At 58.3% G+C, this 56,214-nt stretch overlaps 3 protein-coding genes across 4 annotated transcripts in view; 2 read left to right on the top strand and 1 right to left on the bottom strand.

Moving 5' to 3' along the window:
• Positions 1–1,050: 1,050 nt before the first annotated feature.
• On the bottom strand, positions 1,051–8,988 carry LOC128946946 (AN1-type zinc finger protein 5-like). Its single transcript, XM_054290974.1, has 7 exons — positions 8,919–8,988; positions 8,336–8,615; positions 7,105–7,278; positions 6,018–6,111; positions 5,092–5,210; positions 3,572–3,682; positions 1,051–1,896 (listed from the first exon to the last, which is right to left on the bottom strand). The coding sequence occupies exons 3-7, from the start codon at positions 7,253–7,255 to the stop codon at positions 1,748–1,750; spliced, it is 624 nt and encodes a 207-aa protein (XP_054146949.1). The 5' UTR covers positions 7,256–7,278; positions 8,336–8,615; positions 8,919–8,988; the 3' UTR covers positions 1,051–1,747.
• A 19,502-nt stretch (positions 8,989–28,490) lies between these two features.
• Positions 28,491–46,838, top strand: LOC128947031 (nuclear receptor ROR-beta-like). Its single transcript, XM_054291106.1, has 10 exons — positions 28,491–28,545; positions 35,989–36,074; positions 36,173–36,314; positions 37,426–37,839; positions 38,713–38,834; positions 39,713–39,845; positions 40,910–41,017; positions 41,736–41,846; positions 42,588–42,700; positions 43,245–46,838. Exons 1-10 carry the CDS (start codon positions 28,539–28,541, stop codon positions 43,404–43,406), a joined length of 1,398 nt encoding a protein of 465 aa, XP_054147081.1. The 5' UTR covers positions 28,491–28,538; the 3' UTR covers positions 43,407–46,838.
• Positions 46,839–52,121: 5,283 nt separating this feature from the next.
• Positions 52,122–56,214, top strand: part of SCAMP4 (secretory carrier membrane protein 4) — a 23,157-nt gene continuing 19,064 nt past the window's right edge. Inside the window, exon 1 of one of the 2 annotated variants that reach the window (XM_054291131.1) lies at positions 52,122–52,186. The gene's annotated coding sequence lies outside the window, so the exon portion shown is untranslated. Of the gene's footprint in view, positions 52,187–52,830; positions 52,850–56,214 lie in introns of those variants that run through there. The other variant, XM_054291135.1, reaches the window with a different exon arrangement.

Below are 56,214 nucleotides of genomic sequence, written 5' to 3' on the forward strand. Positions count from 1 at the left end.
GCACCTGGGCAGAACTGCCACAGGCAGGGCAGGAAAACAGCCCTTGGGAGGAAGGAGCTGCTGAGATCTCCCCCAGCTGGGCCTTGCAGCTCTGCTGACACCGAGGGAAAGCTTCCAAAGCGTGGGATGGCCAGCAGAGTGGGACAGAGGCTGCTGCTCGTCCCCCGGGACACAGCCGGGTTTCTCTGCAAGAGCCACAGCCCCGCTCCTGGTGTTCCCAGGAATCCCCTGGGCATGGCAGAGGCTGTGGCTGTGCCCCAGGAGCCTTTGCCTGCCTTGTGCTGCATCCCTGAGCCCCGGGTCCTCCCAACAGAGCCCTCCAGGTGCCCTTTCTGCAGTGGTACTGAGCGGCTTTTGGTTTTTCCTATAACTCCCTTCCTGTGTGACTGAGTGTGTGCACCCCCAGAGCCTTCCAAGTGGCTTTTGGGGTGCTTGAGGCCTCTGAGCATGTTCACTGTACCCCAAAGTTCTCCTTCTGCCTTCCCTTGCACCCCAGAGCCCCCCCTGGGCCTGCCAGCACCTCAGGGAATTCTCTCAGTGAGCCCAGAGCCCTCCAAGCACCTCTCCCTGCTCCCTGGGTCTCTCCATGGGTGTTTCTGAGCCCCCACCTGGACCTCTGGGCACCCTGGGACCCTCCCTGTGACTTTCCCCATGCCCCAGTTCCCTCTGTCTGGCTTGCAGAGCATCTCCTGGGGACCTGGCCCTGCCTCTCAGCCCACAGGGAGGGAGGAAGCAGAGGAGGGCAGCTGGGTGGGCTCCCCAAGCTCTCCCCAATGCCAGCATGGCCCACATGGGAGGAGGGGACCCCACTGTCACCTGGCTGCAGGGACAGGTCCAGAAGCAGAGGTGTGGGGACCTGAGCTTTGTGCACAACCCTGATGAGAGCGACTCGTGTAAGGCAGAAGGCAGGGAGAGAGAAGGGAGAGGGGAGAGGAGAGAGGGGAGAGCAGGCACAGGCAGCACTGAGGGACACACACCTTGCTGGGAAAGCAGCCGGGGTTATCCAGGGGTGCTGGAGCAGGAGGCTGGAGCAGGGAGCCTGTGCTCCCTGTGGGGAGAGGCACAAGGCAGCCAGCAGAACCTTCTGGAAGGTCCTGCCCTGCCCTGCCCACCTCACTTCAAGCCACAAAATCTCTTCCCTGTGCCAGCATCACTTCTCAGCCCCCTTGGTGCTTCTCCAACAGCATCAACAGAGGGTGGGGAGAGGGGTGTGGGGTGCTGGAACTACAGAATCAACTTCTCTGCATGGGAGAGCAAACACCTCCCGGGGAGCAGACGGCAGCCTGGCTGCCAGGATCCCCCAGCTCCCGGGGCTGCAGGCAGAGGGACAGAGCCCAGGCTGCTCAGGGACTGTGGCCACAAGCCCTGGGTGGTTTGCAGGACTCGGAGCCGCCGGGAAGGGAAAGGCTGAGCCCGGCTGAGCCCGGCTCTTCCCACCGTGCCCAGCAAGAGGCGAGTGCGAAGGTCTCAGAGCCAGAGCAGTGGGGCAGGACGGTCCCTTTTCCTTTGGGAAGCTGGTTGAGAACACATCAGCTGAGCTGTGGCTGTCGGGCAGGCAGGGAGGGAGAGGAGGAACACCAAGTGACTGCCGGACGCGCGAGGAGGCCCCGTGTCCAGGTGCCGGTCTGTGTGCGCTGCCGGAGCCACCCTCGCACCGCCGCGGGGGCTGGGAGGAGGAGGAGGAAGGCTGGGAGGAAGGGGAGGAGCACCAGGCAGCCTGGCTGCAGTTCGAGCTGCTCGGACCCCTTCACAACTTCTGGATCTTCTCGGCGATAACGATGGGGTTTTCCTTGCGGATCTTCTCGGCAGCTTCTGCCTTGTAGTCGTAGGGGCAGGCGTGCATGTCAGAGTACCGGTGAATGGCACAGAACAGGTTCCCGCAGCGGCAGTCGAAGCCTGATGGGAGGAAGAGCAGGGACAAAGCCACATCAGACCCCATCCAGCTGGGCAGGAAGGCAGCAGGGCCTGGCTCCTTCCTGCCACGCCAGGAAATGCCACCAATGCAGAGAGAGCAGCAAGGGAGGGGGCCTGCAGCTCCCCACAGGCCAAAGGGACTCTTCATTCTTCATTCATGGGTGGCTCTTGGCTTTGCTCTGGCTCAGGAGCTCTGTGTGCTTTGGGCAGCCCCAGCTGTCACATGGTGGGAAAGGCTCCCAGAGCAGCTGCTGTCCACATTCCCTGGGGACAAGGGACGTGCCAGGCACTGCAGAGTGCCAGATTGCTAATCCAGACCCGGCTCCCCAGGCAGCCCGAGCTGGAGCTCAGCCCTCCAAGCCAGCCCAGCTCCCCAGGGTCACACAGCAGCAGCTGGGCTGACCAGCAGCAAGCAGCAGAGCTGTCACCACCACAGGATCATGTCTGAGCTACTCAGGCATCAGAATTCCCAGTTTAGTCACTTCATTCAGAGACAATGCTCAGAGTGCTACCATTAACACAGCACACTGGGAAAGCAAGGCAGGGGATGTGCTGCAGGACAGCAGGGAATCCTGCTCTGTCCCTTCATGTTTTTCCAGCTATAGGCCCACCAACACCTTGCTCCAAGGTGCCAGTTTACTCCTGGTTGAGAAAACTCATTTTATCCTAAATGCCCTGAATTCACAGGCATTCTCTGTAAATTGAATCCTAAAGAAGAGAACTTCTCATAGTTTAAAGGAAAGCCTCATCCAGGAAAACAATCTTCTCTGCAACCTGAAGGCTGGGCACAGAGCACCCAGCCCAGATCCACATTTATAAAGCCACCCCTATTTTAGGACAGTGGATTTCCAGGCAAGCTCAGGTTCAAACTTTCCAGTCTAGACTTGGCCAAAGCCTCTTATATCCATGAAAACAGCCAGTCCCTGGGTGCTGGATGCCCCAAGCAGGCTACAGAAGCAAGTGCTCTGCCAGAACAGCATGACCTGTACAGCTCCAGAGTTAACTTTCTTCCAGAGAAGCACTAAATGCCAGAGATAATTTAGGGGAATGATGTTTTTATTAACAAACCACAGCCAAATTAATTGCTTCACTTTCCAGAAGCTGTTTTCCCATTGATAGCAGTGCCCTGACACCATCCCAGCACTTCTCTCTCCAGCTTTACAGGCTGCATGCTGAGAGCCATCCTGCTCTCAGGAAGCTAACAGTGGAAATCAGGCAGCATTAACAAATGGGATGAGTCTTGGAGAGGGATTTTCCATTTGGGTCTAGCTCAGTTCATGTCACTGTTACGAAAGCTTTACCACAGACCTGACCGGGAGCGGATTCCAATCCACAGCGAGCTCTGCCTTCCTCTACAGCAGCTTCTGCCAAGAAGCAGGAACAACCAAGAGGTGCTGCTGCATCCAATCCTGCTCCCAAGGGCTGCCAGGACCCTGGCAGTGAGTGGGATGCTCCCCAGGCTGCTGCCTCAGCCAGTGCTGCTGCAGGTCAGAGCTCTCCTCCCTCCTCTCCTGCAGCACCACGGCTCCAGGATGGATTTGGGGGGAACCTCCAGCCTGACCCTCCAAACCCAGCAGCACCACAGCACTGTGCTCACAGGGCTCTCACTCTGGGCTGCTTGGGGCACAGGGAAGCTTTCCCAGAGGCAGGCACTCACCAGTCAGCCCAATCTTCTTCCGGCAGGTGAAGCAGCGATTCTTCTTCGGTTTCGGTTTTTCCGAAGCCGTCTTGCCCTCAGCCGTGTTCTGGGATATCTCAAGCAGGGTACCTGAAACAGAGGCAAGAGTTTTGCTGCCTTTCTTGATAAGCCAAATATTCATTTTATTATAGGAGCTGCTTGAGGCTCTGATGACTCTCTGTGTGCCCTGGCTGTCATACCACAAACTGTGAGATTTGCCCTGTTCCACTGAGACCTCCACCTCACAGCTTTCTCTCTGTTTCAAATGCTTTAAATCCAAAGATGAATTGGCCACTGGACAGTGACTGGATAGTCACTACAGCTCAGCTGCTGTACAGCAACACAGCTGTCAGCTGAGCCCACAGTTAATCTTCGCAGGGAGAAAAAAAATTAACCCCTTGTAAGTACTACTAATTATTTTTGCTGACTCTTATGTAAGTGTTCCCCAAATGTAGGTCTTAGAATGCTTTACACAGATATCCATCACTGCCTCTAATCTACCAAAGGGAAAACTGAGCTCTCAAAGCCAGATTGTTAAAGGTCATTGATGCTTAGCAGGATTTCCTCCAGTACCTAAGCAGGTTAGAGAAGTCAACAGGAGGGAGGAGCTCCAACTGCTCCTTGGAGCACCTGTGGTGCAGGCTGCTCTGAGGAGACAAAACAGAGACAGCTTTGTGGAGCTTACCCTAAACAGCCTCCTAAAAATTACACAGGCAGATGAAAGGGGCAGGCTCTCCCAAGCCTCTTTTTAACAGCCTCTCACCTGCCTGTTGTAAACTGCCCCCTGGGCTTGCAGGCAAGCAGAGATTACCTAACCCACAATGCCCAGCCATGTGTGGTGACTAGAGCCTGGCTTTTTAGCAACCAGCAGCTCCTGGGTTTTTTTAGCTTTCAATGCAAAAGCTGTCAGCTGAGCAAAGGAGGGTGTCTGCATGCACATCACCTGCTCATGGCATCAGCTGGAGGATGTGCCACACTGGGCAGTGCCTCTGCTGCTCCTCCATCACACAGGGCACTCCCTGTGTAACACCCCCCGAGGGACAGCTCCCCCACCACACAGGGTGACAACAGCAGGCCTCCAGTACCCCCAGGCACTGCCACAAAGGAGTCCCCTCTCTGCAAGGCTGGGATGGATCCCTCTCCCTGCCTCCCCCTCGGGAGCTGGCAGGGGAGTGCCGGCAGCGTCAGGCTGTGGGACGCTCCGGGCTCGCTGCCATGCGCTGGGAGAGGCGTCATGGAAGATTATCCTCCTGCCAGCCACTCCAGGGCTGGCAGCCACTCAGCCCTCAGCCCACAGAGCAATCTCCATCAGCCTGCCCTCGAGCACTGCATTTGCTCTCCTCCCTGTCACCAAAACAAGTTTCCTCCTCAGCTCTCAGGTGTGTCTTTACTGCCGGGAAGGGACACACCCCGGAGTCAGCAGCTGTCCCTGCTGCTCCAATGGACTCCTGAGCTCGGTGGCACTCAGATCTGTGCAAAGGACAAACCAACCACCCTACCTGATGAGGAAGAAGCCGATGAGGCTTCATCTGTCTTGCTGAATTCCTCTGTCTCGTTGCTGGTTTCCTCTCTGGATATGCTCATGGCTGTCATCTGATGGGTCACAGGAGTCTGAGCGCTGGGAGCATGTGCAGCAGGTAAACAAAAAGAGAAAACACAAGTATTTTCATTTGATAGACAGTTATGTGGGAGAGACCTTCAGCCCATAAAGTTTATTTCCTTATATTCAAAAGTAGGTCAGGAGCACAGCAGGTCAATTCCCCTTGAGATCAGGGATCAAAGTTCTTTATAGACATAAATGGAATGAATCTGTGATGATCTCAGTTTCCTTTTGCACCCAATTATATCTCAAAGACAAGACAAGAGCCTATCCAAACAAGTCCAGGGGGAGAAAAACACAGTTATGAGTCAGAGCAGTAATGTGATGGTAGAGCTCAGTGCAGCTCTGTCCTCCTCCCCATCAAACAGGCCCAAGGTCTGTAATCCTGCTGTCACAGCTTCCAGACTGGGTCACCAGCAGGTGCTTTCACTTAGAATCACACGACATTGTGAGTTGATGATCCTCGTGATCCTTCCAAGTCCAACTCTTGGCCCTGCACAGGAAAACCCCAAAAATTCCAATACTTGGGACTGGGCAGAAATCGAACAGTTGAACAGAGCCATGGACAGACAAGGTGCACTGGCTCCAGGAGAACCAAGATAATTTACTACCAACCCTCTGATACCTCACTCTACACATCAGCCATCATGATGTGATGCAGCAGCAGATTGAGGGACATTTCAATCTTCCAAATAAACCAGAGTCATAACACAAAGTCCAAACAGCCTGTTTACGGACATATAAAGGATGACAGCCTGTCCCCTGTGTCCCAGAGCTGGATTTCAGCAGGGTTTAGATCCCCTCCCCTGCAGACTCTGCCCCTACCTGGCTTTTGCATCCTCAGGTGTGGAGTCTCCCTCCGCGCACTGTCCTGCGATGGCCTCGGGGGCCATGGGGCTGCTGCTGGGACCACTGGGGGCTGTGAGACAAGAGCAGGCTTGGTCAGGTCTCTGGGCAGTACCAGCCAGTTCCTAAGGTGCTGGACAGTCAAGGAGAAAGCAGAACGAGCACTTCCAGCAGGCCTTACACTCCTGTTCCACACTGCAGCTGGGAGGGCACATCCCTGTTGGGATCACTCCCATATCCCTGTTCCTACTCCAAATTTGTGCCAAATTTGGGACTCTGTGGGACACCAGGGCTGTCTGGATCTTGAACTCAATGGCACTTTGTAACTTCTCCAAGGTGTAAGAACCAGATACTCATCTGCTGAAAGGAACAGGCTTCAACATATGGGCTTGTGTCAGCTGAGGATCTAAGCTGGGGTCTTAAGAAGAGCCTTTGTCAGGAAAAGTCATGTTCCTGAGCATATTTTGTGTGGGTGACTCAAGGGAAGCCATGATGAATTCCATGACCCCCAGGAATAAACTGTGGAAGAACTCTCAGAGGCATTTCTCACTCTGTACATGTGGCACTGCACAAACCCCCAGCAAAAGAAATCCCTGCTCACATTTGCAGAGAGCATCCTTCCCTTGCTCCCATCCCAAGTGCAGGAAACAAACCTTGTAAGACATGGCTTTTAGATTTCACACTGTTAAGATAAGAATATGATAAAAATAGGCCAAATAAAACTTCATTGTGGGGCTTTGTCATGGTTCCCAGCAGTCAGCACCTAATCAGGGAGCAGGAAATAGCTGAAAGCTGGGATCACCATTAGCACATGTGAAATTCTACAGTTTACTGGAAGGTGCTGGCTGGGATGGGGCTTCACAAACTGGTGAGACTGGGAAGAAAGCAAGTGCCCCTCCTGACAGGGAACAGAAGTGCTTGAGGGCTTGGGTCCTTGGGTATCCATAGAAAGGGAAAGATGATTTTTCTAGGAGGGGATAAATTTGCTGGTGGCCAAGCAGTTGATTGAACACAGTTTGTATCCAGACACCCATTTAGGACAGATTTCCAAGAAAAAATCCTCTACCTGGAGGGCTTATCCGGTCACTGCTCTGCTGCCTCTGCAGGAACTCCTTGTAGCACACGGAGCACATGCCGTTGGTCCGGGGGCTGCCGTAGAAGCCGCAGCCCGTGGTGCACAGCAGAGGCACCTGCGTCTGGTTCGTCTCCTGAGCCATCCTCGCCCCTCGGAGGCACCGAGCTGCAGGCAGCAATCACAAATAAACAGCTGTGAGGGCCTGAGCACCCGGGCATTGTGTGCTGCAGCTGATCAGGAAGGAGCACAAAGGATCCCAAGAGAGCCCGGTTCCTGCACGTGCACAACCTCACCAGGCCCCCAGACCCTCGAGCACTCAGGGTTCCTAAAATCCATGTCCTGGGCCTGCCCTAAGTCACCCAGAGCTGCCCAGAGCCAGACTGCAAAGCCAACAGGAACTGGCTCCCAGCTCTCCCTGCTGCACCACGAGGCTCCCTAAACTCTCGGTGACACACAAGCACGTCAGACCCCAACAATCCGCTCTGCACCGGTACCAAATGTGCCCCCACAGCACTCCTGATGCCCCCCCGTGAACACCCACACCTCACACGCCCAGTGCAGGCCCAGTCAGTCACATTTTGGTTTTCATTTCGAGCCTGGTTTAGTTTTTTAATTCTCAGGAAGATGACGCAAGGGATGCAGAAAGAACCCACTGACGCTGTGCTCTGACATACGTGGGTAAGGGGGATGTTAGCATGGTTAGGCTGGAAATGAGGATAAGGTTTTCCTTCCAGCAGTAAGATGTGATTCCAGAACACCTTCCCAGGGAAAACAGCTGACATGCTGAAACCTAATTTTAAATTTAATCTTAATAATTTCTCTCTGGATCACATGCATTTACCTCCAGCCCCAGGAACCGGCCCCTTCCAGCCACACACGGTGTAGCATTTACAGGGCCAAACCCACCACAGTGCTCCAAATGAGAACCATGAGGCACAAACAAAAACCACACACAATTCCAATGTGTGTGGACAACGTGGCTGCAGCCAGTCCAACTCTGACACAGAACAAGGGGAGAGGATGCGCGCAGGACCATGGTGGGTGCGGGGGCTCCAGCTAGGGCACAAAGACACGGCGTTGGTACCAGGAACTCCCAGCAGTGCTGCCTTTGTGGGGTGCATGAAGCACCCACGACCCCCCAGCCAACCCTGCCGCTTCCCTTCCTGCTCCTACTAAACTTGTTTCACCGAGGGAATAAACAAGACAAACACGAAACCATTACCCTGCCAGGAGCGCTCCCGTGGGACGGAACCGGATCACCTCTGGTTTATCCCTCCTTGTCCTCAGCTGGGGGATGCGGGTTTCGGCTCCGCACCCGGGGGTCCCCCGCAGAGCTCAGACCAGCGCTCCCATGGCCACACCGGGACCCTCCCGGCCCAAACCGGCCTCTCCTCGGGCACTCGCAGCCAGGCCAGCCCCGGCAGCCGCGGATCCCTCGGGGGTCCCGGCCGGCGCCCGCTGCCACACGGACAAACCCTGGGCAGCTGTTGTCGATCGAGTCCCTGCGGAGAGAAGGGGCCGCGGGCTCAGCCCTCCCCGAGCGCCGCACGGCCCAGCCGGCCGGACGGGCCGAGCCGCGGCCCCCGCCGTGCCCGAGCAGCCCGGGGCTGCCGGGACCCCCCGTCCGGCCGGGGAGAGACCCCCGCCCGCCCCCTCCCGCGGCCGGCCCCGGCCCGCCGCCCCCGCCCGCCGCGGCCGGGCCCCGCGCCCCGCTCCCGGCCCGCGGCGCTAATCGAGGCCGAGGCTGCGCGGCCTGCGCGGAGCGGGAGCCCCGGGCCGGGCCCCGCTGGCCGGGCCCCACTCACCGGCGGCGGAGGAGGGCGGGCGGCCCCGGGCCGGGCCGGGCCGGCCCCGGGAGGCTCAGGCGGGCGGCGGGCAGGGAGCGCTGCCGGGAAACATGGCGGGCGCGAGCCCCGAGCGCCTCCCCCGGGGAGGGCCCGGGACGGGGGGACGGGACGGGGGGGACGCGAGGCCTGGGACGGGCCCGGGGGTGTCGGAGCGAGCCGGGGACAGGGCAGGGGGCTGCGACGGCCCCCGGGGACACGGGCGGGGTGCAGGGCAGGGGCTGGGGTGTGGGTGTGCTCGGCAATAGCGGGGCGGGCTGTGACCCCCGGCTGTGGGAACAGCAGTGTAGGTGGGCACCGGGAATACCGGGGAGGGGGCTGTGAGCCCCCACCTATGGGAATAGGAGTGTAGGTGGGCTATGGGAATAGCAGGGAGGGGGCTGTGACCCCCTGGCTGAGAGAACAGGAGTGTGGATGGGCTCCGGGAATAGCGGGGAGGGGGCTGAGAGAACAGGGGGTTCTCTGAGCTCCGGGAATAGCGGGGAGGGGGCTGTGACTCCCTGGCTATGGGCGCAGGAGTGTAGATGGGCTCCGGGAATAGCGGGGAGGGGGCATAGCAGCATAGGGCAGGGGCTGGGGTATGGGTGTGCTTCAGCAATGGAGGCGAGGGCTGGGACCCCCTGGTTACAGGGATTGCGGTGTCCGTGTGCCCTGACTGTAGGGGAGGGAGCTCTGACCCCCTTGGCTGTAGGGCCGGGGTTACAGATGTGCCCCATCTGTAGCTGAGGGGCTGAGACCCTCATGTGGGTGTGTGGGGTGGAACACAGCCAGCTCCCATGCAGAGAGAGGGGTCACAATCACACCCAGGCTGTAGGAAGGGGGGTGAGACCCTTGTCCCTCGAGTTACAGGGGCTGGGACACAGATATTGCATGGCTCTAGAGGCTGGGACACTGCGGAGCCTTCAGCTGCAGGGCAGGGGACTGTTGGGGGACATGGCTGTAACTGCTGGGGAAGAACCTGGACAGCGCTCTGCTCACACCCCATCCATAGGGGAGGGATGCCAGCTCTGCCCCAGAGGCAGGAGAGGGGCTGAGACCCCCAGCTCTGAGGTCTGGGGCCGTACACCATCCATAGTGTGAGTGGGATGCTCCAGGAGCCTCCAGCTGCAAGGGATTCCCAGCTACAAACTGTTCCTGCTGCTCTTCAGCAAGCCCTGCGGGGTGTGGGGGGTTATTCAAAGCTTTGCTCAGGTGGCCCAGCTGATCATGGGGCCGATTCCCTCCTGAGCTCGTGTGCCCAGCCCTGCGGGCAGGACTCCCCTCCGAGCCCGTGTGTCCCTGCTGGACTCCCCTTACAGCCCGTGTGCCCCTGCTGGGCTCCAGGACTCTCCTCCAAGCCCTTGCCGGGGTCCAGCCCTCCCCACTGCCATTGCCGTGGGTGCAGACCCCGCAGGAGAAAACACCCGCTCCCAGCTCTGCTGGGGCTGGGGAGCACCGAGCAGCAAAGCCCCCGGGAAGCCACGGCCAGGGAGTGTCCCCAGCACCTCCCTGCCCAAAGCCCTACAGAGATCTGTGCCCTGAGCTCCGGCGGGGTTCGGCCCGGGTTCGGCTCGAAGAGAGGCTCGGGCCGGGCTCCGCTCTGGGGGTGCCTTAGGGAGCCTTTGGGGCAGCGCAAAGCTCCGTGCGGGGACAGGCTGGGACATTGCCGGTGACAGCAGCACCCCGGGCCGGGAGCGCGGCCACCAGGTGGCACCTGGAACCCACGGACGTGGGCACGGGCACCCAGAAAGGGTGAGGGCACAGAGGGTGGGTGTACAGGTACCCACAGTAGGTGAGGGCAGAGGTACGCAGAGAGGGTGAGGGCACAGAGGGTGGGTGTACCGATACTCAGAGAGGGTGAGGGCGCAGGTACCAGTGGAGGCTGGGTGCACAGGTACCCACAGAGAGTGAGGGCACAGAGGGTGAGGGCACAGAGAGGGTGAGGGTACCCACGGAAGGTGAGGGCACAGAGGGTTTGTGCACAGGTACCCAGAGAGGGTGAGGGCACAGAGGGTTTGTGCACAGGTACCCAGAGAGGGTGAGGGCACAGAGAGTGGGTACACAGGGATGGTGGGTGTGGGTACCCGGGGAAGGTGAGTGCACAGGTACCCAGTGACAGTGGGTGCACAGGTACTCAGGAATGGTGGGTGCACAGGTACCCAGAGAGGGTGAGGGCACCCAGAGAGGGTGAGGGCACAGAGGGTGGTGTACAGGTACCCAAAGTGAGTGGGTGTGCAGGTACCCAAAGAAGGTGAGGGTACAGAGGATGGGTGCACAAGGACGATGGGTGTACAGGTACCCACAGAAGATGGATGCACAGGTACCCACAGACGGTGAGGGCACAGAGGGTGGTGTACAGGAATGGTGGGTACACAGGTATCCAAAGAGGGTGGGTTCACAGGGATGGTGGGTGTGGATACCCAGAGAAGGACACAGGTCCCCAGGGATGGTGCGTGCACAGGTACTCACAGATGGTGGGCACACAGGTACCCAGGGACAGTGGGTAGGTGTCCAGGGATGGTGAGTGCACAAGTACCTGGGGAAGGTGAATTCACAGGTACCCAGGGACAGTGGGTGCACAGGTAGCAGTGACAGTGGGCACACAGGTGCCCAGAGATGGTAGATGCACAGGTACCCAGCAACAGTAGCTGCACAGGTACCTGGGGAAGGTGAAAGCACAGGTTTCACCTGGCATGGTGAGTGCACAGATACCCACAGAAGATGGGCACACAGGTCCTCCTAGAGGTGGGCACACAGCTCCGTGGGGATGGTGAGTACACAGGTACCCTGGGAAGGTGTGTGCACAGGTAACCGGGACGAGTGGGCATAGAGGTGCCCATGGAAGTGAGGGCACAGGTAACTCACACCCCTGCAGCCTCCCAGGCATCCCTCACCCACTGCCAGCCCTGCAGAGTGGGTCCCTGCACCCTGCTTTGTTAGTGAGGGTCACTCAGCCAAAAAGGCTCCCTTGGCTAATGAGGTCCCTTGGCTCTTGCAGACTGGCAGGGTCCTGCAGCTCCAGCCCAGTGTGCCCCTGGGACTCCCCACGCACCCTCTGGTGCTCCTCAAACCCTTCAGCTTTGGGGATCAGGGCACTTTCTGTGGGGACAAAGCCCCAGCAGCCCCGGCTGGGCAGGTGGAGCGCAGGGGCTGCTCTGAGGGCAGTTGCAAGGGGATCAGGGGGTGCCTGACCTGGGGGGCTCTGAGATCCCACCTGTGGCTGGGGCAGCACGGCAGGAGCTGTGGGGAGGCAGGGGCACCAGAGCAGGGCAGGCTGGGCAGTGTGATATTAATACACATTTCCCCGTGGTGTTCTGGCACAGTTTTCAGAGCCAAAGCCGGAGGGAGCTCCTGGCTGACACAGCCTGGGTTCGTTGCTCTCCCTCCTCACTCTCCCTCACCCCCAGATCCAGCGGTCCCCCCATCCCTGTGGCTCCCACAGCACCAGGACGTGTTGCTGGAGCATCGCGTCCATCTGTCCTTGAGCCGTGGGAGAGGAGAGGGGAGCTGCCCCCATCCCTGCCGGCATCAGCCCTCCCTCCACAGCATCATCTCCGCCTGGGTTATCTAATGGCTGTGGCAGAGCCTTTAAATGTCACCCACTAAAGAGAGCACGACGGCGTCCGGGAAGGGAGGGGAGGCTGGGTGAGACAGGATGGGAAAAACAGGAGCAAAACAGTATCGATTTGCAGCCAATTATCACTGTTATCAAAGCAGAGCAATTAAAGGATGAGGCCACATCGCCAATACCCGGCTGCCCCTCCGAGGCGAGGCGCGGGCTCCGCGGCTCTGTCGAGCACACGCAAACACACGAACACATTCGAGTTCCCTCTGTGCGTGTGTGCTCGGGGCACACGCGTGTGCTCACACACACACACAGACACACACACACGGGTCCTGAGCTCTGCGGTGTCTGCTGAGCTTGTTTTCCCGGCGGAATTAATCTCCCCAGCCCGCTTCACGCAGCCAGGATGTGCCTCCCTCCATCTGGCTCTGCCTGAGCCCAGGGAGGGTGGAGGGCGCTGGGGACGGCTGGCAGAGCACTGGAGGGGCTGGAGCTGCGGGAACTCAGCGCATTTCTCCTCCTCAGGTCGGCTAAAATGTTCTCTCTCCGTGTGCCCATCCCTCCTCCTCCCTCCTCCTTCCCGCTGCCCCAAGGCGCAGGGCCTGGCTCCGACCCTGCTGTGCCCCAGAGCTCTCCAGGCTGCCAGCTGGGCACTCGCCCTGCCATGGTTTTTGATTTTTACACTCTTGCAGGATGGATGGCGGAGCCACACAGCTCCAAATCACCATCCCTGTCCTCGGTTTGTCCAGCTGCAGCCCAGGAGACTGAGGGGAGGCTCCTCGGGGGCTGCAGCTCCTCCCCAGGGCAGGCACAGGGGCAGGGGCTGAGCTCTGCTCTGGCACAGGGACAGGAGCCCAGCAAGGGCTGCAGCTGTGCCAGGCCTTGGCATGGAGCTCAGGGCAAGGTTCTGCCCCCCGAGGCTGCTGGGCACTGCCCAGGCTGCCCAGGCAATGGTGCCAAGGCTGCCAGAGCTGCAGGAGCTCCCAGGGGTGCTCAGGGTGGGGGTGTTGGGGTGGCTGTGGAGGACAGGGGCTGCACTGATGATCCTTGTTAGTCTTTTCTCACTCAGGATATTCCAGGATTTTCTGATTCTATGGTTCCATCACTGCTGGGTGGTGTTTGGGAGCACCAAAGATGCCAGCAGGGACCAGACCTCTAGCTCAAAATGCAGACCAGAGCAGTAATGGGTTTACAATGCACTGTGTCACAGCCAGTGACCCAGTGGCACTGGCACAGGGTGCCCAGAGCAGCTGGGGCTGCCCCTGGATCCCTGGCAGTGCCCAAGGCCAGGCTGGACAGGGCTGGGAGCAGCCTGGGACAGTGGAAGGTGTCCCTGCCATGGCAGGGGTGGCACTGGATGGGCTTTGAGGTCCCTCACAACCCAAGGCAGTCTGGGGTTATACAAACACCCCCAGTGAAGAGCCTGAAACATGGTGGTGTGGCTCCATCACTGGGAGGGTCAAACCACAGCCTGGGGCAGACCCCAAAGCCTCCCCCTCCCAGCCTCAGCCTTGTCCCCAAGGGCTGCACTGCCCACATCCAGTGGCACAGCTTGAGAGCAGCATCCCCAGCAGCCACCCCAGGAGATGCTTCCTGAGCATCTGGGGAGGAAGGGAAGCTGGGCTCTGGTCCTATTGCCTGGGAGGGAGCTTATATGGAAAACCACAGAAGCTGACAAGAGCAGAAACCCTTGTTTGGCTTTGGCCACACTTCTCAGCAGCTCAGGAGCCCCGTGCTGGCTCTCACCACTGGGAATTGCTGCTTCCCTGGGGAATGGCAGGATCTGAGCCCTGACACCCTGCCTGCTCCCAGTCCTCCCCACTGCCCTGTCCCCTGTCCCCTGTCCCCTGGCTGTGCACAGCTAACACATTAACCCAGTGCTGCCCCAGCCCCGCGCTCCCTGCCTGTGTGACACACATCTGGGCCGGCACAGAGGTGCAGGGGGGCATCAAATCCTTTTAAAAGGCTCAGTGGGTTAGAAACCCCCTTGCAATTACCACCTTCTCCTTGTCTGGTGCACACAAAGGACCCTCCGGGGCGCTGGGCATGTTCCTGACAAACCAAACAGAGCCACGGGAGCCAGGAGGAAGGGACGGACGCAGGAGCCTTTTCAGACTCTGCTATTTGGTTGCAAACTGCTTAATTTCCTGAACAAAACGATATTTTTGTTGTTGTTGTTGTTTTGATGGAAAGGACAGCACTTTTTTGGCATGGTACAATCCCAGGGCTATTCATCCGTCACCACAGCAACGAGCTCCATCAATGGCCATCCGAGATTGCGGATGATTAGAGACAACATGTAAAAGGTGGAAGACGCTGGGCACCTCGAGAACCTCGTCTTCCCAAATGACTTGAATTATCCTCATTATTTCTCCCCGGCCAATTCTCTCCCCAGTCCGCAGGAGACGTCGCTGTTATATAAACACGGGAAGAGCCAAGTTATGAGAGCAGGGAATGGTCCCTTCTGATGGGGACTGACCTGGAAAGCTCATCACATGGAGGATGAAACCCTCAGAGGTGCTCAGGGCATCCTTCTGTGCCTGGAAGTGGGGAGGAGTGGGGCAATGCTGCTGTCAGGGACCATGGCTGAGCCTTGGGGCGGGGTGACCACAATTTCTGCTTTTCCCAGTCCTTCCCTCTTCCCTGTGCCAGCCCATCCCAGGGACACAGCGAGGAGCTTCATGTTGGTTTGCACCTCAAGGACCCAGCCCATCCCTACCACCAGTTTTTGGGGTAAACCAGAGAGAAAGAGGTCACTGGAGCCTGGAGAGGGTGTGACACATCCCAATGGAGGGATTTCCTGTGGTGGCAGTGTCCTGAAACATGGCAGCCCTGAAACTTTAATGCCCACCTGCAATATTCATGGTGCTTGCGACAGCAGCAAGGTGGGAATTGTGCAGAGCAGCCTGAATATTTCATGGGGGGCTCTGCACTGGGATTTTGGGGATGGTTTCCTGCACTGCCATCACAGCCCCACCCTGCCATGGAGTCTGAGCCATCCGGTGTGGAGGAAGAGTGATGACACCCTGAGTCCCTCAGAAATAATCAATGGTTGTTTTGGCCCTGCCCAGGGTGGGAGGAGAGGTCGTGTCCTTTTGGGCATCTCTCTGCTCTGGGGGGATCAGGAGACCCCAGATCTGCAGGGTGACCTCCCGAAGTGCCTTTGGTGAATGTCCCCCACTCTGAGTCCCACAGCACCACAGAGGGGCCCCAAGAGCCCACCCTGGGCTGGGATGTCCTGGTGTCACTACAAGGGACAGGGACAGCAGCTGTCCCCAGTCCTGCAGGGCTGTTTCCTTGCTAGAGGCCCTTGTCCCGGGGCCATGGGAGGTGACGGTCACACGGGTGGCAGGGATCCAGGTCAGCTCTCCATTGGGACATCCCCTCAGTGAGCCAGGTGCTCAGGGCCAGCCTTACACAGGATCCTGGCCCGAACTGGCCCAGCCCAAGATGGCAAAAGGTCCCCAGAGCAGTGACACCGCAGTGAGGGTGAGGTGATGGTGACAACATCAGGGGACAGCAGCTCCTCCCCACCCTCTGCAGCCCTCCCTGAGCACTCCCTGCTCTGCAGCAGTTCTGGGGGGCTGCTGAGGGGTGGCTGCCTCTGAAGGGAGCCCCAGGGGCAGCAGAGCCCCCACCATGGCAGGGACAGGGCTCAAGCACCCTCGTGGTTCCAGCAGTGCCACCATGGGCAATGCAGAGCCCATCATGGTGTGCATGTCCCCTCCTCACTCCGTGCCTCTGTACCCTGTTTCCCCTCTGCACCCTGTTACCTCTGTACCCTGGGGGTGACCCCTCTGTCTAGGGTGTTTTCCAGGGCCTCAGGTGAGAGAATGGGATATCAGTTATAGGAATGTGCCCTCTGTTGATGGAGTGACAAAGCTGTCCTTTGTCCCCTCAAAACAGAAATAAGCCCAGAAGTTTCTCTCCTCAATTAGGTGAAAAGACATCTCACAGGATCTGGGGGACTTCACCTCAAACTTAAGGATGGCCAATTGCACAGGAGCCAAAAAGTCCCACCTGGGCAATTTAGAAAAAAAGGAGAACAAAGAAACTAATGGCTTTTGTGAGGTGTTTTACCAGGAGCAAGAACCTCTTGCACCTGGCTGGGTTTTTCTCTGTGAAGAGTTTTGTTATTTTGCCTTTTATTAAAACGTTTTTGTTTCCAACACTACCACAGAAGCCATACTGCTGATTTCATGCCTCCAAAGGTAGCTGAGCTATCTTGGGTGAGAAATGGATCTCCAAGAGCTTATGAGCCCTGGCTCAAGAAGGTTTCTGACTCCATCCAGGGACAGACCCCATCCTGATGGGAAGGGTGGCCAGGGGGACACACAAGTGCTCATCCTTCTCTTCATTGATGGAGCAGCACAAGGAGGCAGAGTGTGGGTGCTTCCCTTGAGCTCACACCAGGCAGGATCAGCTTTGCTGCCCTTCTGGAAGGTTCTGGGGCTTCTCCTTGGAGCAGGGGGCTGGGGACTGCTGTCACCTCCTCTGAATGGCTCCTGGGGTACAGGGTTAGGATTAGGGACAGCTCTGCCCCAGTGTGGGAAGGTGTCCTTGGGGCAGTGGTTGGTCCTGGAGAGTGAACCCTGCGCTGTTTTTTCCTCCTTTTGCCTGGAGCCACCCTTGCTGTCCCCCTGTGCCACATGTGAGGTGCTGGCACCTCTGCCCCGGGACATTTGGGCCATTCAGGGGTCCATGTGCTGGCTCCTGCCTTGGGCTCTTCCCCTCCTTCAGTCCCCACCGTGGTGTCCCAGGCCCCCTGCTCAGGGAGCACCCCCTGGCCAGGAATGCCCCCCAATCCCACCTTCCCCCCACTCCCCAAGCTCCCCTTTGGCTCCCATCTGCTCCCCAGCACTCCCAGCACCCCAGGGCAGGGGAGGAATGGCCAAAACCACACCAGGGAGCCGTGGCTCTGATCAGGCTCGATTGGAGCCGATAATTAACAGCAAGAAAAGATCAATAAGGGAAGCAGCTGTGTTGCAGCCAGGGACAGGGACAGAAACAGGGATGGGGCCCCTCTTGCCACCCTGGTGCCCCTCTCTGTCCCTCTCTGCCCCCTCAGTGCCAGGGCTCTGCTGGTATCCTGCATTCCCACAGGAGGAGGAGGATGGGATGTGCACACTGAGGGCTCGGCCATGTCCCCCGGGGAGCCAGCCACCACCACCAGGCTGGGGGTGACAACGGGGGGACCCCTCCCCATCCCGCACCCCCCAGGCCACACAGACAACGCAGCCGGAGCCCACGCTCCAGGTCAGGGAGCTGCGGGGTGGGAGAAGGAGTTAATTCCTACACCGAAAAGCTCTTTGCCGGCATCTCGTCTCTAATGGAAGAGTCATGTCGGATTAGCGGGAGGGCGGACGAGGCGCCGAGCGAGCGCCCGGCCCGGCGGGCCCGGCCCCGGGGACAGCGGGGGCAGCCATGCGGAATGGCAGATCTGGGCCACTGTGCCAGCGCCGCCGGGGCCAGCGCGGGCCGGGGAGCGGCTCCGTGGAGATCCCACCCGGGATCCCATCCCCAGCCACCCCCCGAGCCCAGGGATGCTTCACCTGTGCGCCCACCCGGGGCTCGGAGGGGAGGGAGGATGGGAGGGAGGATGGGAGGAAGAGAGGATGGAAGGGAGGAAGGAAAGGAAGGAAAGGAAGGAAAGATGCTCCTGGGAGGGAGAGACGAAGCGAAACCCTCGGGGCACGGCGGGTTTGGGGCTTAGAGGACACTGGATCTTCCTGCGGTGCCACCGGAGGGGAGGGGACAGTGCGGGGGACACGGCAGGTGATGGCTGAGACACCGAAATTCCCTGTGGGGACTGCTCCAGGCCTGGGGGATCGCGACAGGAGAGGGGGGAAGGGAAGGGAAGGGAAGGGAAGGGAAGGGAAGGGAAGGGAAGGGAAGGGAAGGGAAGGGAAGGGAAGGGAAGGGAAGGGAAGGGAAGGGAAGGGAAGGGAAGGGAAGGGAAGGGAAGGGAAGGGAAGGGTGCCCCGTGCCTCGGGGCTCCGCAGCCGCTGCAATCCAATCACCGAGGGCCAGCGATGCCCGGGCGATGGAAAAGTGGGTCAGGCACATTGGACACCATGTGCTCCTCCTCTCCTTTCACACTCCTTATCGCAGAGCCGATGGTAAATAAACCAGCCCGTCTCCCCAGCAACCCCGGCGGGCGCTGGGCTGTGCCGGGAGCGGAGTCCAAGGTGAGCCACGGTGGCAGCCATGGGAGCCAGCCCGGGCAGCTGCGAGCCCGGCATGAGCAGGAAGCGCCAGCCCGTGGTGGGAGCAGGGCCTGCCCGGCAGCCAGGGACCCCCACCCAGGCCTGGTGGGTGGGAAATGTGGGGAAGGCCCATGTCCTGTGTGATCTGCCCCTGCAAAGGGCACTGAGTGCTCCCGAGCTGTTCGCTGGTTCTGGCAGAGCCCAAAATGGGAAAACTCCCCAAAATGGGGATATTTGCCACAAGGAAGCACTGTGAGGTATTTGAGGTGCCTTGTCTCCCTTGGGATCTGTCAGCAGGAGAGCATCAGAGCATCCCTGACCCACTGACCTGTAAAAGGGAGGCATCCCAGAGGGGTCCCACCCTGTATCACCCCACCGAGCATCCCCCCCCTCTGGTAACCCCAGTGGCTCTCCCGAGGCAGGGCTGGGTTCCTGCCACCCCCCTCCAGCTGCTTAAATCAAGCAGAGCCCTTTGTTTTCTCCTTTCATATTATTTAATTCTCCTCTCCTCACTTGCACTGCAGGGGCAGTGGCTAAGCCCAGGGCTTTGCTAAGCTGGGATCGTATTAAAAGAGCAGAGAGGAAGAGAGTTTCTGGTGCTAAGCTGCTTGTGGTAACAAAGATGGATTTAAGGAAACTGCTCCCATAGCGATATTATTGCCCAAAAGCACCCAAACCCCAAGGGAGAACACCTGGGGATGCAGGGAGAGGCCTTGGAATGTTCCAGCTGGGATGCACCGGGCACTGCAGGGCTGGGGGTCCTGTGTGGGGCCAGCAGGTGATGCCACAGCAGGAGCTGGGACCCACAAGCAGAGCTGAGCCCTCAGGGGGGGCTGGCACGGCCCTTTGGGGCTGGCAACAGTGGGTGGCTCACCTGGGCTTGGGCTGCATTAAAAGCTAAACCCTCTGGCACGGCTTTTTCCAGAGCAGCAGCCAAAAAGGCGCTTAGGGGCCGAGGCGGGCGCCTGCCAAGCCCTAATTAGGGCTGCTCAGCGGGGCTAAAGCACAGCCCGTGCTCTGCAGGGCGGGGCTGAACCACCGGGGATGCCACTGCTGGGCTTGGGGTGTTTGCTGGGAGGGGGGAAACCCTCCTTCCTTCCAAAAATCCCTCCTTCCTTCCAAAAAACCCTCCTTCCTTCCCAACACTGCACCCCGTGGGAGCTGCCAAGCCTTTCTTTGGGCTTGGCATCCCCAAACCAGCAGGATGCAGCAACCAGAGCCCGGGCACGGGGAGGGCCAGCAGCAGATTTCTGGGCACTTTCCTCCTCCCTGCTCTTCACCTCGCCTTCTCTCTGCATTAACATGATAACTTTGGCCAAGAGCTTTTCCCACTGACCTACTGATCTTTCCTATTTCGGTGCCTGGAATTAAGGGATTGCTGGGATTAACTTGCACTAAAGCCTCCAGATCAGCTCTGGAACGGGACGCCCAGGTACGGGCACCACGGGCAGCCTGGGGGCAGGAAGGAGCCTGGCAGTGCCCGAGGGGCCCCGGGGGCAGCGGGGGCAGTGCCCGAGGGCTCCAGCACGGCTGGGACAGGGCAGCACCCACTGTGCTGCCAGCTCTGCTCCTGCTGCTCCCATTGCCAGGGTTTTGGACCCAAACACTCCCACCCTCCCATTGGCAGCGTTTTGGACCCGCTGTGCCCGGGGCTGGGCACCCACACAGGTGACAGGCAGGCTGGGTGCAGAGTCCTGGCTGCCCACCCAGATCTCTGCCTTGGGAAGCAGCTGCTCCCTGGGAAAGGGGCTTGGAAGCTGCACAGCCCCTCGGTGGCATCCCTGCTGCCAGGACAGGACCTTGACCAGCAGCATTTTCCTGCTGCCAGCCCCAGCCTGGGGTGCCACAGCCATGCCCAGCCCAGGATGCTCCTGGCGCCTGCCACATCCTCTGCCTGCCCCACAGGGTGATGCCCCAGTGCCACCAGCCCCCAGAGCCTCACTATTGGTGGCAAAACCAGAGCCACAACCTTGGTGGCCCTGAGCTCTCTTTTTGCAGCATTTCCACAATATTCCAATATGGGGGCAAAATAAAATCTTCAAATTTACCCTTTTCACCCCAAACTGGAGGTTCCCCTTAAAGGCAGGTGGCTTTTCCAGCTGGAGGGACCATCCCCTATCCCAGGTCTAGGGACTGTGCCATTGCCAAGTGTCCCCATCTGCCCTGGGACCCCTGTGCTTGCTGCCAGGCACAGGAGAAGCAGCATCACATGAAACTCAGCAATTTTGTGGCTGGGAAGTTCAAAAAGTGCTGCAGCATTTCCACAATATTCCAATATGGGGGCAAAATAAAATCTCCAAATTTACCCTTTTCACCCCAAACTGGAGGTTCCCCTTAAAGGCAGGTGGCTTTTCCAGCTGGAGGGACCATCCCACATCCCTGCCCCAGCCCTAGGGTCTGTGTCACTGCCAAGTGCCCCCCGCCTGCCCTGGGACCCCCATGCTTGCTGCCAGGCACAGGAGAAGCAGCATCACATGAAACTCAGCAATTTTGTGGCTGGGAAGTTCAAAAAGATGGAGGTGAAGGAGGGGCTGGAGGGTGGGCAGGAACAACCCAGCTTTGAAGGTGCCTGGAGATTAACTCAAGGCCATGGTTGAGGCTCGGAGACTTTTACAGCAAAACCTCATTAAGGCGGGAGCGGGGGGAACGGGGGGAGTCAGGAAATCTTCTAAGCAGGAGGAAAAATGTTTGATTCAGCAGAAACAAGTGGGAAAAAAGCCCCCTTGAGTCCCCCCACTCCGCTTTTATCTGTCCCGGGGGGATCGGGGCGGAATATGAAATCTGCCCCTTTCCTCTTTCCTGTTTATCTCCTAATTATGACGCTGGAGATTCGGTGCCCGGACGGTGCCGAGCTGGGGCTGTGCCAGGGGGAGCTGCCCGGGGAGTCCCTGCACCCCTCGCTGCTGGGCTGAGCCCCTGGGGCTCCAGGGAGGGAGGGGATGGTGCTGGGAGGGCAGGGATGTCCTCCAGGTGCCAATTTGGGTGACATTTGTGCAGTGAGGTGGGTCAGGGCTCTGCAGCCTGGGCCAGGGGATGCTGCCTTTGCCCCTCCCCAGGGACCACCAGAGGGGTGAGCAGGGCTGGGCTGGGCCCCTGGGGCCAGGGAAACCAGGGGCAAAGGGAGCAAAGCCCCCAGGGTGGGCACTGCAGCCACCCACGGTCACCAAACACCACGGCCCAGTGACCTACTTGGGGCAGCAGTGAGATATGGGGGTGTGGGATGGGGATGGAGAGAGATGGGGATGGAAATAGAGATGGAGAGAGGGATGGGATGGAAACAGGGATGGGATGGAGAGAGGGGTGGGATGGAGAGAGGGATGGGATGGAAATAGGGATGGAGAGAGGGATGGGAATGGGGATGGGGATGGAGAGAGGGACAGGGATGGAGAAAGGGATGGGATGGAAACAGGGATGGAGAGAGGGATGGGATGGAGAATGGGACAGGGATGGAAATGGGGACAGGGATGGAGACAAAGATGGGGATGGAGACAGGGATGAGGGTGCAGATGGACAGGGATGCAGGAAGAGACAGGGATACAAACAGGAATGCAAACAGGGACAGAGGCAGGGATGGGGCTGAGGCAGGGACGGGGCTGAGGCAGGGGTGTGGATGCAGACAGGGATGGGATGCAGGCACGGATGGGGATGCAGGCACCGATGGGGATGCAGACACAGATGGAGGTGCCGTTCTCCACCCCATGGACACCCAGAGCCGCTGCCCGGGGCACGGTGGGATCCAGCCCGGCCCTGGTTCCCCTCCCCCGGCCCCTACGGAAGGCTCAGCGGTCATTAATTGCTCGGGACACCCCTCGGGGTGCGGGGGGAGGCTGAACGTTCCTCCCCCGGCAGCTCTGCTGGCCACGGCTCCAATTAGCCTCGTTACCTGCGTCGCTGCTGATTAGGGCCGGGTAATTGCCCGGCGTTCGGTGTCCCTCAGAGCCACATGGCAGCGCCTATTGCATAAGCACCGGGCCGGCGTTACGTGAGCCCCGAGCGAGTCAGGCCAGCCCGGGGGCTCCGGTTACACCCGGCCCTGCTGCCCCCCTGCTCCCGGCCCCGGGGGCGGACAGGGACAGCCCCCACGGGCCGCAGGGCGCAGGGGTGTGCGCCGCTGCTGCCTCAGTTTCCCCGTTCTTTGCACTCACAGCGTGTCCTGATAACACCCACCCTGCACCCACGGCCCCACGGCCCCACGGCCCCACAGCCCCATGCCATGGCCCCTGAACACCACAGCCCCACAGCTCCACGGCACAGCCCCATTCCATGGCCCCGCAGCCCCACACCACCACCCCATGATCCCACAGCCACATACCACAGCCATTTTACATGGCCCCATTACCTCATGGCCCCACAGCCCCATGGCCCCACAGCCGCATGCCATGGCCCCTGAACACCACAGCCCCACACCATAGCCCCACAGCCCCACAGCACAGTCCCATCCCATGGCCCCGTATTCTCACACCACCACCCCATGATCCCACAGCCCCACACCATAGCTGTTTTCCATGGCCCCATCATTCCATGGCCCCATTATTCCATGGCCCCATAGCCCCACACCACAGTCCCATTCCATGATCCCATAGCCCCACATCACAGCCGTTTTCCATGGCCCCATTACCCCATTACCCCATGGCCCCAAAGCCCCACGGCCCCACAGCCCCATGGCCCCATAGTCCCATAGCCCCACAGCCCCATGCCATGGCCCCTGAACACCACAGCCCCACAGCTCCACAGCACAGCCCCATTCCATGGCCCCATAGCCTCACACTACCACCCCATGGCCCCATAGCCCCACACCACAGTCCCATTTCATGTCCCCATAGCCCCACACCACCACCCCATGGCCCCATAGCCCCACACCATAATCCCATTCCATGATCCCACAGCCCCACACCACAGCCATTTTCCATGGCCCCACAGCCCCACACCACAGTCCCATTTCATGTCCCCATAGCCCCACACCACCACCCCATGGCCCCACAGCCCCACACCATAATCCCATTCCATGATCCCACAGCCCCACACCACAGCCATTTTCCATGGCCCCATTACCCCCTGGCCCCACAGCCCCACACCACAGTCCCATCCCATTACCCCACGGCCCCACAGCCCCACAGCCCGTGCCGTGCCAGCCTTTGCATAAGCAGCAGCAGCAGCAGCAGAGGTGCAGTGACTCACAGCCCTGCAGCGGGGCCACGTGCCCAGCACCCTGCCTGATCCCACTGCCTGCCAGGCCTGGCACAGCTGGCACAGCCACCTCTCATGCCCGCGGTGTGAGGGCACTGCCCCGTTTGCTTTGGCACAGCCGAGGGACCCCCATCCTGCAGCACTGAGGCATTTCAGCAGCAGGGGGGGAGGGAGGGTGGCACTGACACCGTGGGGAGCACAAAGCAGTGACACCCAGCCCTGGGCAGGGGGTGCCCCCTGTGCCACCCCCACAGCTGGGGGCACAATGAGGTTCAGTGGCTGCAAGTGCTGCAGTTCTGCTGCTGCCCCCCAGCCCCCAGTGCTGTCCCCACCCTCAGACCAGTGCGGGGGACATGGCTGGGCCCTCATCCAGCCCTGGGGATGGGGGACAGGACCCCCATCCGCCCTGGGAACCCCAGGACCCCTTTGCATTCCAGGGATTGAAAGCCAGGACCCCCATGCGGCCCTGGGATTGAGGGACAGGACCCCCATCTATTCCAGGGATTGGGGGACAGGATCCTCATCCATTCCAGAGACTGAGGGACAGGACCCTCATCCAGCCCTAGGATTGGGGGATAGGACCCCCATCCATTCCAGAAATTGAGGGACAGGACCCTGATCCATTCCAGGGATTGAGGGAGAGGACCCTCATCCAGTGCTGGAACTAGGGGAACAGGACCCTCTTTCAGCTCAGGGACTGGGGGTCAGGATCCCCATATATTCCAAGAATTGTGGGACAAGACCCCCATCCAGACCAGGAATTGAGGGACAGGATCCCCACCCAACCCTGGGACCCCCAGCACCCCCATCCAGCCCTGGGATTGAGGGACAGGACCCCCATCCATTCCAGGTATTTGGGGACAGAACCCTCATCCAGATCAGGGACTGAGGGACAGGACCCCCATCCAGCCCTGGCACTGGGGGACAGGACCCTCATTCAGCTCAGGCACTGGGGGATGGGACGCCCATCCAACCCTGGGACCCCCAGGCCCCCCATCCAGCCCTGGGACTGGAGGACAGGACCCCCATCCATTCCAGATATTGGGGGACAGGACCCCAATCCAGCCCAGGAATTGAGGGACCCCCAGGACCCCGATCCATTCCAGATATTTGGGGACAGGACCCTCATCCAGCCCTGGCACTGGGGGACAGGACTCCTGCCCAAACCTGGCACTGGGGGCTGCCCTGGGGCACACCCCCCACCCAAGGATGAGCTGTGGGGAGGACCCCAGCTCTGTGCCCCCCCTCAGTGGGTTCACCCCGTGCCCCACTCCCCGCCGGGCAGCTCAGCCACTCCAGCTGGGAAACTGAGTCACGGCCGGCGCCTGGCGGTGCCCAGGCAGTGCCCAGGCAGGGAGCCCGGGGCAGGGGCACCGCGGGGTCCGGTCGGGGCTCCCCGAGCCTGGGGCGCTGTTCCAGCCCCGAGCGGGGCGGGGGGCTCTGGTTGGGGGGCTCTGGGTGCGGGGCGGGCGATGCTGGCAGGAGGTTCCCCTCTCGCTGGGTGCGGCCGAGGGAGAGCAAACAGTGATTAAGGCGCGATGGTGTCATCCGGAATTCCTGCTCACCTCCGGGCCAGCCCGGGGCGGCTGCGCTGATCCTGGCGGCACAGCCGGGCCAGCGGTGCCCACTTCAGCCCTGGCACTGATCACAAAGATTTGGCAGCTGGGCTGGGGCGGGAGGAGAAGTGCTGGATGGTGGCAAGTGTCAGTTTTGGGGTCTTTGTCCCGTCCTGGTGCCATTTCCATCTTCTGCCACCGGTGCCACCTGGGCTGGGCTGGATCCTGCCCCGCTGGACCTGTCCCCCAGCATTGCCCCGGTGGGTGCAGCTCCTGGCACAGTCTGGGCCTGGCACCACGCAGGAGCCAAAGGCAGCTCTGCCCCTCCAGCCCCGCTGCTCTCATCCCCAGGAGATGCTGGGGTGAGGGTCAGATGTGAATGAGCTGCACCAGCCCCTGTCACTGCCAGGGGAGGGGCAGAGGGGTTTTAGGGGATGTTTTGTGACGTCCCTGGCCAAGGCCGCTCCTCTCTTAGGAGCAAATGTTGCTCCAGGGGCTCAGCCTCAGTGAGCTGGCTCCACCTCGCTCTGGCTTTCCTGGGGATGAGGAAAATTCCCCCAATTCAAACCCAGCCAAGCCCATGGGGTGAGACCTCATCACAAGAAAAAGGGGTCCTGCTCTGGTGGAGCCTCTCCACCTCCACCCTCGTGGAGGCTGAATCCCAGATCTGCAGCACCCAGCACACGCTCAGGTGTCCCTGCAGCATCTCCTGGGCCTTTCCCCGGGCCATTCCCGAGGCTGTGGGTGCCCCATGGGATGCAGGAATACACAGGGAGATGTAGACAGAGATGAGATGGAGCGGGGGTGCCGCACACGAAGGGTTAAAGGCCGGCGGGAGCGGGTGCGGGGATGCTGCGTGGGTCCCGCGTTGCTCACGGCAGGTGTGGTGCCGCTTATGTAACCTCATACTTTTGGGTTGCGCCGAGCGCTCGGGGAGGATTTTCGCTCTCGCTCCGCCGCGATTGAGCCGCGATTGTCCCAACAGCCGCAATCGGCGACCGCCTTTGGGAGGGGCGGCTCGGACCCCGCGTGCCACAGGAGTCACCGCGCTGCTCCCGCTCTCAGTTTCCCCATCTGAAATGGGGCTAATGAGGGTGACCTGCTTGGGGCAGCTCCCGTGACCCCGGGGAGGCAGCGCGGGGTGCCGGGGATGCGCACCGGGCCGGCAGCTCTGCCTGCATGCGGGGCGCGGAGCTGCCGACAGCGAGGGAGACGTCGGCCCTCGTCCCGTCTGCGTGCCCATCCATGCGGAGCAGGCAGGAAAGCCGCGAGGAAGGAGAGAATCCGACCGGAGAGAGCAGCGAACCCGCTCCCAATCGCCATCAGCGCAATCGTGTCAGACAGCAGCGCTGGAGCGAGCTCTGCCCGCCGCCCCCAGCCCCGGCCCCCTCCCCGCCACAGCCGGAGCGGAGCCGGGAGGGTCTCGGGCAGGGGTGGGAGCACACAAAACACAAAATGAGACCACGGCTCAGTCCCAGCGTCCCACCCCAGCACAGGGGTGGGAGAGCACAAAACACAAAGTGCCACCACGGCTCAGCCCCAGCGTCCCCCCGACACTGCCACCCGCCTGTGCCAGAGCAGGGGGACAGCCCCAGGGACAGCAGGGGAACCCCTCTGCCAGCGGCATGTCAGCATCTCTGCACCCCCGGCTCAGCTCAGCGTTTGGGGTGGATGTGGGCCGAAATTGCCCCCTTCAGCTGCCATTAAATGGTTTGATTTGAGCACTGGGGGGCTGAGGTGTCCCCTCAGGGCCCAGCGGCGAGGGCAGGAGGCCATCGAGGCAGGAGGCAGTGATGCCACGTGTGGTGATGGTGATGGTGGCTGCCTCTGTGTCTCTGGTGGATGCTGTCTCCACGTCCATGGCTGATGTGGCTGTGCCATGCCTGTGACCACACTCATACTCGCGGCAGATGCCCCATCCAGCTGTGGTGATGCCAGCTCCATGCCCATGGTGGATGCCAGGTCCATGTCTGCAGTAGGAGCAGTGCTCATGCCTATGGCAGATGCCTTCTCTGCACCCATCAGGTCTCCAGGCCAGTGCCACTGTCCCCAGGCACCTCTGGGCACCGCTGGGCACTGACCCTGGCACCTGAGCCCTGGCCCAGCATTGCCAGGGCCAGCTGCCTCCACCCCTGTGATGTGGCGCAGGGAGGACTCTGGTGACCTGGTGCACCACAAACCACAGCCAGGGGACTTTGCCCCGTGCTGGCACCTCGGGCTCTGCACGGCGAGGCCTGGTCCAAAGCCACCATCTCTGCTCCTCTCAGGCAGTGTCCCTTATCCAGGGCACAGCCCGGGCCCCCAAACCACCTGTGCTCATCCCAGCACGAGGAACGGGGTGGGAATTCCTCCCTGCCGCCTTCAAACCTTCCCAACCCGCAGGGCTCCCAGCTGGGATGTGCCCTCAGATTTCAGCATCTGCACCCTGGCATGGGCGCACTGGGCACAGGGGGGTCCCCGTGCTCCCCACGCCCCCCCGGTGCCGGGTGCTGCCCCTTCTGCAGAGCCCCCCAGCCCTGTCCCGTCCTGTCCTGTCCTGCCGGGGTTTTTTGGGGTCCCTGGCGGGCACAGCGGGGCCGCACGGGCGCCAAGTGAAGCAAGGCAGCCGTGATTCAGCGGGACACGCAGCCGGCCCCGTGCCTGGGCGAGCCGGGGCAGGACGGGCACGGCTCGTCCCTCCCGGGGGCGGGCAGCCCCGGGGGCAGCTCCGAGCCGGCCCGGCCGGGCGGGGGGCGCGCAGCCCCCGGTGCCGGGCGGGCTCCGGCAGCGCCGGGCAGCGGGCGGCGGAGCGGCGGCGATGGGGATGGAGCGGGAGGAGGAGGAGGAGGACGAAGGGCAGGAGGTGGGGCTGGAAGTGAAACCGATTGGGGGGGGCGGGGCGGGCTCGTCATGTGAACGGCCGCATGCTCGGGCAGAAGTGGGTCACGGCGCGGCGGAGGGGCAGGTGCCAGAGCCGCCCGGTGCCGCCCGGTGCTTCCCGGTGCCGCCCGGTGCCTCCCGGTGCCGCCGCTCCCCGCCGCGCCCCGCGCCGCTCCGGAGCCCCGCGCCGCCCCATGCGCCCCCCGGCGCCCTGAGCGCGGCCGACACGATGCGAGGTGGGTCCGGGGCAGCGGGGAACGCGGGGGGCGGGCGGCACAAGTTGGTGCCGGTGGGGATCGGGGAGAGCCGGCGGAGGGGGACGGGCAGGACCCGACGTCAGCCCGGACGGGGATACCGGGGAGCCGCACCAGACGGGGGGCTCGGTGTCAGCCCGGACAGTGACACGGAGGGATCCGCATCAACTTTGCTGGAGGAGAACGAGGGGAGCGGGGTGAGCCCCGCGGAAGGGATGGGAAGGACCCGATTCAGCCCCGCTGGGGACACGGGGGACCCGCAGCAGCCGCTCTGGAACGGGACAAGGGGGGATCCGCACCAGCCCCGCAGAGGGGAACGAGGGGGGAACCCGCACCAGCCCCGCCGGGGCCGCTCTGCCTCCTCCGGCTCCCCCTTCGTTAGGATAAAATTCTTGTTTATTTTGCTTTGCTTTCCGACGCCGGCTTAGACGCACTCTTAAGCTTTTCCCCGCACTAAACCCCTTAATCTCCTCTTCAATATGTTGCTCCCACCAGGGCTGGATTTATTGTAGTTTTTTCCCCCTTTTCCCCTCCCCACGGCGTGGGGGGCAGTTTGGGAGGCTCCTGCAGGGACGGGCGAGGGATCAGGTGCAATTTTGGGTGCCCCCTTTTCCAGGGCAGGGGTGAGTTGTGCCAGCACCTGCCTGCTTTTACCCGCTACCAAAGGCGATTCCTGCTTTTCACCCGTGTGCTTTGCCGAGCAGGCGGTGGGGAGGAGGAGGATGGAGGGAGGAAGGCTCCAGCGGGACAATCCAGCGGGGCCTGCTGGTGGTGACGCAGCGGTGGCCGGACTCAGCTCTGCTCCAGCGTGCTGGGCTGGGATTTTCACCCTCCTTTAAACCATTTTTCCTGCCTTCCCCGAGCCCTTCGCCCTGCCAGGACTCCCTGGTGCCCCTCCATGGGTTTATTTTGGGGGTGCACCTCCTTAGGCTCATTTTGAGGAGTGGGCACCAGGGCGTTCATGCCGAGCTCCTCAAATCCTGCTGGCTCCCTGCGCCGCGGGTGCTGCGGCTCTGCCCCCGCTGTTCTCTTGTGTAACAGTGGAGAGGGCGAGGCGAGCCCCCCACATCCCCGTCCTGCCCCCCAAATCCTGGCTTTGCACCTTTATGGGGACGGAGGGAAGCCTTAGCGCCTGCCTAATTGAGATCACGCCTGGCTCTTACGTAGCACTTGCACAGCCAGCACCGGCTTAATTAGCAACTGGGCGAACTTTTCCTTTTTCTAAAAAATATTTTTCCTTTTCCCCCATGAATTGCTGGTGTTGACCCTAATTTAGGGCCGAACCCTGCTGATTCCCACCGTTCCCCACAGTCGGGCGTTTTTCCCGCAGTCCCGCGTCCTCATCCCTCTCGAAGCCCAAACGCCGCATGGCGACGCCAAATTGATTCAATCTCCATTTTCCTTCCCAAAACCGCCACCGCTCTGCCCCATTTCCCCGGGGGCCACAGCAGCTCCTCTCTCCTGTCCTTTCCCTGCGCCGCGGCTGCGCCGGGGCCGGGGAAGAGAGAGGCTTTGCCTTGTATAATCCTATACGATTTCCAGCCCTCCTGCTCACTTGTTTTGCAAGCAGCGTGGCGAGGAGCGTGCGGTGGCTCGGCAGCCTTTGCGACTTGTCCTAGTGACCTAGATCTGTCATTGGAAAAAATCAGAGAGGGCGGAGGAGGAGCTTCCCGGCCCGTTTCGGCGGCGTGCACACGCTGGCGCGGCCGGCACCCACCGGGCCCTCCCGCACGACGGCAGCGCCTGTCCCGGCACCGGGGATGGCCCTGCCTCCATCCCCAAAACCCAAACCTGGAGGAGAAAGCTGCCCTCTGCCTCTCTGAGGGGTCCAGAGGGGATTTGGGGTCCCCCCACTCTGATAACCCCAGGGAGAGCCAGCACAGGGAGAGGCGAAATTATTGTTGGGGTCTGGTGGTCTCTGTCCCCATCCCCGCGTCCCTGTCCCTGCTCTCTGTCACGTTTAACTTTGAACTAGCCGCGGCTATTTAAAGAGCTGCTAATGTCTAAATCAGCCCGGTTTATCGGATGTGGCGAGCAGAGCTGCTCTCCCGGCTTTTTTTAGCCCCCGGGGAGATAATTCCCCCCCGGTTTAGCAGCTCTGCCGGAGGGGTTCTCCCACCCCACCCCGGGCTGGCAGGTCCCCCCTCCCCTCTGCCTCACCTTTGCCACCCTTGTGCAGCAGGCAAAGTGCAAAGGGCTGCGGGGCTGGCCTTGGCACGGCTCGGCGTGGCACGGGAGCTGCGGAACCGGAGCTGCTGAACCGGAGCGGCCCCGGGGCAGCCGCATCGCCCACCCCGAGCTGCCATTCCCCTGCTCCACGGGACGGGGGAAAGCAGCGCTTTGCTGGAGGCTGGGGAGAGTGCAAGAGCTCCGTTGGCGTGCCTGCAAGGGAAGGTGGCCAGGGGTTGCCCCAGGGCAGGGTGAGAGCAGCCGAGCGCTGTTCTGGCCCAAAGTTTCCAGGAAATCTTTGCTAATCACTTAGGAAAGCAGTTCTCCCTCCAGAATCGCAGCCCGGCACGGGGCCGTGCTTGTGTCATCTGAATTTTCCCTGCTGCCCACTTGGCCCCGGTGTCCCTGTGCCTGGGGCCGGGGCTGTGAACACCCAGCACGGGCCTGCCTTGTTTGGGGTTCCCCAGGGATGGGGATGGGATTTTTTGGCAGCCATGGCCGAAGTTCCGGGGTGCTGGGAGACCCCGAGGCACTGCAGCACCGGAGGCTGTTTAATAGCAAAGCCAACAGCAGATAAAAGGGGTGATAATTCCCTTTATTTCCTTGTTTATTCCTGCCCCAACAGCAAAAAACAACTGTGGATGGTGGCTGTGGGGAGGCGCAGTCGCTGCTGGGGCTGGAGGTTGCTGCAGAGGATGTGGGTGCAGAGCTGGGGTTTAGGGCAGGAATGGGAAATGGGGCGGCATTGTGGGTCCCTGCATGTCCCTGTGGGTCCCTGTGGTCCCTGCAGGTCCCTGTGGGTCCCTGTGCAGCCTGGACTCGCCCTCCTCTCCCTGCTCTGGCTGCACCAGGGTGATGCTGAGTCCCCCTGGAAGGGGAGAGGTGCTGGAGGTGAAGCATTGGAGCCCTGGCTGGGGCTGGGGGTTCCAGGGGGGCCCTGGCTGGGGCTGGGGGTTCCAGGGGGGCTGCTGGGCTGCTGCCGCCTCCCAGGGGTGCCCATCCTGCAGCATCGATGGAGCCTGGCAGAGGGATGGGGCACGGAGCTCTCTCCCAGCAGGGTCACTGGGGAGGAACTGGGGGGTATTTGGGGCAGGGATGGCACCAGAGGCACGGAGCCACCTCTGAAATACCCAGAGCTGGGGTGCTGCCCCACTGCCTCCAGCCAGGACACCACAGGGGAAGGAAGGGGTGCCCACATTCTGCCCTGTGGGGTCAGAGCTGTGCAGGCTCACACTGGGGCACAGTGCAGGGGTCTGGAGTGCACCCCAAAACAAACCCCTCCCAGCAGTCCTCACCCCACAGCCCCAGTTATGCTGATGGGGAGGGGGAGGCAGCTCCAAAAATTCTCCAGCAGCAGCGGGGTCAGAGCACATCCCAAGGCTCAATGGGGCGCTGAGGGTTTTGGGGTGATTCCCCAAAAACAGTGAGATCATAAGGCTGAGAGGAAGGACAGAGGGAGGAGGAGGAGGATGGGGCCAACCCAGAGGGGGGGTCCAGCCCCCATGGCTGCACCCTGCAGCGCCGGCCTTGTTTTGTTTTGGGGTGCGCGGGATGCCCGCCCTTGGGGCGGGGGCGATGCAGGGAGGGTGTGCCGGCCCATTCCTGCTCGGGGAGGGCGGATCTGGCTCTGCCGAAACCGCGGAGCCTCCAGCAGGGGCTGGGGGAGCGGGGCTGGGCTGGAGGGGACACACACACAGAGCCAGGTCTGGAGGGTGACAGGCGACCTGGGGGACGAGGAGGAGGAGGAGGAGGCGCCCCTCACCTGCAGCTGCAGCTCAGGGTGACAAATGGGTGCCTCCAGCTGGAGGTATCACCCCAAAACACCCCAAAATCCGCACTGCTGGCGGCGGGAGGTCGGCGTGCTGCCCTGAGAGCGGCGCGGCGCTCCGCGGGCGCGGAAGGGTTAAGGGCAGTGGTTACACAAGCGGCGTGGCCGCGGGCAGAAAGTGTGTCAGTGGGACACGAGGGCTGCACCGCGCACCGGGGGCATCGCCCCGCCACGGCCGGGCCCGCGGCCGCACCGGGCCGCTTACATAAGGACCGGCCGGTGGCAGCGGGCCGGGAGTTGGGCAAGAAGTGTTTACAGTGGGAGGAGAGCAAATACCACCGCCGGGACATTTTAATTGCCGGCTGGAGATCATTATTACTTATTTTTTTTAACCCTTTCGTTGTTTCTTTTATCCTGATCCCCGTTTTAGCACCATCGGCCCCGGGGTGGAGGTTCCCGGAGGGGAAGAGGTTCAGCCCCTCCTAAATGTCCTCCCCTGTTCGCATGGTTGTGGTGGGAGGAGATGATGATTCTCCAGTGGGGAAACTGAGGCATGAGGGTAAAGTGGTTGGGGTGGGGAATATCCAGGATTTGGGGTCTACTGAGATGTTTTCCCTGATCCCAGTGAGATTTGGGGGATTCCCGAGCTGCTGTGGCCACCCCACCCTCACCCTCATTCCTTCCCATCCCTCTGGATTTGCCCAGGGCTGTGTTTGGGGGTCCAGGGGAGGGTCCGGCCGCCTCGGGGGTCCCTGGCTGTGGCACGAGGGGACACTGAAGGAGCCGACTCGGTGACTCAGCCGGGTTTCCAATCAGAGCAGCAATTAACCGTGCCGGCTGTAATTGCCATCGCCAGGTTACGGCCGTATCTCCACGTCAGTTATTTGGGGCGAGCGTCCTGGAGCGGGTCAGGTGCCAGCGGCGGGCACGGCCGGTAATTAGCACCATGGTAATTAGAGCCCCAAAAGGCTGCGGGCACACGGCGGGCGGGCAGGGCTTGTCCTTCATCAGGACAGCATCATCATCATCATCATCACCCTCAACTCCTGCTCTCCTGGGGCGGGATTTGGCCATTGGCACACGGAGCCTTTGGGGTCGCTGGGGTTTTTGGGGCTCGCTGGCGGTGCCGGGCCGCGCTCAGCCCCGGTGTGTGCCGGTAATTCCGGGCACCGGAGTATCGGCCGCGGGCGTGAGGGCGCGGCGGGCGCGATGCATCACCCGCGCTGCCGGCGGCTGCAATTAACGTTGCAATTAACGTTGCATAACGAGCCCGACGCCGCTTCCTGCCGGGGGTGGCACCCCCTCCCTGTGCCCCCCGTCGTGCCACCACCTCGGTCCCATCCCGGACAGGGCTCGGGCAGCGCGGCGGGGAGCGGAGCGGTCCCTGCAGAGTGGGGGAGATGGCAGCGGGATCCGGGGAATTGGGGGTGTTTCGGTCATGGGAGCTGGGGGTGATTTGTGGGTGGCCCCACATGCCCCTCCTGGTGCCTCCGTGCCCCTGAGAAAGGCTCTGCGGTGTTGGTGCAGCTGCGGGTGATGTGAGGATGCCCTGGACATCCCTGCCCTGCCCATCGCGGGGAAACCGGCTCGGCTCAGGAGCACGGCAGGGGCGTGGGCAGAGGGTGCGGGGAGGGGCAGGGGTGGGATGTGACTCCCTCGAGTCGGGGGACAACACACAGCCCTGGGAGAAGCAGCCTGGGGGAGGAGGGTGAGCCCCAAAACCACCCGGTGCATGTGGGGCACTGGGTTAATCAGTGAGCCAAAGGATGCAGGAGGGACCTGTCCATGCATTTACACCTGGGATGGGAGTGAGTCCTTCCCCAGAGCCAAACCTGCCCGGGGGGACACAGTGCTGGCATCCCTGAGGGTACCAATGCCATCCCTGGGAGTACCAATAGCATCCCTGGGGGGTTAACAATGGCATATCTGGGGGTACCAGTAGCATCCCTGGGGATACCAATGACATCCCTGGGATATTGAGCATCCTTGGGGGTACCAATAGCATCCCTGGGATATTGAGCATCCCTCAGGGTACTGATGGCTCCCCTGAGGGACAGAGAGATCCCTAGGAGGGACCAATGAGAATCCCTGGGGTACCAACAGCATCCCTGGGATACTGAGCACCCCTGGGGGTGCCAATAGCTTCCCTTAGGGTACCAATATCATCCCTGGGGGTACCAACAGCATCCCTGGGGGGGTACCAATGGCATCCCTGGGGGTACCAATAGCATCCCTGGGATATTGAGCATCCCTGGGAGTACCAACAGCATCCCTGGTGGTGCCAATGTCATCCCTGGGGTATAGAGCATCCTTGGGGTACCAATAGCATCCCTGGGATACCGAGCATCCCTTGGGTACCAATAGCATCCCTGGGGTATTGAGCATCCCTGGAGGTACCAATGGCTCCCCTGAGGGACAGAGAGCATCCCTAGGAGGGACCAAGGCCATCCCTGGAGGACTGAGCATCCCTGAGGGACCGATGGCACCTCGGCTGCCCGTCTGCCCAGTGAGGCCTCAGTGCCCCATCCCAGCCTCCCCCGAGCATTTAGGGACCCCAGGACCCTGCTGGGTACAGTGGCACTGGCTGAGCACGGGGACTGTCACTCGCAGAGGTGGCCCCACAGAGCACATCCCTCCAGCAGAGCCGCCCGATGGCTCCCAGGGGAGAGCAGAGGCAGAAGGGAATTACCCGAGCCCAGCGGGGATTTGCACAGGCCCAGGAGGTTGGAAATAGCCATAATCTGGCCCTGGGGGTTATTTTGGCCCGGCGGGGCCTGCCCAGCACCCTCGGGAGCGCCGCCAGGCTGAGCCGGGCCGGGCTGCGGGGGCTGGATGGGGATTAGAGGGTGCAGAGATGCCGGGAGGCACGTACAGCCCCGGGGGTGCCGAGCATCCCCCCCCGGGCCGGGAGGGCACGGCCAGCCCGGATCTGGGGCAGCTGGAAAATGAGGAGGACGAAGCCTATTAGCAGCTCAGTGCCAGCGAAGCAGAAGCGGGAGGGAAGCGGATTTGTGGGGGGAAGGGGCCGGGACCTTGAGCTGGGGGTGGCTGTATCGGCTATATCGGTGCTGGGTCCAAAGGAGCGGCTGGGGGGGGGCACGGGGGGGCCCAGAGCCTCTGCAGGGATGGGGATGGTCCCTGTGCCAGGCTGTCCCTGTCCTGGTGCACACATCGGTTGGAAAATAAGGAGAATTATTCCAAAACAGAGTCCCAGGCAGGCTAGAGCAGAAACCTTCTGTGCTCTCTGATTCAAGAGCTTTCCTACCCTGGCTCTTGCTGCTGGTGGGTGGGGATACCCCACGCCCTGTGTGAACCTTTTAGGGAGCTCTCTGAGGTGCAGGAATCCTTGTGGTGTCTGTGGGAAGGGCTGAGCTGCCGGTGGGTCCAGCTCTCGTGCCTCAGTTTCCCCAGGTGCTGAGCCCTCTCCTCCCTCTCAGCAGTGACCAGCATTAACCCCGTGGTTTCCCCTCTTCCCCCCTCCACCGCAGCCCAAATCGAGGTGATCCCGTGCAAGATCTGCGGAGACAAATCCTCAGGGATCCACTACGGTGTCATCACCTGCGAAGGCTGCAAGGTGAGTCCGGGAGGAGGGCTGCGGGCAGGGGGCGGCTCTGCCTTCCAGCAGGGCATTTCCCCAACCTCTCCCATCCCATTCCACCCCATCCCGGGCAGGGTTTCTTTCGGAGGAGCCAGCAGAACAATGCCAGCTACTCGTGCTCCCGGCAGAGGAACTGCCTGATCGACCGCACCAACCGCAACCGCTGCCAGCACTGCCGCCTGCAGAAATGCCTGGCACTGGGCATGTCCCGCGACGGTGAGTGCTGCCCCCGGTCCCCAGGGTCCCTGCTTGTCGCAGACATTTTTTCATAGAAATCATTTCTTTGAGACTTGTTCATCTTCTGGGAAGCTGAGGCCCCAGAAAGAGAATGTAAACAATGATTATCAGCTGCTGTGCAATGCAATAGGATGCACCTGTGATTGGTTCATGTTCCATGTGTACAATTAAAGGCCAATCACAGGGCAAGCTCTCTGGAACACAGTGACAGAGAACTCTCTTGTTTTTAGATTCTTTTCTATGCTATTCTTAAGTTAGCAGCCTCTGCAACTTCTCTTCTGATTCTTTTTAGTATAGTTATAATGTATTATATATCTTATATCAATAAATCTAGCCTTCTGATCATCAAACAAGATTCTCGTCCTTCTCTCACCTGAAGACCTCATCAGGTCGCAGTAATACCTGCTGCTCCTAGGGGCGGGTCAGGCACTCAGGATGGAGCTGCTCCCCCCGCAGGGCCAGCGGGTGCGAGGAGGGATTGGGACGCCAGAAACGCTTTTGTGTTTTCAGTGGGAAAATCGAAATTGGTTCTGTTTGGTTTGACCCAGGGTTGGTCTGGTGTGACGGTGTTCACAGGGGTCTTTGGATGAGGGAAGAGATGAGGATTGGAGTCTTTGTTTCAGAAGGCTTGATTTATTATTTTATGATATATATATTACATTATAACTATAGTAAAAAATACAAGAGTTGCATCTCAGAAGGCTGGCTAAGCTAAGACTAGAACGGAAAGGAATGAAAACAAAGGTCTGTGGCTCAGACAGAGAGAGAGCCAGCTCTGCCGTGAGTGGTCACTAATTCCAAACAACCACACGAGACCAATCACGGACCCACCTGTTGCATCCCACAGCAGCACATAACCATTGCTTACATTTTGTCTCTGAAGCCTCTCAGCTTCTCAGACGGGAAAAAAATCCTAAGAAAGGATTTTTCTGAAAAAGATGTCTGCGGCAGTCTGGGTTGGGGGGGTGCATCCAGCGGGGTCCCAGCCCCCAGAGCAGGCACTCCCGGCAGCCAGGCCCTTTCCCAGGGCAGTGGAGCTGCCTTTGGGGGGTGAAGCTGCCCTGACACCGCCACCTCTCCCCCGGGGCAGCTGTGAAGTTCGGCCGCATGTCCAAGAAGCAGCGGGACAGCCTCTACGCCGAGGTGCAGAAGCACCAGCAGAGCCAGGAGCAGAGCGGCGGCGCCAAGGACGAGCCCGAGCCCCTGAGCCGCGTGTACACCACGAGCGTCAGCAGCGGCCTCTCGGACCTGGACGACATCTCCACGCTGTCCGACGGGCTCCTCTTCGACTTCCCCCTGACCCCCGACGGCAGCAGCACCTACTACAACCTGGACCTGCTGGCCTCGGCGCAGCCCTCGCCCGACCAGTCCAGCCTGGACGTGGCCGATGCCACGCTCATCAAGCAGGAATCCCTCTACGAGCTGATGCTGGAGCCGGCGCTGCTGGCACACGGGGCGCTGGAGGGTGCCCAGCTGCCCCCGGACATCTCTGTCCTGGAGATTGGTGAGTGCCAGGGCAGGGCAGGGCAAGTGTGTGGCCACGAGGATGAGTCAGAGAGTCAAAGGATGCAGGAGGGATCCATCCCTCCACTTACACTTGGGATGGGAGTGAATCCTTCCCCAGAGCCAAAGCTGCCCCGGGGGATGCAGTGATGCCATCCCTGGGGGTACCAAGGGCATCCCTGGGGCTACTGATGGCATCCCTGAAATATTGAGCACTCCTGGGGGGTACCAATGGCTGCCCTGAGGGTACCAAGGGCATCCCTGGGGTGCATCCCTGCTGCCACCCCAGCACCTTGCAGGACACACCCAGCCCTGGGGACACACACCTGGTCTAGGGGAAGAGGTCCTTGCCCATGGAATGAGATTTAAGATGAATAAGTAGATGGGATTTAAGCTTCCAACCCAAACCATTCTGAGCATCCCTGGGGTAATGAGCATCCCTGGGGGTACCAATAGCATCCCTGGGTCTACTGATGGCATCCCTAGAGTATTGAGCACCCCTGGGGGTACCAGTAGCATCCCTGGGGGTACCAATGGCATCTCTGAGATATTGAGCACTCCTGGGGGTACCAATAGCATCCCTGCGGGTACCAGTAGCATCCCTGGGATATTGGGCATCCCAGGGGATGAGCCCAGGCTCAGTTCCTGGAGCAGCCCCAAGGCTCCCTGATGGATGGAGCTCAGCACACCCAGGGTCTGTGGCACATCCCTTGCTTGCTTTGGGCTCAGCCCCTGCTGCCCCATCTGTCCTCACACCCCGTGACACCGCGTGAGAGCCCCACCACCCCTCCAGCCCTCTGCCCCACAGCCCCAGAGGCCAGGACAGAGTTGGGGGGCCCAGGTGTCACCTCCTGCTGTCCCCCCTCCCCTGCAGACCGGGTGGCCCAGAACGTGGTGAAGTCCCACCTGGAGACGTGCCAGTACACCACGGAGGAGCTGAAGCGCCTGGCCTGGAGCCTCTACTCGCCCGAGGAGGTCCGTGCCCTGCAGAGCAAGGTGAGTGCCACTGCCACAGCCCCTGGCACAGCCACTGTCCCCTGGGGCTGTCCGTGGGTGAGCAGGGGTCTGTCAGTGCTTGGGAGCTGCCCAGAGGGGAGTTTGCTGTGGCAGCTCACACTGCAGGTGTCCCAGTGCCACCGTACCCTGTGGATGGCACAGCACTGCCCTGGGGTGACAGAGCTCATCCTTGCTCTGGGCGTGACAGAGCTGGGATGCCAGCACTCCCTGACAGTGTCCCCCATGGATGGCACAGCACTGGGGTCTTGTCCCTGCCCTAGGGGTGGCAGAGCTGGAGTGCCAGAGGCACAACACACCCTGAGAGTATTCCCCATGGATGGCACAGCACTGGGGTCTCACGCCTGCATTGAGGGGGTCACAAAACTGGGGTTCCAGGGTGCCAGCACACTCTGAGTGTCCCCCATGGATGGCACAGCACTGGGGTCTCATCCCCACCCTGGGATGTGGCAGAGCTGGGGTGCCGGGGTGCCAGTGTGCCACCACACCCTGAGAGTGTCCCCTGTGGGTGGCACAGCCCTGGGGTCTTGTCCCTGTCTTGGGAGGGTGACAGAGCTGGGGTGCCAACACTCCCTGACAGTGTCCCCCATGGATGGCATGGCATTGGGGTCTTGTCACTGCCCTGGGGGTGGCAGAGCTGGGGTGCCAGAGTCACAGCACACCCTGAGAGAGTTCCCCATGATGGCACAGCACTGGGGTCTCACCCCTGCCCTGAGGGGGTGGCAGAGCTGGGGTGCCAGCACACCCTAAGTGTCCCCTGTGCATGGTACGGCTCTGGGGTCTTGTTCCTGCCCTGAGGGGGTGGCAGAGCTGGGGTGCCAGGGTGCCAGCACTCCCTGAGAGTGTCCCCTGTGGCACAGAGCTGCGAGGCCATGTGGCAGCAGTGCTCGCTGCAGATCTCCAACGCCATCCAGTACGTGGTGGAGTTCGCCAAGCGCATCGACGGCTTCATGGAGCTCTGCCAGAACGACCAGATCATCCTGCTGAAAGCCGGTAAGGGGGGAGCCCCCCTGGCCCCCTGCCACCCCCCTGGTGTCCCCACTGCCCCCTGCCACCCCCTGAGTGTCCCCACCGCCCCCTGCCACCCCCAACCCCTCTCCTGAGCAGAGCTGTGGGGCCAGAAGCAAATCCCATCTCTTCTCTTGGCTGGTGCTTTCCTTTTTGGGGTCCCCCCCCGGCTGCCCCAGTTCTCCCAGTGCTGGGGGAGCAGGTGCTGGGCTGGAAGGAGCTGCAGGTCACATCCAAGGGTGATGGTGAAGGGGGGCACGTGGGGAGTGCCTGCCTTGGGCACAGGCTTTTCTCCATCCAAATGTCACCCAGAAACTGGGATGGAAACGAGAACAGAAGGTTTTCCTCTGGGAGAAGGGGTGCCAAACTCCAACAGGAGCGGGGAGGATTGAGAGAGAAGGATTGGCCTCTTCTCCCAGCAAGGGACTGGGAAGAGGAGGATGATGGCAGCGCACACCCACGTCCCCCACCCTTCCATCTGCCCAAGCTGGCAATGCCGTGCCCAGGCCAGGGAGCTGAATGTGCAAAATCCCCAAAACACTGGGAGAACCTCAGAGTTTCTGATCTGTCAGAGCTGGGGAGCTGAGATCAGCACCTAGCCCTGGGGACACATGCCAGCATCCCTGCGGGGTGCTGTACCCCAAAGCCAGAGCTGGCTGTGCCTGAAGCGCTGGAGTTTAACTCATTCTTTCATTTCTTCCTTCCATTTTCTTTTTATTTATTTTGTTTTCACCCTTTCCTCTCTCTCGGTGCTCCACCACGACCTCGGTCTCTCTGTGCCTGGCTGCGAATGACTGGATAATATTTCCCTTTGGTGAAATATTGTGGTCACAATTGGACACCTAAAAAAAACCCCAACCAATCCCAAAAACCCAAACTGGATTTGTTGAAATACCCATCCTGCTCTTGGGAATGAACAATCTGGACCTCAAACGTGCACTGGGGGCTTTCCTCTTTCTTACATTTGGTCCTGGGGTGACGGAAACCCCCCTGACCTTCCCCACCCTGCCCTGCCCTGCCCTCGTCTGCGCTCTCTCTGCCTACATCAGGTTGCCTCGAGGTGCTCCTGATCCGCATGATCCGCGCCTTCAACCCCCTGAACAACACCGTCCTCTTCGAGGGCAAGTTCGGTGGCATGCAGATGTTCAAATCTCTCGGTAAGGGCTCCAGCTGCTCCTCCTTGGGGCTCTCCTCCTCCTTCCTTCTCCATCTTCCTTCTTCTTCTTCCTTCTTTTCCTTCTTCTTCTCCACCTTCCTTCTCCTCCTTCTTTTTCCTCCTTCCCTCTCCTCCTTCCTTCTCCTTCCTTCTCCTTCTTCTTTCACCTTCTTTCTTTCTCCTTCTTTTCTCCTTCTGCTTCTTTTTCTTTCTTTCTTTCTTTCTTTCTTTCTTTCTTTCTTTCTTTCTTTCTTTCTTTCTTTCTTTCTTTCTCTTTCTCTCTTTCTTTCTCTCTCTTTCTCTCTTTCTTTCTCTCTTTCTCTCTTTCTTTCTCTCTCTCTCTTTCTTTCTCTCTCTCTTTCTCTTTCTCTTTCTCTCTCCTTCTCTCCTTCTCTCCTTCTTTCTCTCTCTCTTTCTCTCCTTCTCTCCTTCTTTCTCTCTTTCTCTCCTTCTTTCTCTCCTTCTTTCTTTCTCCTTCTTCTCCTCCTCTTCCTCCCCCTATCCTCTGCTTTCCCTCTCCCTCCCTTTATCCTCTCTCCTCTCCCTCTGCAACCCAGACAAGGTTGGAATTTCCCAGGTGAGTGCCCAGGACCCCTCCCCACCCATCTCCTCTCCCAAAATCTTTCCAAGCTCCCGGTGCCGCTGGCTCTGTGCTGGGTGGGCAGAGCAGTGACAGTGACAATGACAGTGACAGTGCCGTGTCCCTGCTGTCCCCTCAGGCTGTGACGACCTCATCGGTGCCGTCTTCGAGCTGGGCAGGACCCTGTGCCGCCTGCAGCTGTCGGACGAGGAGCTCGCCCTCTTCACTGCTGCTGTGCTGCTCTCCCCAGGTACTGGGGGCCCCAAATGTGGGGGTGTCCTGACCCCATAAACCATCCTTGGTGCATGATTTCAGTTACTCCTGGGAAAGGAACTTGGGGGGAAAATGCATCTGAAGGTGGACAAAATGCATCTGTCATTCTTTGGTGGGAAGAGCAACTGTGTCACCCATGGGGTGGGGAGCAGAGAGAGGAGTCAAGTGTCCCCAAAACCATCCTGGGGAGCAGGAAGGGTTAAAAGAGCCACTGCCCTGTGCATGGGAGAGATCCTTGGTGGCTCTGACCCTGTGGCTGTGGGAAATGGATTCATCTCTAATAGTGATAAAATTCTAATGGTTAGCTTCTAATTGTGATAGCATGATTTATAACATACATGTTATAAGTAAAACATATATTTAAAACCTATATCACATCACATCACATCATATCATATGTTACATTACATTACATTACATTACATTACATTACATAATATTGCATATTATATAATATTATATATTACATATTACGTATTACGTATTATATATTATGTATTATATATTATATATTATATATTATATATTATATATTATATAATTACATATTACATAATTACATATTATATATTACACATTACATTACATTACATTACATTATACATATATTTACTAAAAATAAAATAAAAGTTCTTAGAACACCTCTCCATTGCCCCATCTCTAAGTCAGAAAAGAACCTGATCCAACAAGAGCTGACTCTGTCCCTCCTCTCCCTCAGACCGCCCGTGGCTGACCGAGTCCAAGAAGGTGCAGAAGCTCCAGGACAAGATCTACGTGGCCCTGCAGCATGAGATCCAGAAGAAACACTCCGCTGAGGACAAGCTCTCGAAGGTGGGGGCACACAAACCCAGCCAGGGGAGCAGGGGGTGTCTGAGCTGGGGGATGTGGCTGGGCCAGAGCTCAGGAGCCACACACACATTTTGGAGAGTGAGACATCAAACCTGTCAGGGGAGGAGAAGAATTTCTCCTTCCAAGGGCTGTGAATCTCCCTTGTGATGCAGGCAGAGCTGGTGAACCTGGCAGTGCACCAGGAAATGGTTTTTTTTAGGAAAAAGAGCCATTTTGGGAATGCTTTGACCTGCACAGAGCTGGGGTGGGGAGGAGCACCCACTGTGGAAAGATGAGGGTTTGGGGGTGAAGCCAGGTTTCTGCCAGGCTCTCCAAAGGTGGGCAGTCTGCTGGTGCCCCAGTGCCAGGATTGATCCCCAAACCCACCCCCTGTGTCCATGGAAGGGGGAACAGCAGTGCAGGGGACACTGAGTGGTCCCCAAACCGCCCTGCTTGTCCCCAAACCGCCCTGCTTGACCCCAAACAGCAGCATCAGGGCCACCACACCCAGCACCCCAGCGGTCACCAGCTCCTTCTCTCTCTGCAGATGGTTTCCAAGCTGCCCTTGATGAAGACCATTTGCAACCTGCACTTGGACAAGCTGGAATTTTTCCGTCTCCTGCACCCTGAGACTGCCATGAACTTCCCCCCTCTCTACAAGGAGGTTTTCAACTCTGAGCTTCAGTACAGCGACCCCCGGGAGAGCTAAGGCCAGGAGCCAGCGGCCCCCTTGGAGTTCCCCAAAATTTGGAGCCAAAACTGCACTTCAGAGGTTTGGGGCAATTTATTTAAATCAAATAATCAAAGGCAAGAGAACCCCCGGGGGGGCTGCGGTGCCTCCCTGGCCCCGTCTCCTCGCTGTGGATTGCAATAGCTCTTGAATGTAAAGCACCTTGAAGGAAAAAAAGCAAATGGACTTTGCCATACCAGTGAAATGAATGTGAAATCTCTGCTTGGGAGAGGAGATGCTCCTGGCAGTGGTGAGGGACAGGCTGCTCCTGGTGACACGGGAGGAGGGAGTGTCCTTCCCGCTGTCCCGGCTGCGCTCTCCACCTCCCGTTTTTATTTCTTTGTTTTTTTTAATTATTATTTTTATTTTATTGTGGTTTTTTTAACCCGATCATCAGGCATGGGATAAAGAAGGGGTGATGCTGACTCGGCTGGGTCGGGTTGGGGCTGCAGCTGAGGAGAGGGAAAGGACAGACAGAGCCTTTGCTTTATTTCATCTCCCACGGGTGCAGTGGGACCCTGGGAGCTTGGCCAGGAAAGGTCTGGCTGTGGCTGGCGGGGAATTCACCACAGGATTTTCCTGTGAGGGAAGCTGCTTTGAGGGAAAAGATGCTCAGTGCAGCAGGGGAAGAGTTTTGCAGGGTCTCCCTGCCCTCCACCACAACATTCTCCCAAATTCCCAGCCAGCTCCTTGTCCAGCTGGGTGACACCTGACCTTGTGGAGCTGGTGCCTCGTGCCACCTCTGTGCATCCCAAAAGCTTTTCCAGGCCCATGGGACTTCAGCCAGAGCCCAGATCCTGGCCACCCCACCCCAGAGGCACCCGTGGCACTGGAGGGGCTCCAGGGCTGTCCCTGTCCCCGTGGTGGCCGCAGCTCTGGGTGCTGCTGTTGTGTGCAGCTCTCTTATCAATCCCATTAAAACTGCCCCAAGGTTCAGCACCCAGAGCAGGGTTTGTGACCCTTTCCCCACCCCATCCCCAGGCTCCCCTTTCCCACACCACACACAGGTGTGGCTGCAGGATGAGTTGGACCCAGGCTTTCCCCTCAATGAGCTCCCTAGAACTGTTCTTTTGGGAGTTGCTCTTGAGTTAGCAGGATTTAGGAGCTTTTTAGGGGGAGAAACTGCCTGTTGGAGCCAAGGGAAGTGAAAGGTCCTTATTCCCTTTGAGGAATAAGGCTGGTTGGAAGGAATGTGGTGTTTGGGACCTGCTGCTCCTTTTGGGAGGCTCAGAAGGGGATGAAGGAAGGATTGGTGGGATGATGCTGTTCTAGGCCACGGCAGCAGGGGATGCTTGAGAGACTCTGTGGCTCTGCAAATGGATTTTTCCATCCCTGCTCCTGCTCTCACTGCAGCAAATGCCAAAAAAACTACAAGGGAAAAACCTGCTCTGAGGCAGCCCCAGTTTCTGCTGACAAAGGGCTAAAATCCCAAGCTCCTTTCCTGCTTTGTGCTGATTCCTCGTGCACCCAACCCCATCCTCGGGCAGCTCCGAGCAGGAGCCAAAACCTTTGGATCCACAACTGCACCCCTCAAACCAAACCAGCAGCTTTCTTAGCAACGTGAGGGATACTCCTGCTTTTGTCAAAACACCTCCTAGGGAAGACCATGGACCAACCTTGACGAGGGAAGACTCTCCCATGGGATTTCTGCTCGGCTCCAAGGCAGAGGGAATTTGGGAGCAGCCGCCGCGTGGCTTTGCTGACCACATCCCACCAGCAAACTGCCATGGCTTTGCTGACCGCATCCCAACAGCTTCTGGGGGCAGATTGGAGCCTGCCAGCCTTGGCTCCCTCTCTGCTGGAGCCAGGTCTCTGGGAAAAGGCTGCCAGCCCTCCCACGGCCCCACGCGACGTCCAGTGCCAATGCGTGGCTGTCCAGCGCAGCGTCCACGGCGTGGGGATGTGCCCGGCTCCTCTCCTGCCCTCTGCAAAGCTTGGACAGAAGAGAGAAGTCAGTACTGCCTTTTATGTCCTGAGGGTTGTGCCTTTTTTTTTGTGTTGTTTTTTTGGAAGCGTCGTTTCCGACAGCGCCGTTCACTTCCCAGGAAAAGCAGCCCCAGAAGGTGACTGAGCTCGGAGGGAACAGCCCGTGGGGGTTTGGGAACACTTGGGGAAAAAACCCCAGAAATTTATTAAAAAAGAAAAAAAAAAAAAGCACACACCCTTCTTTTTGCCCTCGGTATTCGTCAGCCAACACAACCAACACGCCACCGAGTTCATTTCATCCAGCAAAGAACCCAGGAAAGCACCTTAATTTGGGAACATCAGAGCCCGTGGGGAGAGATTCTGGATTATTCTGAGCAATAAGAGCCCCCCCGTGGGAACCTAGGGAAGACTGGAAGTATTAAACACGTGTAACTCGACCTGCCAAACTGCAGGAACCTGCACTTTTCAGTTCTCTTCAGAGGAACCGACTTGATTCGATGATTTTTTTTTTTGGGAGGGGATATAAAAGTGATTCGGTGTCGATTCGGTGATTGCTGGCCTGGGGTGGGTGCCACGCCTGGAAAGGGATGGCAGGGGGTGGAAAGGGATGGAAAGGGATGGCAGGGGGTGGAAAGGGATGGCAGGGGGTGGAAAGAGATGGCAAGGGATGGCAGCCCCTGCTTGGGGCTCGCCAGGGCTGTGCCAAGGTTCCTCACCCCTGCTGGGCCACCCAGAGCTCAGGGCTCGCAGGGAAATGACAAAACCACGGCAGAAATGCCCCCAAAAAGGGAGATTTCCCTCTCCTCTGTGGCCAGTGGGGAGGGGGCCCGGAGCCCTGAGCCCCCCATGGCTCTGGTGCTCCAGAGATGCTCCCATCCCAACATGGGATGTTCCTTTCCAGCAGCCCTGGGCCGCCAGCTGGGGCTCCTTTCCAGACCAAGATTAATTTAGTGTTTGTTTGTCTGCTCTGGCAGTGTAGCTGAGTGTCCATTTCCACCCACAGAACCCTCACACTGTGTATAAAGATGGATCAAAAATATATATAATATATATTCTTGTGAATGTTGGTGCAAAAGAGAAAAATATATAAAGTTTTGGTCGGCTTTATGTTATTTTTTATCTCTATGAATGAAAGGAAGAAATGGAAAACCTTTTATTTCCATTTACCACCCCCTCCACACATTACCTACCTGTAGATACCAACAGGTTTTATGGAAATGTTTTACTTTTTAGATTTAGGAAAATGCTTCTGTTCTCATTGAATGTTCTGTCTTGTAAGATTGTAATTTCTATTTTTTTAAAGAAAAGAAAATAACTAAATAAAATTTCCTCTTTCAGACCAGTCAGCTTAGGAAGGGAGGGCAGGGGAGGGAGAAACGTTTATTTAAGGACAAAAACTGTTGTTGGAATTTTTCATAACATTAAATAAAAAGTAATATAATGTATGGATGACAACCTTTTTACTGAGGTGTGTTCTATAGCTACATAGATGTATATTGCACAAAATTTACAGGAAGAAAAATAAAGTCTGTTTCACAAGGCTAACAAAATATATATATAATGCTGGAAATAATGATTTTAAATTTTAGGAAAGAGGGAGAGTGGAAGTGAATCCCTCAAAGTGATGAAAAAGCTTTCATTTCCTCCACGGGTTAAGAAGCTTGAATTTCCATGGGTTAAAAGCTTTAATTTCTTCCATGGGTTAAAGACTGAGCTGTACCAGAATCCCAGGATGGTTTGGGTTGGAGGGGACCTCAAAGCTCTTCCAGTGCCACCCCTGCCATGGCAGGGACACCTTCAGGTTGCTCCAAGCCCTGCCCAGCCTGGCCTTGGGCACTGCCAGGGATCCAGGGACAGCCCCAGCTGCTCTGGGAAATCCATTCCAGGGATGGATTCCACAATTCCTGCCCAATATCCCATCCATCCTGTTGAGGATTTGGACATAAAGGCAGATTTCAGGCACTGGGCGGTGCCTGGCTTCACTTAATGAACAGCAAAGCTGAGGGACAGGGATTGCACCTGGCAGTGCCAGGGACACATTTTGGGGCAGGAGAGTGGAGACAGGTCTGGGGGGACTGTGCATCTGTGGGGAGGAATCAGGGACAGCCAAGGGGCATTTGGGAGTAATTTTCAAACAGTTCCCAGTCCTAGGAAGGAAAGAACACCTCAGATATATCAGGGCATTATACATGGGTGTTCATGGATGTCCTGGATTTAACAAGGATGCCAGGCACTAATCTCTGCTCTGGCACAGGGACAGGAGCCCAGCAAGGGCTGCAGCTGTGCCAGGCCTTGGCATGGAGCTCAGGGCAAGGTTCTGCCCCCCGAGGCTGCTGGGCACTGCCCAGGCTGCCCAGGGAATGGTGCCAAGGCTGCCAGAGCTGCAGGAGCGTTTGGACACAGAATCACAGAATTCCAGAATCACAGAATTCACAGAATTCCAGAATTACAGAATTCACAGAATTCACAGGATTTACAGAATTCACAGAATCACTAGGTTGGAAGAGACCTCCAAGATCATCAAGTCCAACCCAGCCCCAACCCCTCAACTGAACCCTGGCACCCAGTGCCACATCCAGGCTTTGTTAAACACACCCAGGGATGGGGACTGCACCATCTCCCCGGGCAGCCATTCCAGAACTTTATCACCCTTTCTGTAAAAAACTTTTTCCTAATATCCATCCTATATTTTTTTCCTGATATCCAACCTGAATTTCCCTTGGCACAGCTTGAGGCTGTGTGCCCTGGTTCTGTCAGTTCCTGCAGAAAGAGCCCAGCCCAGCTGAGCACAGGCACCTTTCAGGAGCTGCAGAGAGCGATGGGGGCACCCCTGAGTCTCCTTTTCTCCAGGCTGAGCACCCCCAGCTCCCTCAGCTGTTCCTCACAGGGTTTGTGTTCCCAGCTCCTCACTGACAGAGCCCTCAGGGGTGTCAGGGTGGGGGTGTTGGGGTGGCTGTGCAGGGACAGGGGTTGCACTGATCATCCCTGAGGGTCCCTGCTAACTCAGAATATTCCAGGACTCTTTGAATCTCTGCTCTGGCACACACACAAAGGGGTCACTGGGTGTGAAGACACATCCTGGTTTCCGTCTGTGAACCTCACCTGGGTGTCCATTCCCTGCTGGACAGCTCAGAGCTGTGTCCCCAGCACACAGCTGGGCTGGCCAGGAGCTGTGGGCCAGAGGGAAATAACAAAAAGAATCCCTGGAGCAGCAGGGCCAGGCAATGCCCTGGGCCATTCCCAGGGGACAACACAGCTCCTCCTCCTCCTCCTCCTCCTTCCCACCCATCTGGGGCTCACATATTGCAGGATAAACCCTGGGCAAAGCAGGGCACAGCTTGGGGAGGTGTTGGGAAAGGCCATTATCCACTTTGGGGCCTCCCCGGGGTGTCCAGGGAATATATATTATATATTCTATTCTATATTCTATTCTATATTCTATATTCTATATTCTATATTCTATATTCTATATTCTATATTCTATATTAATATATCTAGAAACAGAATATATATAACATATATCATATATAATGTATAATATAAAATATATAAATATAATATAATACAATATAATAATATTATATATAATATTACATATTATATTTCTAGTTATATTAATATAGAATATAGAATATAGAATATAGAATATAATAGATATAATTGAAGATATAAGATATAAGATCGATATAAGATATAAGATGTAAGATATATATGTGAGAGCTCCATGTGGGAGCTCCAGATCCTTGGATGCTGCACACTGACATTTTGGCTTTCATTTTAAAAAATATTTTTAAATTTTCTGCCGCCAAATCCTGTTTCTTTGGTGTATTTCGAGCAAATAAAATAATAAATTAAAGCACGGCTTTAAACAAAAAAACATGTTTAGGGAAAATATCTCCAAGGAGGAATCTGGGAATGGCCAAGGAGGTTTCAGAGCTGAAGTCGGGGGTCAGGAGGGACAGGATCAGGGGACAGGGTACAGGAGTTGGGGTGGCCCTGGCGCTGTCCCCAGTAACTCTCCCTGTTTTACTGGTCCAGCAGCACTGGATTTACTGGGACCGAGTGACCTCTGCTGGTTCACACCCAAAATCCTCCCTGCGTGTCGAGCATCCGATGGATTTCAGGGCAGCTCGAGGGGGTTTGGGGAAATTTTGGGGCAAGTTTGCCCAGGGATGAGCCTGACCCGCTGCCTGGAGCTGGCAGGGACAGAAAGCACGGCCCCAGAGCTTGGAAATGTCTTTTAAAGTCCAGCTGGGGTTTTACACACCCGAATTAATAGGATTTGCAGAGCTGAGAGCTTGGAGAGGGATCCCTGCTATATTAAGGAGTCTAATGTGGTGAAAATAAGGACTTAAGGAGCTCTAGAAGTGTTCAGGCTGGAAGGGACCAGAAAAAAATTAAATAAACAAAATAAAATTCCTCTTTTAGACCAGGCATCTTAGGAAAGGAGGGTAGGGAGGAAGAAATACTAATTTAAGGACAAAACTGTTGTAGGAATTTTCATAGCATTAAATAAAAAGTAATGTAATGCATGGATGTGGATGGCAACCTTTTTACTGAGATGCCTTCTGTTGGTACATATGTATATATTGCACAAAATTTCAAAATTTACAGGAAGAAAAATAAAGTCTGTTTTATGAAGTAAAAAAAGTTTTAAAAAATTAAAAAAAAAAGTAAAGTAAAAAAGCCCACAAAAATACTGTTAATAATGTTGGGAATAATGATTTTACATTTTAGCAAAGAGTGAGACTGAAAATTATTCCTTCAAGGTGTTCAGTTGGAAAAACTTTAATTTCTTCTGTGCTCATGGGACCAAGCTGTACCAGAATCCCAGAATGGTTTGGGTTGGAAGTGTGAAAAATGCCAATCACTTGTTTTTTAAAATTTTAAAAGTTTAATAGTAATAAAATGGTTATAAAAATAGTAATACAATTACAGTAATAATAATTTAGATTAGGACAATATGAGACAATAAAAACAAAGAGTTATGGACAGTCAGGGTGCCTTTTTCTGGGTAAAATAAGCCCTAAAAAGGACACAGTTAACAGAGGATTAACCCTTAAAAACAATAACCTGTTGCATATTCATACATCTCATACATGATGCATAAATTCCATTCAAACACAGCATTCTGTCTGGTCAGTGTCAGCTTCTCCCTCTGAATCCTAATGGTGTCTTCAGGGCTGAGCAAGGCAGGAAGAAGTTAATTTCTCCTGATAATGGAGCAATAAATTCTCTTTCTCTGAAAGATTCAGGTGTCCTGTGGCTGCTATCTCAGTGTGAGTCCTTTCTTTAAAAAAAGTATCCTACATAGCATAGTTCCTACTTTAACATTTTGTTATAACCTAAAACTATATTTAACACACTACTTAAGAGAATCATTACAGCATCACTTTCTAATACAACACATATAATATTCATTTTAATATTTGAGAAAAGCCAATCATAAAATACATGCATTTTTCACAGGAAGGGACTTTAAAGCTCATCTAATATAACTTTATACCTGAATTTTAAGCTGCTGTTCCTTGAATGATCTTGAAGAAAGGAGGGTATCAGTGCTGGAAAAGTCTAATAGTAAATCTGAGGGAGAAAGCAGACCATGTTTGATATCTTTATTAATGTCAAATGATCATAGAATTCCAGACTGGTTTGGGTGGGAAGGGAACTCAAAGCCCATCCAGTGCCACCCCTGCCATGGCAGGGACACCTCCCACTGTCCCAGGTGCTCCAAGCCCTGTCCAGCCTGGCCTTGGACATTTCCACCCATCCCAGATCCAGCCCACCCAGCTCAGGCCGTGGGGAGCTGTGGGGAGAGGGAGGGCTCAGAGCTGCTGTGGGCATCACATTGTGGAGCCTGCAGCCACGGCTCCATGGGCACTGATGGAGGGAGGGTCTCCTCAGGGGAGGGCAGGTGTCACCATGGAGGGAAGCGGCCTCACTGACCTTCTGGGACTTGCGTTTTTACTTTGGAAATGTTCCCTGCCCAGGGTTTGATTCCAAAATCATGAGGAACTCTGGGAAGATCAAGAGGAAGAAAACCAAGCTGGACCAGCTGATGGACCGGCTGGTGATCATGGTGGGTGTGGGACCAACACCTCTGCCCTGCTCCTGGGGTGGCCCTCAGGGCTCCTCGTGAGAGGCCCCTTGCTTGGGTGGTGCTGCTTTTCTTCATCTTGCAACATTTGGGGCAAAATATCTTGGGTTTAATGTGTTCAGAGAATCCCAGAATGTTTTGGGTTGAAAGGGACCTTAAAGCTCTTCCAGTGCCACCCCTGCCATGGCAGGGACACCTTCAGGTTGCTCCAAGCCCTGCCCAGCCTGGCCTTGGGCACTGCCAGGGATCCAGGGGCAGCCCCAGCTGCTCTGGGAAATCCATTCCAGGGATGGATTCCACAATTCCTGATTCCCAATCTCCCACCCAGCCCTGCCCTGTGGCAGTGGGAGCCATTCCCTGTGTCCTGTCCCTGCAGGCCTTGTCCCCAGTCCCTCTGCAGCTCTCCTGGAGCCCCTTCAGGCCCTGCAGGAGCTCTGAGATGTCCCTGGATCCCTCTCTCCTCCCGGTGAACATTCCCGCTCTCCCGGCCGTGTCCCGGCCCCGGGGTCGCTCCCGGTACTTCGGACAATTCTGTGCCTCCCGGCTGCCGTCCCGCGCCACCACCCCTCCCCTCCGCCCTGCCCCTCACATGATAGCGGTGGGTGTGCGCCGCGATGCACGCTGGGAGTTGTAGTTCACAGCGCGAGGCGCGCAGCGGCGGCGGTTACTGGCGGGACTCTATTTCCCAGTGCGCCCCGTGGCGGCCCGGGGGGAGCGGGACCGGGCGCTCGCTGAGGTGGGCGCGGGGGGATCGGGCCGGGGGCAGCGGGCGGGCGGGGGGCGAGATGGGCGGAGGGATGGAGGGGAGGGGAGGGGGGCCGGGGAGGGGGAGCGCGGCTGGGGGGAACCGGGGGCCGGGAGAGGGAGCTGAGGGTCGGGGGAGTGCCGGGGGAGGGGGAGCAGGGGGATGAGGGGGGGTAGCGGGATGAGGGGAGGCAGCAGCGGGGGAGCGGGAGCTGAGGGGAGCTGAGGGCCGGGAGGGGTCTCGGGGCGAGGGGTGGCGGTGACCCTCCCTCAGCCCGGGGAGGGGTCCCGGGGCAGCTCCGGGAGCTGGGATCGGGGCGGTATCGGGGACAGCTCCGGGGGGACGGGCCGGGCCGGCTGTGAGGGGGAATCGGGGCCAGCCCGGGCGGGGAGGGATCGGGGGCAGCCCCGCTGGGAGCCGCGATCGGGGGCAGCGGGCGGGAGGAGCCGCGTCCCGTGTGCCCTCCCCGGGGGCTACCGGCTCCGTCCGCTGCCCAGGGCTCTCGGAATCGCCTCTCGGGAATCGCCTCTGCTTCCCGGCTTAGCCCCGGGGACACAGGGGGACACAGCGGGGACAGGGGGACACAGCCGCCGGGGCGATTCGTGACTCCTCCAGGGGTTGTGAGGGTGAACCTCGCTGCTCTGTGTGGCTCGGGTACCGCAGATGTGTGTGTTGCCCTCGATAGATAGCACCTGCATGTCGTAGTTTTATTTCCCCTTCTCATTTCCCGTTCTTGTTTCTAATCTCAGCGTTTTGTAACTCTCTCAAGAAACTCTGTAATGAAGAGAGCAGTGAGTTAGAAATTAAGCAATTGGTGGAATGATTTATCTGCATTTCAGTTTTTCTGGGCTATTTAATATTTTTGCTGCTGTCTGCAGTCCAGTTCTTCTGTGTGAGGCCAGTCTGAGCAGGTGACAAGGCGTGGAACAGGCTGGTGTCCTAAGCCTGTCCCACCTCTTGTTTCTGGGTGTTTTTGTGTTTTCTGTTTTCTTGAGCCATCTGAGCGTCTGTTCCTGAGCAGCCATGCTTCACTTCTGGATGTGGTTGTACCAAAATCAATGTTTGTCTGCTGTGGGTTTTGCATAGGCAAATGAAGGCTCCTGCCCATCCACTGAGGCAGCACAGGGCTGTGTAAACAGGCTGGGGGAGCCCTGAGGGGAATTGCTTCCACATCTGCTGTGTCCCCAGCTCCAGGATGGGGGAGATGGGGCAGCAGAAGCCCCTGAACAGCCAAGAGTCCCCATGAGCCTCCTGGAATGTCATGGAAGTGGGATAACCCTTGTAATTTCACTGTCCCCTGCTCCTTTCCTCAGTGCACTGCTGCCAGAGAGTTTCCCCTCTCTCCCTGGTTGTGCTGGATGGATTTTGGAGTTATTTCCTGGCTGGCTGTGTCACTGCAGGGACAGTGTCCCACCCTTGAGGGCTGGGGATGTGTCAGGGAGAGGAAGCACTGCCAGAGCCAGGCTGTGTCAGCTCTGGGTTCATAGTGCTGAGCTGATTGTTTTGGAGTGGCTGCTGCTGCCTTGGGCTCTCTGGAAGGTTCCTGGTGAGAGCTGGGCATCTGGAAGAGGCTCAAACCCAGCCTTTTGTCTCAAAACCAGTGCAGAGCCACCACCTTCTCTTTAAATTCAACTGGAGGGATCATGAGAAAGGTGTTTGCTTGTGTTGGGAGCAGCAGAGGCTGCACTGATTCTCTGCTGAGCTGGGGGATTTCAAACCCAAATCTTTGGGATTCCTGTGGGGGTCTTGCTCCTTTTAGGCTCCTCTGAAAGGTCTGGGGTCTGCTGAAAGAGTGGGATCTGAAAGCCTGGTAGGCTGATGGTCCTTCCCAAGGCTCAGCTTGAACCACTGTCAGGATTGTGTGTTGTGCCCAAGTTCCTCATTCTGCTCGTGTTCCCGTTGTTAAATCCCTGCTGATGAGGGAGTGTGGGCAGCTCTGCTGTGTGCTGGGGTCCTGCCCCTCTGGGTGCTCTTGGGAAATGCTCTGGGTGAAACCCTGGAGTCAGGACTGTGTGGAAGCTCCTGTACCTGGGGTCAGGACTGTGTGGAAGCTCCTGTACCTGGAGTGAGGATTGTGTGGAAGCTCCTGTACCTGGGGTCAGGATTGTGTGGAAGCTCCTGTACCTGGAGTGAGGATTGTGTGGAAGCTCCTGTACCTGGAGTAAGGATTGTGTGGAAGCTCCTTAACCCTGGAGTAAGGATTGTGTGGAAGCTCCTTAACCCTGGAGTAAGGATTGTGTGGAAGCTCCTGTACCTGGAGTAAGGATTGTGTGGAAGCTCCTGTACCTGGAGTGAGGATTGTGTGGAAGCTCCTGTACCTGGGGTCAGGATTGTGTGGAAGCTCCTAAACCCTGGAGTGAGGATTGTGTGGAAGCTCCTGTACCTGGGGTCAGGATTGTGTGGAAGCTCTTGGCCTTGCTGCATCAGAGTCCTTAAAGATGGAAAAGACCTCCAGGGTCATCAAGTCCATGCTGTGCCCCATCCCCACCTTGTCCCCATCCCACTGCACTGTCCTTCCTTGGACACCTCCAGGGATGGAGACTCCAAACCTCCCTGGGCAGCCCCTGCCCCCCCTTTCCATGGAGAAATTCCTCCTGATGTCCAACCTGAGCCTGCCCTGTCACAACTTGAGGCCATTTTCCTCTTGTCCTGTCCCTTGTTCCCTGGGAGCAGAGTCATCAAATCAGAATGAAAATACAAAGGCAGTACAGAAAATATCCTAAAGCAAGGACTCAGAAACTGGGGGATCTGTTGGATGGAAAGTTTGGAATATTGGGCTCTTCTGGGATTGGCTGCAGGGTATGAGAGGAGCCAGTGTCCTGTGAATCTGGTCTTGGGGACATGCTCCAGGTCACTTGGTAGGTTCATGGCAAAGCAGGAATGAATTCAGCTCTCCCACCTCCCTGTCACTGCTCCTCTTCTGGCCTGGCCTTTGCTTGTTCTCTGCCACCTTTCTGTGGAGAAAACATCAGGGAGAAATAACAAACTTTTAAAACTACTTGACATGGGCAGAATAAAGCAGGGGACTGAGGAGTTTGTAAGTTTGCTGGGGATACTAAATTAGGAGAAGCTGCTGACCCCCTGGAAGGCAGAGAGACCCCACAGAGAGTGCCTGACAAATGGGGGAGCTGGGAAATCCTCAGCCATGTGACAAGTGACAAGGGCAAGTGTCAGAGCCTGCCCAGGGATGGGGCAGCCCTGGGTGCAGGGACAGGCTGGGGATGAGAGGCTGGAGAGCAGCGCCCTGGGAAGGGCCCTGGGGGTCCTGGTCAGTGCAAGCTGGATCTGAGTCACTGCTGGGTCCTGGCAGCCCCAAGGGCCACCCTGTGCTGGGGGCACCAGGCCCAGGGAGGGATTGTCCCACTCTGCTCTGCCCTGGGGCAGCCTCAGCTCCAGTGCTGGGGGCACTTTGGGCACCATGAGATCAGAAGGACCCAAAGCTGTTGGAGAGTGCCCAGAGGAGGGACACGGAGCTGGGCAAGGGCTGAGGAGCAGCTGAGGGCACTTGGCTGGTTCAGCTGCAGCCCAGGAGACCGAGGGGAGGCTCCTCGGGGGCTGCAGCTCCTCCCCAGGGCAGGCACAGGGGCAGGGGCTGAGCTCTGCTCTGGCACAGGGACAGGAGCCCAGCAAGGGCTGCAGCTGTGCCAGGCCTTGGCATGGAGCTCAGGGCAAGGTTCTGCCCCCCGAGGCTGCTGGGCACTGCCCAGGCTGCCCAGGCAATGGTGCCAAGGCTGCCAGAGCTCCAGGAGTGTTTGGACACAGAATTCCAGAATCACTGGGTTGGAAGAGACCCCCAAGATCATCAAGTCCAACCCAGCCCCAACACCTCAACTAAACCCTGGCACCCAGTGCCACATCCAGGAGCTCCCAGGGGTGCTCAGGGTGGGATTGTTGGGGTGCATGTGAGGGACAGTGGCTGGGATCAATGGTCCCTGTGGGTCCCTTCCCACTCAGGATATTTCAGGATTCTGTGATACTCAAAGTGTGCCTCAAGGCAGATCCCCACAGGAATTCCTTCA

Source organism: Melozone crissalis, unplaced genomic scaffold, assembly GCF_028551555.1.
Source record: "Melozone crissalis strain CALT ecotype California unplaced genomic scaffold, PUWL_Pcris_2 ptg000088l_1, whole genome shotgun sequence".
Taxonomy (NCBI): Eukaryota; Metazoa; Chordata; class Aves; order Passeriformes; family Passerellidae; genus Melozone; species Melozone crissalis.

What these genes read in the sequence shown, in the direction of transcription:
- LOC128946946 (XM_054290974.1), bottom strand. Translation starts at nt 7,255, where the DNA reads ATGGCTCAGGAGACGAACCAGACGCAGGTGCCTCTGCTGTGCACCACG. An exon ending in TGACCGGATAAGCCCTCCAG is followed by an intron (nt 6,112 to 7,104) that starts GTAGAGGATTTT and finishes CTTGTCTCACAG; the next exon opens with CCCCCAGTGGTCCCAGCAGC. An exon ending in CCTGAGGATGCAAAAGCCAG is followed by an intron (nt 5,211 to 6,017) that starts GTAGGGGCAGAG and finishes ACATGCTCCCAG; the next exon opens with CGCTCAGACTCCTGTGACCC.
- LOC128947031 (XM_054291106.1), top strand. An exon ending in ACTGGGCATGTCCCGCGACG is followed by an intron (nt 36,315 to 37,425) that starts GTGAGTGCTGCC and finishes CCCCCGGGGCAG; the next exon opens with CTGTGAAGTTCGGCCGCATG. An exon ending in CTGAGGACAAGCTCTCGAAG is followed by an intron (nt 42,701 to 43,244) that starts GTGGGGGCACAC and finishes CTCTCTCTGCAG; the next exon opens with ATGGTTTCCAAGCTGCCCTT.